Raw genomic sequence first — 72089 nt, 5'->3', positions numbered from 1 at the left:
AAAGTAATAACTAGTCAGGACATTGATGAAAAGCATCAATTTGAAAGATATGTACTTGAATTTAATCTTCTCAATCGCATTGGATTAGTGTTCTTTTATAAGTTTTAAATATCAAAAAATGCATATTATTTCTTTTGCCTCTATAATTATTTTCCAGCCTCAAATTATGCTAAAGATAATTGAAAGCCATTGTAATCTAAAAGAAACAATGAGTCATATGTTCAACAGAGCAAGTTATCATAATTAAACAACTGTTTTTTTTTCCTGTTAGGCTAAACTGCTGATTCTGCTAAATAACTACTTAGAATTAAAATCGGATGCTGAATTGCGTTAGCAATGTAATTTTCATTTAGTGCATCCATTTTCTCAAGTTATTTTCAATGTATTATTATTATATGTCTTAGAGAAGACTAAAACCAGACATATTGTCAATCAAAATCAGGTGTATTTGTACTTTGTTTTTGAACATGTTTTCTTCCTTATTTATCCAAAGGTACATTTTACAAAGCTCAGAACTAAGTCATATAAAGCTTAATTGTGGTCTGCTTAAAAGTATTTCATTAATAAATCCTCTGACACGTTACTTTTACAGCACAACATGGTGGACCCTGATAACATTGGTTACTATTCTTGGTGATTTTTAATGAGGTCAGAGCAGCAGAAGGGCTATGTACAGATTAAGTAAGTATATCAAAGGATATCTGGAGGTTAGCTACATTTCTATGTCTTTTTAAATTAATAGGACACTTCATAACAGTAGACAATTTCATGACAAGTCCCCCAACTTTGCTATGAAGTACTTGGGATTTGCTTAATAAAAAAGGAAGGAATATCCTATTTCCATGATTCTCTCAGAGCATTTCAACATGTCAGAAAAACTGGGGTGACCAAAGTATTGTCAATATAGCTACTAGGCAAGCCAGAAGCTACAATTAACTGGCTAGAGGTTTCTGTAGATATATCTCCTATGCCTGATTCAACTCTTGGTGTACTGGCATTTTATTGTATTTTCTGGGTTTAACAGATATCTAGTATGTGTTTATTTTCATTCTCACTAGAAAAAGAAGGAACATTCTGGTTAATGAAAGTAACAAATAGGCAGTAAACCATAGCTCCCAAATAGGTAATCATCCTGCCTTATGTTTTGGAGGGAGGTCATTGGAAATTGGGTTACACATTGCCATTTCAGGTCAAAGAAGATAACTTAAAGCACAGTAGTCTGTACTAAAAATTAATAAATAAATAAAAATTAATAAACCCACTCCATTATTTTTCCAGCAGTAGTTTTTAATTTCAACCAGTGTTTTGGTACCAAAAAAAACCCTTTTTTAAGGGTAATTTTGTTATACAGGTAGAAGCCAATTAGCTCTATATATAAAGGCTTCTATTTTTAAAACTAATTATAAATGAGAATTTATCAGTCTGTCTTAAGGGTTAGGATCTGGGTTTGATGTTTTAAAATCCTAGATTCAAAATCCTATAGAATAATTGATCAGTTATTAAATTAAACACTGTTTTCCTACTAAGTATAAGATACTCTGATGGGTGGGGTCTAAGAATGAAAAGACAAATTATAAAAGATAGATATTTGCATGTATCTCCCAGTACTTAGAGGGATGGGGTGAGGAAAATAACAACAGTAATATATGTGCCTAGGAGATATGATAGGTCCTATAAAACAGATCATTATTAATGTAGGGAAAAAAAGATTCTGTTTCTGAGCCAAATTAAAGCTAGAAAATTGAGATACAAATAACACTGGAAGAAAAATAGGGATCATGGTAATCTATAACAGAAAGAGAGCTTAGTGAATAGCGAGTCTAAACATCTTATTTTTCAGAACAGAAAAAGACTATGGCTTTGCAAGTTTAAGTGAACTGTACAAATTCACACTAGCTTCAATATTTAATAAACTGAAATTATTTATAAAATTTCACTTTTATCAAAATAAGCTATACATTTTAGATATCATCTTTAACCTCATATTTTCTAGAAACAATATCAGATTTCATTGCAAAAGCAGTATTTTCAATAACATTATTTTTATCTGGTAAATTTGAGAGGATTCCTTTGTGAACTCAATTACACATTTCCATAAAACATCAGGGCGCTAGAACTACAACTGCATGGAACTAATATGGGAAGCCCAGGCCATGGTTTACAATCTTAGAACAAAGCAGCTCTGGTTTTTGTATCTGCTGAAATGTCCCTGCTCCAGGACTGGAGTGTTTTAACTGAGAACATTACAGTGATTCTGTTTATGTGATGTGTCCTTGTTCTTTTTTCCACTCATTTTCCTCAGTGTTTCCTTCTACTTTTTCTTTTTTCTTTCAGTTTATTGACTGTATTTGGTCTTTGACTCTTCCATTGGAACTTTATATTAGCTTGTTAAGATTCTCAGGAAACCAATCCTGCTATCATTTGTATTAGAATTTTATTAACTTTAGCAAGTGGTATGTGGAAAATTGGAATTACAAAGTCTCATTCTGTTTTGTTGACTGAGATATCCCAGTTCTTCAGAAGAGTACTTGACACGTAATTGGCATTTGATAAATAGCTCTTCGTTCAATGGATGCATCTTCATGATATTAATTTTTCCTAACCATGAACATGGTAAATCTCTTCATTTATTTAGGGAAATTTGATGTTTTTAATTATATTAAAAAAAACATGGGATCGTGTTCCCAGATTGCTAACTTTTCTCTTTTTCACCTTTGTATTTTACCTGTCTTGGTCTACTCTCTGTAGGATATTGCCATATATGTATCCTCTGGCAACTGTCAGTATTTGTTACTCTGAGATATAGTTCTTTTTTTTCCATTATGAGACCCAGCCTTTCTCCAGAGGGACTATCTTTTCACATAGTTAGTTATTAGTTTGGTAACCAAGAGGGAGATGGGGGGTATCTTAATCAGGGGAATGTGTGCTGTCTTGCAAGGCAAAGGCCTCTGCATCATATTCAGGTAAAAGGTGGCTTTCATAGGGAAGGATGGGATAACTCTGAATGTCTAGAAGTTTTAGGTGAATCTGGGGATTCAAGATTTTCGAATATATAATTCAAATGTTTCTATCCCAAATTTCACAAAGTTACTTCTTTCCAATGAGGGTGCCAACGTTGGCACATGACTGATGAGATCTAGAGTTCACCCTTTTCTGGAATTCAGTCCGTGGCTGGTTATCATATTTGCCTGCCAGATTCAGGTGATCCAAGTCTATCTGTATGATTTCAAAGAGACTCTCTAGCTTTCACACTTAATTTTTTATTAGTGATTAATCTGCCTCAGCATTTTTGCCATTTGCCAAATCATCAATTGCTCTAAAACAACCATTACACTTCATAGTCCTTATAATTATTTTGCCCCATATTTTATAAATTTCCGTGACTCACAAGTCCACCCATCTGTGTGCCAACCCAGTCCATCATGGCTGAAAATTTTCACAGTTGCAATACTAGTATATCTCAAAGCTATCCCTCTCCACCTACTACCCATCACCTGTTACATGGTACTCCGAGCCAGCAGATCAACAACTGTTCCAGTTCCAAAATCCTACTTTATGGTCTACTGTCTCAAACCACTTCTAGTGCAAAATATTGCAAGTCAAATTCTCCAAAAGCAGAAATTTAGCTAGGTATTTGCGTTCATGGAAGATATTGAATAGAGTTTGGGGGACCAACATCTGTGGGAGATTGGAGGAAAAGGACTGTAGAAAAAATGTCATTTGACCTGTAAATCAGTGGCAACAGATATTTCAACGGTTCCTATGGCAGCTCCGGACCTGGGAAGGTGGTATGGGTGGAACTGTGTCCCTCCCCAAATTCATATTGCAGTCCTAAGGTACAGTACCTCAGAACATGACCCTATTTGGAAATAGGGTTGTTTCAGATGTAATTAGTTAAGATGAGGCCAGAGCGGGATAGGGTGAGCCCCTAATCCAGTATGACTCATGTCCTTATAAAAAGTGGAAATTTGGACACAGACACACGCAGGGAGAAGATAGAATGCAGTGGGAAGATGAAGGCAGAGAACAGCATAATGCACAAAAGCTAAGGAGAAAAGACTTCCAGTCAACCACCAGGAGGTAGGAGAGAGGCCTGGAGCAAAGTTTTCCTTCACGTCCCTCAGAAATAACCCCCCCTTTCCTGCTGACATCTTGATCTCAGACTTTTAGCCTTCAGAACTCCGAGACAATGAACTTCTACTGTTTAAGCACCCAATTTGTGGTACTTTGTTACAGCAGCTTTGGAAAATGAATACAGATCTTTCTTTTAAAGGATTGTCCCAAATTGAGATACTGTGGCTAGCAATTTGTATCTTTGCATCAACTAGTCTCTTGATATGAGATGCTCTAATTAAGGGAGGGGGAATGTGAGACCTTGAGTAAAGTGGCTTTATTTATCCAAAACAAATCCCAGACATGGATTCATCTGAGAGCTCTTGAGTGACAATACTGCCGGCATTTAGAAAAACGAGTGCTTTAGTCTTGGGGTTTGGAACAGGGAGATCTGTGTCACACATCTGTTACATCTGACGAAGGAATTAATTCCATTGTCTGAAGGGAAAGTATTCATTAATACTAATAAGCAGTATACAGTTTATGTTCTGAACCAGCGACTAGAGTTTGTTTATTCGTTTTAAACTCTCCTAAACTATTGGAATTATGCCATCAATGATACTGAGTCCATTAGACTCAGTAACATATACAGTATTCCAACATTCAGGCCTTTGTTGACGGATTGTAAGGAGCTACATCTGTATCTAAGCAACAAGGTTAAACATAATCCACAGTCCTCAGGCAGCAATTAGATACAGTGATTGGTAGAGATCTGGAGATGTCTACTTTGCAGAGAGTTGAGCATCATTGATTTTGAATGTGGGGTTAGGGTAGTAAAGTATTGTTTGAATGTTGTTCATTCATTTTTTCAACAAACATTAAATTCAAAATTACAAGTGTAAAGAGTATTGTGAATGAGATGTACATGAATCTTTGAGAGGGTGTACTAGGAAGATTTCACCCAATTTAGAAAGTCAGAGAACTACATACCTCTGAAGTGACAACTGAGTTGAAATCCGTAGCACCTGTGGTTACTTGGTGAGAATGGCAAGAAAAACCGTTCCCTTCAAAATGAAAGGTGTGGAGTATGTGCAAAGGTCCTGTGGTATGAAGGAAGAGTACATGCTAAAAACTGAAAGAGCTCTTGAATGGAAAGACAGTGACAGGAAGTGGCACAAAATTAAATCAGAGAAGTAGATAGGAGCAGACAGTGTTGAATGTTTCAGGCAGTGTGTTAGATTTTGGTTGCTGAGTACTATTATTTGAATTTCAGGAAATTTCTCTGGCTGTACTGGGAAAGAAGAGATTGGAAGACAGAGGAGAAGATGGTAGGGAACCTACTGGCAAATGTGGAGTTCCAGGGGTGAGGTGACAGTAGAGTTGGCTTTTATAGTGATAATTAAGATGCAATGAACCACTTAAGGGGTTAAGTTTACAGAAGGTAGAAATACACCTAATATGAGTGGTAAAGGAGAGGAGAGAGCAGGCATGGGTGGCGGTAGACGTCACAAACTGAGACAGTGCCACTAGAAGACTGTATCAGTGCATGTGTGGAAGCTTGATGGAGGAAGAAGGGGAAAAATAACATGTTTTTAACTAGGGGGTGTTTAATTAAAGGTGCTCCTAAGAACCCCAAAAGAAATAAAAATATTAACACAGCAGTTTGGTATAGGATCTGTAACTCAGAGGGAATTCCTCGGTTGAGCAGAGTTTTAATCATCTCTGTATACCTATATTTTAAGACATAACCATGGAGGAGATTACTTATGGAGGGAATATAAAGTGAGGAAAGAGAAGAGGGCCAAGCACCAAAATTCATGGTGATCCTGTATTTAATATCTGGAATAAGGAAGGTGAGCCTGCAAGAAGCACTGCAAAGGAATTAGTCAGGGATGCTAGGAAAATCAAGGTAGTATGGAGTCACTTTTTGCAAGGGAAGAACCTTCTTCAAAAAGTCAAATTCTGCTAGGATGTCAAGTTAGGTGAAAACAGAAAAACAGTTTCTTTGATTTAGCAACAAGAAAGTTAGGTGTAGCCTTAACAAGAACAGTTTCAGTAGAATGATCTGAGCTAGGGAAGTCGTGAAAGCAAAAGAAGTAGAGGCAGCAATTTTAGGAGACTTTCTTCAGAAATCTGCATGTGAAGGAGGGAAGAGAAAAAGCAGTGGCTGCAGAGCTAGAGGATGATATTCAGTCAAGATGGGAGTGTGTGTGTGTGTGTGTGTGTGTGAATTGGAGAACTGTGAACATGTTTAGAGTCTAAGGGAGGGCATATGCATTCTAGAAATGGCCTTTGTGTGTGCGTGTGTGTCTGTGAGTCTGTGTGATAGGCTAGATTTGGGAGGCCGGGCACATGGACTGTCTTGGTTTACTCAGCAGCCCTTCTTTCCGTTCTGTGATAAGAACACCCTGGGCTTCTGGCAGAATGTCCACCCTCTTTGTCTTGTGTTCCCAATGGTGCCTGACTAATCAAGGCATCCTAATTCATGCCCACATAGATTCAGGCAATTAGTCTTTTTAAAAATTTTATATGTGTGTGTAATGAGAGGGAGCTTTCCATTTCTTCAGGTTGTTTGGTGGGATAATGTAAGCCTGCCCCCAGGGACTCCTGCTAACTGCACTTAGGCACAAACCAATGGGTGATTGGAAGATCAAATTCAGCCTGAATGCCTCTGGCCAAGCCATGTGCCCTGACACAGGGCTGCTTTCCCCAGAGAAAGAGGCAGGCTTTTCTATGACCTGTCATTATCGAGCTCATACGGCTGAGCTTATTTTGAAGAAGTATGTTTTGCTAATTTATTTACCTACACAGATACATTTTCAATTTCACACAGAAGTTCCATATAGGCCAGTCAGTGGTGGCCTCAGCTCCAGCTCTCTCTGGCCATTTCCTGGGGACTTAGTTCATAGAAAAGCCTACATAAAGTTTTGTATCAGGTTTACATAGAGGGAAAAGGAAATATGAGTGGGAACACAGCACAAGAAAAGATTAGAGAGAGATCTGAACTTATATGGTACGTCCCTCTCAGCTATAAAACCCACACCACACCTGGATTTCCCAGATACAACAACTAGTTTCCTTTAAAATGTTTCTCATATTAGAGACACCAGCTAGGTTGAGTTAGGATTTTGCCATTTTCAACTAAAGCATTCTGATTAATATACTGCTTATTTTGTAATTTTTTAAAAGTATTGCCATCTTCTCCTTGATCTTTCTATTAAAATCATTTCCTAAATAAATAGTTTGTGATAAAACCACATAGAATCAAAGTCAAAATCACCTATGTCTTTATCTTACACCTAGAGATAGGATTCCTCAATTCCCTGGTATCCTAGGTTTTCTTTTATGCCGTAGAGAGTATAGGTTTCCTCTTTTGCTCTTCTGTTAGAAGGAAAACTTGCTGTTAGTTATCTGGTTGCCATAGTGCCTTCTTATCCATGGCCACAGTCTACTGGTGTTCACGACCAAAATTCCTTCTATTCACAGCTGGGGTCACTTCAAGCTCCCTGTAAATCAATTCTTCCTCAGTCTCCAGGTTCCATCCTGTCCCTCACTACTGATGGTGAACTTTTGCTCAGTAGCTACATTACTCAGCCTCGAGAATGGATTCTCTCTGACCTCCAATTCTATTGGCTCTTTTCCTTCTTTATTTCTCGACCAGAGACTTGATATCTATCACAGCACCAATAAGTATGTGTGCTGAGTTGTGGGAGGGATGTTTTTTCCCAGGCTGTCTCTTCGGGTTTCCATGATGTGCGATTTTTCTGAACACTCCTAGTCTCTAGCTCCATTGCCGTGTGCTCTACTTCACGAGGGAAGTTGGAGTAACTTTTGAGATGGTGAGATGGGAAGCCCAAAGCCGAGTGAAAGCACCTTTTCTGCTGTACCCTACCATGCTATAAGTCGTATATCGTTTGGTTTCCCCTATGCAGAAAGCCCATGATTACTCCTGTGATTGAATGGATAAGACTCTAATTCTGGGTTTCACAAGTAAGAGGCTTACTGAAGGCCTAACAGCCAATCTAAGTTCTATCAGTAATAGCCTTCTTGACTCTTTTCTGTCTATTGTCTCACTTTATACTGAATAGAAACAGAGAAAAGGGTGCTATATTGTGACCTCTCAAATTCTAAACAGGTTCTCATCATATTCTCTAGGTCACATCCCTTGACTCTGAAGCCTATGTTCCCGCATCAAGTTGTTTAGCACCATATTCCTACATCTTTCCTGAGTCTTGATGTCATATCCAGAGACTCTTTGATGCTTTCACAGAGCCTAGCTCCTTGTACTTCTGCCTATATCCTCTGATACCATCTGCTATCCAGTTGTAAGGGTATTTGTCAGTTAACTGTTAACTTTTTCTTGGGCTATTGCTGCTTCTCTGCACTCTCTTCTCTTGAGACATGTGACTCAACATTTCCTGACTTTCTAGCACCTCTCGCTCTGTCCCCTTGTCTAGGTCCTCTTCTTCCATCAACCTCTAAATAGTAGAGTTCCTTAATTCTCTGTTCTGAGATTTCTTCCCTTCTCTCTGCATTCTCTTTTTTAATTATTTAAATGAAGTGTTTATAATAGTGAACTAAATGTGTGTTCCAGTCGACCAGCTGACCCGTTCTTTGAGTTCCATACGCACTTGTTCACCTTTCCCATATAGACTATCTTTCAAGAGTATTAAGCTTACATCCCAAACTGAACTCTTGATTTCCTTTCCATTCAAATTAATTTATTTCTCTGTTTTTCTCATCTACTCCAATCTTATCAGTATTCACCTTAAGAGGAAGTTTGGGAGTCATTCTTAACCCTGCCTTTTTCTATCTTAATTACATCCATCTTCAAATTCCATAATTGTCTCACCTATTTTCTCATATTTATTCACTTATTTTCAGTGTCACCACCACTACGTTAGAGATGAAGATATCTTTCTCTCACCAGAACATTAAGATAGCTGGTCTGCATTCCTACCATGTTTGTGAAACTGTTTCAATAGCTTCTCATTGCACTTATATTAATATATAAAATTTTAAACATGGTTTAGAAGGTACTATATAATCTATCATATCCTCATATCCATCCCATTTCATTTGGAAACACTATACAATACACTCTAAACACATCAATCATTCTTCTTCTTCTTTTTTTTTGCATGCTGGGGGCCAGGACCTTACTCTGTATGTCCCAAATCCTATAATTTGAATGGCCATATTCTTGCAAAGCTCACCGTTCTTCTTTTACTTCCCAAAATAAGTAAGCTCTTTCCTGAGTCAGGTCTTTAATACACATAGTTTACTCTCCCTGAAGATATTTCCCTCAGATATTTGCATTTCTGCCTTCTTCTTATCCTCAGAACTCATCTAAATGCCAGCTCCTCAGAGAGGCATTCCCATGGTAGCCATCTAAAAAAGACACTCCATAGTATTCTGCAAGAGAGCCTTTTGTTTCATTGTTATTACCACAGTATCTAATAATATTTATCTTGTATTAGTTTACTTCTTCACCTGTTAGCTTATAAACTCTAAAAACTTGGGATTGAGTCTGCCCTGCTGATTACTATATACCCTGGTACAGCACAGTGTTTGGCATAGACTCTCAAAAAATATTTGTTAAATGAATTAAAAAATGTATTCAGTAATGAAGCCTAATTAACTTTCATGAAAATATTTAAAGTGTTTATGTGTGTACATGAGTGTGAAAAAGAATTATTCTGACAGCTCTTCAAATGATTATGCCTAGTAGTCAAACGGCTTGGCAATTTAAGTTCCTTGACTAGTTAGATGACTTTTAGTACCTACACACCTCTTACTTGTCACTAGTTGGATATTTCATAACGCATAGTACAAGCATACCTCATTTTTTTGCACTTTATTGTGCTTTGCAGACATTGCATTTTTTACAAAATGAATGTTTGTAGCAACCCTGGGTCAAGCAAGTCTATCAGAGCCATTTTTCCAATAGCATTTTCTCACTGCATGTCTCTGTCACATTTTGGTAATTCTTGCAAAATTTCAAACATTTTTATTATTATTCTATGTGTTGTGGTGATCTGTGATCAGTGATCTTCCATGTCACTGTTGAAACTGTTTGGGGCTATATAAGAATTTGTTCTGACTGCCCCACCCACTGGCCATTCCCCTATCTCTCTCAGTCTCTTTGGGCCTCCCTATTCCCTAAGAAGCAACAATATTGAAATTAATCCAATTAACAGCTTGGTTTTCCCTAGGATGCAAGAGAAGGGAGGCAGAGAGATGGGAGAGAAGGTGAAAATAGCAGCATCAAATGAGGAGGAGAAACACAGATGAACTTTGACTTCCCAGGCTGCTCTCTCCCTTTTCTTTCTAGTCACAGTGGCCCCTGTGTTTCCTTCCCTATGATTACTCCAATACTTGTCCCTCCAAAACATAACCCTTGTAAGAGAAATTAAATTGATTACATGAACGATATTTATTATGATTCCATTCTTAAAATAGTTTCCTTCACTTATGAAAATTTGATTCCAAAAAGTATTTGTAAATCTGTCTTTATTTCTAATAATAGAATCAAAGAAAGTTTCTTGACAATATTAATTTAACTGTTTTTCAAATTTTCTGTTAACTTAATGAGAAAAACCCTTGGGATTTTAACAGTAAAATCCCACATGATTTTTTTTAATAAGGCCATTTGATTCAATAGGACTTCAAAGATGAGTGGGCAAAGATGCAAATTAATTTAATGGATAAGCCACTAAAGGGCTGACTAGGAGCTAGTTATTGACACTTCTTTAGTTGATTGCAAGATAGATTCAATAACTAGCAGTGAAAAGGAAACATAGAGACAACTCTTTATTTTTCTTTGCAAGACTCTTGAAAATAAAAAGGGAGTGTAAATGGTCACATTTATCTTAACATAGTCATTTTGAATAGTGTGTTAATAAGTGAACCTTTGTGTCCTAAAAATACAGGCATAACACCAATGCTAAGGCACTGTTAATCAGGATGCCTCCCAGAAACTGGCAGCAATTCTTTTGATGATCTGTTGCTAGTGCTTCTGCAAGGCAAAAGTCACCTTCTTGGTATTGTTGAATTCAATTGCCTTTTACAAAAGGTTTTTTTTCCCTGTCATTTTGCATGAAATTAGGATTTAATTTCATAATTTAAATTCTTATAAAACTGTGTATTATATCTGTATAAAAATAAATACATGTAAAATGTATGAATATATTCATGACATATCTAAAATATATAACAGAGATCTCTGTTAGTAATTGCAATAAAGTTTTAGAGTCTAAGGTATTTAATCTCAAATACCTACCATCCAAATTGATGAATTACCTATTTGACTAATACTTGAAAATTTAACAACGGTGCATTTTTGAAGTATTATGAATTATGATGAGCATCAGGTTGGCACATTACCATCAGTTAAAGTGATTCTTTCTTTTCGCTATGAGGCAACTTAAAATAAAAATGTCTTTTGAAAGCCCATCTCTTAAATCGTTCTTTCAATTGTTCCAAAGTAGTATTAAATTACTACTTAGCTTTGGGTAATATATCATGAGTAGACTGAAAGAGATTTGTGAACTTGTAGATTTAATTTTTCATAATGTTCCATAAGCCCGATTATCTTTCTATTTCCTTCACAGACCCGGCCAATCAGTTTTTCTTTTGTTTCCATGTTGATATCACTTAATTACACTGGTACTAATCTTTTTAATGATTATGCTTGTCATGAGGACAATAATTACCCCAGTTTGCGTTGTTGGGCGTAGAAACAAGAATGGGCAGGGAAATTTTGAGATTGACACAATTTGGCCCCATTTTTGGCTTTTTCCTCCATTCTGTCCTCCCCTGTTCACAATCCCCATCACTCTCTCCTCTGGGGGAAAACAAAATTAACCACCTCTCTCACTATGTACTTCCTTGATTTTCCTGTTCTCAAAGCTAAATGGATTAAAACTTACTTTTTATAATATACAGATATGTGCCATAAAATATATCTGTACTATAATCACTACATATAAAAATCTATTCATACAACTTAGAGAAACAGATAAAATAACAATAATAATAAATAAAATCTTGTATACTAATCAACTCTCCCACCCCCCAAAAAACAAAACACTACAAAAGCCTACTATCATAGAATCCCCTGTGCTTTCTTCCCTTGTCTCATTCTGTCTCTCCCCCACCTTGAGTTAAAAGCTGTCATAAACTTGGTGAACAATTCCTTGGTATTCTTTTCAAATAGTTCTAATCATGTATGTGTGTTTCCTTAGAGTATACATTGTTTAATTTTCCATGCTTTTAATCTTATTTAAAAGTAAACTTATGGTGCAAATTTTTCTGTGATTCACTTCTTTTACTTACCACTAAAATGTTGTAATGCAACTGTGTCAATGTATGTAGCCCTGGTAGATGTCTTTTCATTGATGTTTTGTTTAATGATTGGCCCCAATTCTTTACCCCTTCCCGCATCCACACCCTAGCTAAGGCCTCATCATGAGCAAGTAAACTTCCCTGTATGTTGAATGTGGGCTTGACCATGAAATGTTGACATGTTTTGGCCTTGAACTGAACAAAATCTTAAAATATGTGGCATTGGACTTGCAGAACGAGTCAAGGCCAAAATCATCACAACTTTTTGTAAAGACCTTTAAAAGAATTATGGTGACAACTTATCATTTCAACTGAAAATAGACTCCAAGAAAGATTGGGAGAATAGACTTACAGAAGCCTGATGTGTTCCAAGTATTTCTACGACTCTAGGGAGAGAAGCACACTTGAACGAGAATTCTGTGGGTGACTTTAGGCACACTAAATTGATTAGAACCAAATATCCAAAAACGTTTTTTTTAGAGAAAGCCATATTGGCAAAAAGCATTGAACTAAAAGAGAATGAGACACTAAGTGATATAAGAAGACATTTTAGCCCCCGACTTTCTACAGGCAGGGAGCAGGGTATGCAAAAAGCATATATTGCAAAGTCCTCTTTAGAAATGGCAAAGGAGGATAATAGGGAAAAAAGGAAGAAAATTCCAAAGAGTAGAGTCAGGAGCATGGGAGAAAAATGGTTGAAGAAGACACTCCCAGGTTGTATAACGGAAGACTGAACAAGGTACTTTTCCTACTCTAAGTAAGGGTATTTAGCAGCCTTTTCCCAGTAGAAATGCAGAAGTTCTGTGGACTAAAGACTGTCACATGCTTCCCATTCTATCTTTTTTTACTTGAAGTGTTTATTGTGGTTTTCCTGACAAAGGATCATCACTGTTGATTGAAGGTTGCTTTTGTGCAGAGTGGATACAACTTTTTAGTTCACAGGTCTTTGGATCAAGAGCAACTTCACTCAGACCTGAGGGCCTAATGTATTTGATGAGACCTTGGTCAGGATTAGGTGAGGTCTACGAGGTCCTGAAATGAAGGTGATTGCATTTTGCAGGTGGGACGGTTATGAGTAATTGTGCCCAAGAGGGAAGACTATGTGAGACACAAACGCTTTTTCTTGTGTTTTGTAGAAAGTGGTTTTGTACAACAGTTAACTGATTCAGAAGTATAGTATATTACTTATTAACACACCATAATTGCATATCCTTAATGCAAGGGTGGACCTTTAGGTTCTTTCCAGTTTTAGCCGGTATTAGCTTGTTGATCTTCAACTCCAAACTTGTAACTCTACACCCACTCTGTGATTCAGGGGCTGGAACTTCTGAAAGTCACTTTTCCGTATTACCAGCTGACTCTGGTTAGGTTCCATTAATGTGGGGTGTTCTGGGGAGACTACCAAGCTAGAGGACAAAGCATGGTCTTACATTTTCCTATTTGCTTCCTGTTGCTTTGCTCTGCTTCCTTGAGAATCATCCTAGCAAAAGATCTCAGCTATAGCTATAGCTATAGTTCCTTCCTACAGCAATAGCTAGATCCACTTTGCAGTTTTACCAAAACTCACAAAACTGCCTTGTCTTCCCTCAGAGAGACATGAGCACCAGGTAACAGGTGCCTCTTACGCAGAGGTCTAGAGCTAAGCCCACCACTCTTTCCTCCCTCAGAGACCTCAGCTATCTTTCAGCTCTGTAGGGTTTTCTCCCTAAGCTTTTGAGGGTTTTTTTTTCTCTTTTTTTTGGCGGTACGCGGGCCTCTCACTGTTGTGGCCTCTCCCGTTGCGGAGCACAAGCTCCGGACGCGCAGGCTCAGCGGCCATGGCTCACGGGCCCAGCCGCTCGGCGGCATGTGGGATCTTCCCGGGCCAGGGCACGAACCCGTGATCCCTGCATTGGCAGGCGGACTATCAACTCCTGCGCCACCAGGGAAGCCCAAGTTTTTGAGTTTTAATACTTCCAATTTTTTTACTTGTTCACCTTAACCCTAGGCTTGTTAGCTGCTCCATGCAGTTTGACGTTTGTGAAAGATTTCTGTTTTCTTTCTGCCTTTTCTGATACCTACTTTAAAAATTATATGTACTTAACATTTTGGGGCTTCCCTGGTGGCGCAGTGGTTGAGAATATTCCTGCCAATGCAGGGGACACGGGTTCGAGCCCTGGTCCGGGGGGATCCCACATGCCGCAGAGCGGCTCGGCCCGTGAGCCACAACTACTGAGCCTGTGCGTCTGGAGCCTGTGCTCCACAACGAGAGGCCGCGATAGTGAGAGGCCCGCGTACCGCGATAAAGAGTGTCCCCCGCTTGCCGCAACTAGAGAAAGCCCTCGCACAGAAACGAAGACCCAACACAGCCAAAAATAAATAAATAAATTAATTAATTAAAAAAATTATATGTAGTTAACATTTTTTATATTTAATTCTCTCTGTTAAGACAACTGGATTCCTCACGATGTTTTTTAAAGATTGTTATGAACATTTTTATGGATTACTGTGAATGCACATATTTAAGTTTCTCTAGCATTTATGCTTAACATAGGCTATTCACATGTTGAACCACAAGGCAACTCCCACTCTCTCTGCAGCATGGTTGTGTTCATTTACACTTCCTACGGTAGTAAATGCGAGTTCCCAGAACTCCCCATTGCCATCAATACTGTTAGTCTGACATGTTTTTCCTTCCAATAGTGGTAAAATTAGATCTCATTGTCACTTTAATATGCATTCTTGAGATTACGAATGAGTTTGCACATCTTTATATATGTATAAAGGCATTTTATGTATTCATGATAGGACTCAAAATTAAGTAATGGTACATTCAGGGGAATCACATCTTTGCTCAAATCACCCCACCCCCAAGTTCAGCACTCCAGTAGAAGCATCGTAAAGGGTGAGTGATCTTCCTAGACTTTCATACAATGCAGCAAATGTAGCTTCAAGGCTACTGTAAAAAGAGATGGTAGGATAAAAGTAAAGCAGTTGTAGAAAAGAAGACTCTAACATGAATCGAGTAAGAATGAAAGAAAGCAACTCCACCCATTTTCCTCAAATGTAAAAGTTAAAGGGACCTTTGGAAGGCAGGGAATAAGCTACCTAATAAGAGTTTTAAAGCACTACCCATTTTAAATTCATAGGAAGTATCTCCGGAGCCAGGATCTCAGTGAAAATTGAGGCAATTGTCTTCTTCTTGGCTTCTTTAGCTAAACATATGCCCCTCTATCCAATATTTTTATAGAAAACATGTATGCTTTAGTGTGCATATGACCACTCTTTAAAAATTCAGAAATGGGTTAGCAGTGAAACTGTTTCTTAAATACAGAGATAATATAGCCAAAACTGTGATATTACTATCTCTCCATCTAATTTACTCTACGTAATTAGATTTTGCCCTAATCTTACAAAGGTAAAACACTTTATGTCTATTCAGATCAGTGAAGAATAGATGTTAATTACATAAAGTCATCCTCAGTACTGGAGAGATATAGACACCAGCACAAATACAATCTCGAAATGTGCTCTCTATCCATACAATACTCTTTTAAGTCAAAGTACGAAGCATGAAAATATGATTTACATGTGCCCGAGACAAGGGTTTTGCTGTGCAGAAAAAATAGTTATTACTTCTAACATAATTTTTTAAAGTTTACTGGAAACAAAATGTACAGAGCCTTTGGAGATTTATCACATGCTCAGACTCCAACATTTTGGTCAACTAGTCACCAATCTTTGAGATGAAAATCATGTTTTAGGAACTAAGAAACATTTATTTTGAAGCAGGTGATTAAGTTACCTAGGAGAAATTTTTAACTTTGTTCATAGTGACAAGACATGCTATAATGAGAAGGAAAATATTGCTAGCTCTGGAACGTGAATACCGAAAAAAGTAAAATAGAATCAAATCAGACATGTTACTTTGATAAGGAGTTTTTAATTGTGACATGACTTCTCAGTGTCCAAGGTTTACATTCTGTCAATGATGCTAACAGTGAGGGTGGAAGTACAGATTTCAAGAGTGAATTGATCTCAGAAACACTTTGATATCATTTCGTTTATTGGTCTGATGTTTTGTTGGCCGAGGATTCTCTATGCAGTGAGCTCTCTTGTGGCTGCATTTTCCTTCTAACTCACACCTTTGGGAAGCTCAGCTGTTTTATATTTATCCTAGGGTTTATCATGATTATATTTCTTCTTTACCTGACAAACAGATGTGACAATACTCCTTTATTCTTTTTGGGAAATCTGTGACAGAGTGTGCAATTGGGTAGAAACGGTCAGAACAGCTTACATCAAGCCTGGCAATTCTTTATTTAACACAAATGACATCCAATTAACTTTCCACTTCTAGCGTGAGTGCTGGGTGTTCTCAGGATTTTCCAGTGCTTTCTCCTGACAGAGCTAAGAACCCCTCTCAAAGAGCAGCTTTGGAATTTTGTCCTAATTAGAAAACCAACAAACAAAATTCAGAGTACTTTCAACCAATTATGCTTCATGGATTTTAAGCCAATCTAATGTTAAACTTGAGCTAAAAAGTATGTTTGTGTTTTTCTCCTGGTCAGTTTAACAGACCACGTTCACTTTTGACATCCTTTTTGCAGACTATAATGTACCAAAAGCAGTTCCCTGTCTTTCCTTTATGTTTCTGTTGGATCAAAGTTGATATGCGAGCATCAGAACTATGGTTGGGAAAAAATAAAAAACTGACATAGACTATGATTGAAATAGCTGATTATTAAGGTGCTGTGTCTAATTAATTTACATGTGTACATGTAAGTTTAATACAAATTTAATATAAATATGATACAGTTTAATATAAGTTTAATATAAATATGATATAGTTTTATTTAATACAAATATTTATTTAATATTTATTTAATATATCATATTTATTTAATATAAATATGATATAGTTTTGTCACATAGACATAGTTTTGTCACATAGCCACAGGTACTCTATGTGCAAAACAGAGGCTTATGTCTCTATACCTCTAATATTTGTGTAACGTCTGTGAATATACACACACATGATCCTGCATACATATACTCTCTTTAGGTGTGTATTTAGTCACTGTTTCTCTCTTATAAACCACGTATATTTTATAAAGTACCTCTATACATTTAGTATCTTATCCTTTGAATAATCTTTGAAGTAGGTATGCCATATCCTAATACTCACGTGCTACATGAGCAATCATAGCTATAACTAATTTAAGTAACTTTCAAGAAGTGTCCTAACCCTAAGCCCATTCTTCTTCTGGTACACCTCTTTAAAATATCATGATCTTTCTTAAAGACATTATTTATCTCCCAACAATTTCTTCCATAGCCTCAGAAGGATAATGTGCAAAACTTAACACACTGTAGGCTATTTTTAATTCTCTAGGCAAGTTAAGAGTTAAAACAATTATTTATATAATAGTGAAAGAGAGCTTGTTGAACAAAAGATACCTGCTCTAATTAGATGCTGAAATTATTTTAATAGAAGAGAATGCATTCTGAAGTAATTTCCCAACTAATTTAGAACTATTTTAAGAGAAGGAGTGTGATGTTGCATATTTTAGTACATTTGTCAGTTCATTAATTAGAGTTCAAATAAATATAGCTTTTTAGGTGATTAGCCATCTTTAAGAATGTTTTTATTAGATATCCTTCATAATATAATTAACTGTACTTGCTTATTTTTTTTGAATTTAATTTTATTTACTTTTTTATATAGCAGGTTCTTATTAGTCATCACTTTTATACCCATCAGTGTACAAATGTCAGTCCCAATTCATCACACCACAATCCCCACCCCCCTGCGGCTTTCTCCCCCCTTGGTGTCCACATGTTTGTTCTCTACATCTGTGTCTCAACTTCTGCCCTGCAAACTGGTTCATCTGTACCATTTTTCTAGGTTCCACATACGTGCGTTAATATACGATATTTATTTTTCTCTTTCTGACTGACTTCACTCTGTATGACAGTCTCTAGATCCATCCATGTCTCAACAATGACTCAATTTCATTCCTTTTTATGGCTGAGTAATATTCCATTGTATATATGTACCACATCTTGTTTATCCATTCATCTGTCGATGGGCATTTAGGTTGCTTCCATGACCTGGCTATTGTAAATAGTGCTGCAATGAACATTGGGGTGCATGTGTCTTTTTGAATTATGGTTTTCTCTGGGTATATGCCCAGTAGTGGGATTGCTAGATCATACAGTAATTCTATTTTTAGTTATTTAAGGAACCTCCATACTGTTCTCCATAGTGGCTGTATCAATTTACATTCCCACCAACAGTGCAAGAGGGTTACCTTTTCTCCACACCTTCTCAAGCATTTGTTGTTTGTAGATTTTCTGATGATGACCATTCTAACTGGTGTGAGGTGATACCTCATCGTAGTTTTGATTTGCATTTCACTAATGATTTTGATTTGCATTTCGCTAGTGATGTTGAGCAGCTTTTCATGTGCTTCTTGGCCATCTGTATGTCCTCTTTGGAGAAAAGTCTATTTGGGTCTTCTGCCCATTTTTGGATTGTGTTGTTTGTTTCTTTAATTTTGAGCTGCATGAGCTGTTTATATAATTTAGAGATTAATCCTTTGTCAGTTGATTCATTTGCAAATATTTTGTCCCATTCTGAGGGTTGTCTTTTCGTCTTGTTTATGGTTTCCCTTGTTGTGCAAAAGCTTTGAAGTTTCATTAGGTCCCATTTGTTTATTTTTGTTTTTATTTCCATTACTCTAGGAGGTGGATCAAAAAAGATCTTGCTGTGATTTATGTCAAAGAGTGTTCTTCCTATGTTTTCCTTTAAGAGTTTTGTAGTGTCCGGTCTTACATTTAGGTCTCAAATCCATTTTGAGTTTATTTTTGTGTATGGTGTTAGGGACTGTTCTAATTTCATTCTTTTACATGTAGCTGTCCAGTTTTCCCAGCACCACTTATTAAAGAGGCTGTCTTTTCTCCATTGTATATCCTTGCCCCCTTTGTCATAGATTAGTTGACCATAGATGTGTGGGTTTATCTCTGGGCTTTCTATCTTGTTCCATTGACCTATGTTTCTGTTTTTGTGCCAGTACCATATTGTCTTGATTACTGTAGCTTTGTAGTATAGTCTGAAGTCAGGGAGTCTGATTCCTCCAGCTCCGTTTTTTTCCCTCAAGGCTGCTTTGACTATTCGGGGTCTTTTGTGTCTCCATACAAATTTTAAGGTTTTATGTTCTAGTTCTGTAAAAAAATGCCTTTGGTAATTTGATAGGGATTGCATTGAATCTGTAGATTGCTTTGGGTAGTATAGTCATTTTCACAATGTTGATTCTTCCAATCCAAGAACATGGTATCTCTCTCCATCTGTTGGTATCATCTTTAATTTCTTTAATCAGTGTCTTATAGTTTTCTGCATACCGGTCTTTTGTCTCCCTAGGCAGGTTTATTCCTAGGTATTTTATTCTTTTTGTTGCAGTGGTAAATGGGAGTGTTTCCTTAATTTCTCTTTCAGATTTTTCATCATTAGTGTATAGGAATGCAAGAGATTTCTGTGCATTAATTTTGTATCCTGCAACTTTATCAAATTCATTGATTAGCTCTAGTAGTTTTCTGGTAGCAACTTTAGGATTCTCTATATATAGTATCATGTCATCTGCAGTGACAGTTTTACTTCTTCTTTTCCAATTTGTATTCGTTTTATTTCTTTTTCTTCTCTGATGGCCGTGGCTAGGACCTCCAAAACTATGTTGAATAATAGTGGTGAGAGTGGACATCCTTGTCTTGTTCCAGATCTTAGAGGGAATGCTTTCAGTTTTTCACAATTGAGAATGATGTTTGCTGTGGGTTTGTCATATACGGCCTTTATTATATTGAGGTAGATCCCTTCTATGCCACTTTCTGGAGAGTTTTTATCATAAATGGATGTTGATTTTGTCAAAAGCTTTTTCTGCATCGATTGAAATGATCATATGGGTTTTATTCTTCAATTTGTTAATATGGTGTATCACATTGATTGATTTGTGTATATTGAAGAATCCTTGCATTCCTGGAATAAAGCCAACTTGATCATGCTGTATGACCCTTTTAATGTGCTGTTGGATTCTGTTTGCTAGTATTTTGTTGAGGATTTTTGCATCTATATTCTTCAGTGATATTCATCTGTAATTTTCTTTTTTTGTAGTATCTTTGTCTGGTTTTGATATCACGATGATGGTGGCCTCATAGAATGAGTTTGGGAGTGTTCCTTCCTCCACAATTTTTTGGAAGAGTTTGAGAAGGATGGGTGTTAGCTCTTCTCTAAATGTTCACCTCTGAAGGTGGTGAATTCACCTCTGAAGCCATCTGGTCCTGGACTTTTGTTTGTTGGAATATTTTTAATCACAGTTTCAATTTCATTACTTGTGATTGGTCTGTTCATATTTTCTATTTCTTCCTGGTTTAGCCATGGAAGGTTATACCTTTCTAAGAATTTGTCCATTTCTTCCAGTTTGTCCATTTTTATTGGCGTAGAGTTGCTTGTAGTAGTCTCTTAGGATGTTTTGTATTTCTGCCGTGTCTGTTGTAACTTCTACTTTTTCATTTCTAATTTTATTGATTTGATTCCTCTCCCTCTTTTCCTTGATGAGTCTAGCTAATGGCTTATCAATTTTGTTTATCTTCTCAAGGAACCAGCTTTTAGTTTTGTTGATCTTTGCTATTGTTTTCTTTGTTTCTATTTCATTTATTTCTGCTCTGATCTTTATGATATCTTTTCTTCTGCTAACTTTGGTTTTTGTTTGTTCTTCTTTCTCTAGTTCCTTTAGGTGTAATGTTAGATTGTTTATTTGAGATTTTTCTTGTTTCTTGAGGTAGGCTTGTATAGCTATAAACTTCCCTCTTAGAACTGCTTTTGCTGCATCACATAGATTTTTGGATCATCATGTTTTCATCGTCATTTTTCTCTAGGTATTTTTTAATTTTCTCTTTGATTTCTTCAGTGATCTCTTGTTTATTTAGTAATATATTGTCTAGCCTCTCCATGTGTTCGTGATTTTTATGTTTTTTTCCCTGTAATTCATTTCTAATCTCACAGCATTGTGGTCAGAAAAGATGCTTGATATGATTTCAATTTTCTTAAATTTACTGAGGCTTGATTTGTGACCCAAGATGTGATCTATCCTGGAGAATGTTCCATGTGCTCTTGAGAAGAAAGTGTAATCTGCAGTTTTTGGATGGAATGTCCTATAAATATCAATTAAATCTATCTTGTCTATTGTGTCATTTAAAGCTTCTGTTTCCTTATTTATTTTCATTTTGGCTGATCTGTCCATTGGTGTAAGTGAGGTGTTAAAGTCCCCCACTATTATTTTGTTACTGTCAATTTCCTCTTTTATAGCTGTTAACAATTACCTTTATATTGAGGTGCATCTATGTTGTGTGCATATATATTTATAATTGTTACATCTTCTTGGATTTATCCCTTGATCATTATGTAGTGTCCTTCCTTGTCTCTGGTAACATTCTTTATTTTAAAGTCTATTTTATCTGATATGAGTATTGCTACTCCAGCTTTCTTTTGGTTTCCATTTGCATGGAATATCTTTTTCAATCCCCTCACTTTCAGCTGTATGTGTCCCTAGGTCTGAAGTGGGTCTCTTGTAGACAGCATATATATGGGTCTTGTGTTGGTATTCATTCAGCAAGCTTGTGTCTTTTGGTTGGAGCATTTAATCCATTCATGTTTAAGGTAATTATCGATATGTATGTTCCTATGACCATTTTCTTAATTGTTTTGGGTTTGTTTTTGTAGGTCCTTTTCTTCTCCTGTGTTTCCCACTTATAGAAGTTTCTTTAGCATTTGTTGTAGAGCTGGTTTGGTGGTGCTGAATTCTCTTAGCTTTTGCTTGTCTGTAAAGCTTTTGATTTCTCCATCAAATCTGAATGAGATCCTTGCCTGGTAGAGTAATCTTGGTTGTAGGTTCTTCCCTTTCATCACGTTAAGTATATCATGCCACTCCTTTCTGGCTTGTAGAGTTTCTGTTGAGAAATCAGCTGTTAACCTTATGGAAGTTCCCTTGTATGTTATTTGTCATTTTTCCCTTTCTGCTTTCAATAATTTGTCTTTGTCTTTAATTTTTGCCAGTTTGATTACTATGTGTCTTGGCATGTTTCTCCTTGGATTTATCCTGTATGGGACTCTCCGTGCTTCCTGGACTTGGGTGGCTATTTCCTTTCCCATGTTAGGGAAGTTTTTGACTATAATCTCTTCAAATATTTTCTCTGGTCCCCTCTTTCTCTCTTCTCCTTCTGGGACCCCTATAATGCGAATGTTCTTGTGTTCAATGTTGTCCCAGAGGTCTCTTAGGTTGTCTTCATTTCTTTTCATTCTTTTTTCTTTATTCTGTTCTGCAGTAGTGAATTCCACCATTCTGTCTTCCAGGTCACTTATCCGTTCTTCTGCCTCCGTTATTCTGCTATTGATTCCTTCTAGTGTCGTTTTCATTTCAGTTATTGTATTGTTCATCCCTGTTTGTTTGTTCTTTAATTATTCTAGGTCTTTGTTAAACATTTCTTGCATCTTCTGTACCTTTGCCTCCATTCTTTTTCCGAGGTCCTGGATCATCTTCACTATCATTATTCTGAATTCTTTTTCTGTAAGGTTGCCTATCTTCACTTCATTTAGTTGTTTTTCTGGGGTTTTATCTTGTTCCTTCATCTGGTACATAGCCCTCTGCCTTTTCATCTCATCTATCTTTCTGTGAATGTGGGTTTTGTTCCACAGGCTGCAGGATTGTAGTTCTTGCTTCTGTTGTTTGCCCTCTGGTGGATGAGGCTATTATGCACTTGCTTATTGATACCTGAGTTTACCATCCTTGAGATTAAACATGTGAAATATGGGATCTTGTTAATGTTCCCTTTAAATTGAGGCTATTTCATTTTAACAACATATAGCAACAACAACAAATAATTCAATTGTAACTAATCAATTGTTTTATTAAAAAACATTGCTATCTAAATGGTCAATGAACTTTTAGGAGAATACACAATTACTATAAAACTAGTTCAATATTTATATGCACAGTACCTTTCCCGTCAAGAAAACAATATTCTTTGCCCATTCATCTTGTAGTTTTTATGATGTGAACATACAGGTAGCATTGAAACAGTATCATATAAAAATGTATTACATAAAGAGTCAATTTTCTAAAAAAAATTCTCTATTATTCTATTTTTTATGTTAAAATCCTGAATTGAAAATTCATTTAAATTTACAAAATAATTTAAATTCTTTATTTTCAAATAAAGCATGGAAAAGTGGCCATTCTGGTGCACAATATGACTAAAAAACAAAGAACACAAATTCACAAATTCTTAATTTGTCTGCTCCTCAGATATTTTAGTTTGATGACCTATTTACATCAGGAGAAATGGGAATTAAAAAGAATAATTGTTGAGCTGTAGATGGTAGTTGACTTTTAAATTTTTGTTAGAGTTCATTGAGATAATGGATAATAGAAAATTTTATATTCTGCATATTTGAATCCATACTTGAGACTCAATTCTATCCTAATATATAATACCAAAGATGTGGCCTACTTGTGAATAGCTCATTTAGTTTCTACGTTTTTTTTTTTAAACATCTTTATTGGAGTATAATTGCTTTACAATGGTGTGTTAGTTTCTTCTTTATAACAAAGTGAATCAGCTATACATATACATATATCCCCATATCTCTTCCCTCTTGTGTCTCCCTCCCTCCCACCCTCCCTATCCCACCCCTGTAGGTGGTCACAAAGCGCTGAGCTGATCTCCCTGTGTTATGCGGCTGCTTCCCACTAGCTATCGGTTTTACATTTGGTAGTGTATATATGTCCATGTCACTCTCATTTTGTCACAGCTTACCCTTCCCCCTCCCCATGTCCTCAAGTCCATTCTCTAGTAGGTCTGTGTCTTTATTCCCATCCTGCCCCTAGGTTCTTCATGACCATTTTTTATGAAAGTAATTGATTATGTACAAAATATATTGAAGCATCTTCAAATCCATTCTTCAAATAGTTCAACATCAGATGGGAAATTACTTCCAAAATGCATTCTCCTTTATTAAAATATCAAAGTGGTACTTGAGATTCCACACGTCTTTTATTCTTACTTTCATAGATATTTTTTACATGAAAATGGCACAGATAAACCTGGACTATAGACATGGTGTGTTGTCCGTGATCACATCAACATCAGGAAAAGTCATACAATTGCAAAGGCGGAAATGTCACAATTTTCAAAGAAAGACCCTGGTGGAACCAAGATTGGGGATGTTGATACAATTACTATCAAAACCAATTCAATTATTTTATCATTAGAGGGAAAAAAAGAGAAATGGGAGAAAACACAGGAATTGAATAGCATAGGTTTATGTCGTTTTCCTTATTTTAATTTTCTTTCTAGAAAAATAATGACTTTTTCAATTGAGAAATTAACTAAAATCTTTATCTTAGCAAAGTTTGACATAAGGAATGTGGTATAGAACCTTGATGTAATGTTTCCACATCTACTGTCTTACTCACAGTTGGATAAACTAACAGGAGTATAGGGAGCTGTGATATGTAGGGAGCAAGTTCTCTCTCTGACTGGCCTCAGTTCTCTAATTCCTATTGCTCTATATTCTGCCTTCTTTACTTTTACAATGACTTTATTGATTATAAAAATAATATCAAAAATTGGCTTATTTTGTTAATGCCAGAGAAAAATAACAAAAAAAGTAAAATTGCTCCTAATATCACTAAAGTAAGTCACTATTTGCTAAATTATAATATATTTAAATATATTTCTAGCAACTTACAATTTTACTTAAGTTTCTGCAGATATCACTTGGGTTTTTATTTGTTTGTTTTATTGTTTTTTGGTAGTAAATAACAGTAACCTAATCTGATTAAGAATGAAAGAAAATGCAGCACTTTTTAAAGATACCTGGAAGGTTACAGAATCAGTTGTTGTAATTAGAGATAGAAAAAGAAAAGCAGATAAAACAGGAACAAAATAATCAATTATTAAGGTACCAGTGTTAGTATATAAAAATTTGAATGTTTCATTCTACTCTGCTTCATTGTGTTCAGAATTCAAAATCTTTGTAAAGAGAGTTTACTTGCCTAAATCTAGTCCACATGATTCTTCTGGTGATTCTTCTGGTGAGCCAGACCTTCAAGAACCCCAAACATGTCCAAAGGCTGGGTTGGATACCTTTATGCTATTTCACAAGACTAGCTATTTAGCTGTATATGATTTTCAAATTTTATCTGTGTTCATTGTAACTATGGGTGATATAAACTAGATATTCTGTATATATTCAGCTATATTTAAAATTCAACATTTCCTAATATATGATTACAAATATATGATATTGACCATGTGAAAGTAAGACACAGAAAATTGTGAATAAAAAAATCAGGGCATTTGTAAGAAAGCGGGACATGCAGTAACATATTTAGCTTTTCAATTGGTTTTGTTTCATAAGCTTATTCAGCATTAAAATTTTAGCTTTGCAATGTATTATTAAATATTCTTTGGAATCATAGTTTTAATGATGATATACTTGTACCTCAAAAGTGTACCTGATTCTCTACATTGCTGCTTTTTTGTTTGCTTGCTGATTATAAAAGTACCCTACGTTGAGTGTCAGAAATTGAAAACTTGACAAAGCAAATCATATATTTCTTTTCCTTTATCCTAAGTAAGACAATCCCCGCCCATTATAGTTTTACTGGAATTGTGGTGTAGCATTTACTTCATATATACCTCACCTCCATTTAGTTTTAGCTACAATTACCTTACAATCAATGACATATTAAAATTGATAAGATGTAGTCTAGAACCATTGGACTTTAAGTATTTAGGTGATCCCTGAACTGCAAATGAACAGCTGGAGGGGCTAACTGAACACAAAGTAAGTTAATAATGTGAAATTAAAAAATCAGATCCATTCAAAAAATAAAATAAACAGATATCTACTTCATCTATCCCCATGTGCAGTTGAGTGACATCCTATGCCCTCTGCTAGAGCAGTGTCAGATCTGTCCTGGTTGAGTTAATAAGGATTTACACCATAGCCCAGGGGTTAAGAGATGACCAAACTCCTCCCCTGTAGTATCACTAGAGGCCACATGGGGAGCAATAGGAGGTATTCCTGTCCTTTCCTGTCAAAGAAGTACATTGAAGTTCTCCTTGGGAGCCAGAATAGCCACTCCCACCCAGCAATAATGAAGATTCCCCATCACTGGGGGTCAAGGAGGCAAAGTGAGGAATTTGGACTTCTAGTGCAAGAATAATTCGGAAGATACCAGCTAAAACAGAAGGATTAAATAATATCCAGATTCTCATAACACAATATCCTTAATATCCAAATTTCAATAAAAAATCACTTAGCATCAGAGAATAGATTGGTTGTTACCAGAGGTGGTTGGGCAGAATGGGTGAAGGGGGTGAAAAGGTACAACTTCCAGTTATGAAATAAATAAGTCCTGAGGATCTAATGTACAGCATGGTGACTATAGTTAATAGTACTGTATTCCATATTTGAAAGTTGCTAAGAAAGTAGATCTTAAAAATTCTCATGAGAAGAAAAAAAATTCTGTAACTGTATGGTGACTGATATTAATTAGCATATGGTGGTGAACATTTTGCAATATGTACATACAAGTCATAATATAATACACCTGAAACTAATATAATATTATATGTCAATTATATCTCAATAAAAAAATCACTAATCATACAAGAAACAGGGTAATCTGAAACTGAATGAAAAAAGCCCATCAATAGATGTAAACATTAAGAGGATAGGCATCACAGAATTATCTTACAAAGATTTTGAAGTAGCTATTATAAGAATGCTACAATGAACAATTACAAATACGTTTGTAACAAATGAAAAATAGAAAGTCACAGTGAAGAAAAAGAAAGTTTCAGCAATGAAATAAAAGAACCAAATATAAATTTTAGAACTGGAAAATACAATAAGAAAAAAACCCAAACAAACAAACAAAAAACCCAAATCTCAATCCACACGCTCAGCAGCAGAATGGGGAAGATAGGGGGAAAAAATCAAGGAACCGGTAGATAGAATAATAGAAATTACCCAATGTGAACAATAAAGAGGAAATAGACTAAAAAAACAAAAAGAAAGAACATGGCCTCAGAGACTCTGTAGGACTATAACAAAAGACCTAACATTTGTGTCATCATGGTCCCAGAAGGACAAGAGGAAAAGGGTGAGACTGAAAAGAGCTCAAAGAAATAATGACTGAAAAGTTGGCAAAAGACCCAAACCTAAAGATTAAAGAAACTGAGTGAAGTTCAAACAGGATAAACCCGAAGAAATCCCCTTCAAGACACATCATAATGACACTTCTGACAACTAAAGGCAAAGGGAAATCTTGAAAGCAGCAAGAGAAAAATGACCATAGCTTTAGGGGAAAACAATTGGATTGACAGTAGATTTCTCATCAGAAACCCTAGAGACCAAAATAAAGTGGCACAACATTTTAAAGAAAAGAACTGTAGATCCAGAATCCAAACCCAGTGGAAATAACCTTCAGGAATACAAGACAAAGAGAAATCAAGACATTCTATGACGAAGGAAAATTAAAGAATTTATCATTAGAGACCTAACCTAAAAGAATGGCTAAGGGGAGTTTTCCTAAACAAAAAAAGAAATGAGAAAAGAATGAACCTTGGAACAGGAGGCAAGAAGAACATGATAAGCAAAAAATATGGGGACTGCAGTCTTCCTCTTTTTGAGTGTTCTAAGTTATGTTTGTTTGTGGAAGCAAGATTTTAACACTGATGTGCTTCTAAATGTACATAGAGGAAATATCTAACTGACAATATGTAAACAGCTCATACAACTCAATATCAAAACAAACAAACAACCCAATCAAAGGAGTGACAGGTCTATGTAGACATTTCTCTAAAGAGGACACACAAATGGCCGACAGGCACGTGAAAAGATACTCAACATTACTCATTATTACAGAAATGCAAATCAAAACCACAATGAGGTTTCACCTCAAACCGGTCAGAATGGCTATTATCAAAAAGTCTACAAACAATAAATGCTGGAGAGGGCGTGGAGAAAAGGGAACCCTCCTGCACTGTTGATGGGGATGTAAATTGGTGCAATCACTATGGAAAACAGCATGGAGATTCCTTTCACTCATTCTTGCTGCTTGAAGTATAAAATGATACAGACCCTTTGCAACACAAGTTGTTATTTCCTTAAAAAACTTATCATACAACTACCATATAAGCCAGGAAATTCACTCATGGGCATTTACACACACAAAAATGGAAATGTATGTTCACTCAAATGACCTGTACACAGATGTTTATAGCAGCTTTATCGTAAATAGCCAAAACCTGGAAAGATGTCCCTTAAGGGGATGAATAGTTGATAAAAAAGAAAAACAGGTATATTCCCATCATTGGTTGCTTTCAGCAATACGAAGGAATAAACTACTGGTATACACACAGTGTGGCTCAGTTTCCAGTAAATTGTGCTGAGAGAAAAATTAACATACTGCTTGGTTCTATTTATATACCATTCTTGAAGTGACAGAATTATTGAAATAGGGAACAGATTAGTGATTGCCAGGGACTAAGGAGGTAGTAGGGAAAGGAAAGGAAGTGTCTGTGTCTATAAAAGGACACCATGAAGGATTCTTGTGGTGATGAAATTGTTCTTCACCTTGACTGTATTGATATCATTATCTTGGTTGTGATATTGTATCACCACTATAGTTTTCCAAGATGTTACAATTGAAGAAAACCAAGTTAAGGGTACACAGGACTTCTCTGTGTAACTTCTTACAGTTGTATGTCAATCTACAACTATCTCAAAATAATAACTCAATTAAAAAGGAAAATATGGTAAGGATATATTTTTTTAAATTACTGAAAGAAAGAACCAGGCTTAACCACTACCAAAGAATAGTCTTCAGAAAAAATAAGCACCTCTGAGGAGGCAATATGCATAGTCCTACCTGAGGTGCTGAGAAAAATTTTGTCACATAAAGTGTGTAACCTTTCTAGAGACTCAAGGAGATAATTTGGGCAGCTACATGTTGAAGAACCATAAAAGAAGTTATACAAGATTAGGACACCTTTAGAACATGAAATGGTACCAGAATTATATCACATCTTTCCCTGAATAGAAATTTTATCTTATTTGTTTCTATTATCAACTTTTTGTTGTGTTTCTTTTTTTTTTTTTTAACACTGAAACCAGATAGGGTTAAAAGGTTATAGTATTAGGGACTTGCTGTTTCATAAACTGACTAGGCGAGCAACACTTGATTAAGTGTTGATTGAAATAAAGACTAGAATTCCATTTTTTTTTCTTTAACTCCCCCTGCCTCAGGTGTTGTCTCTTTATTTCCTATAAAATTCTTTTATTTTCCCTGAAAACCTATTAATGTTAATGCATTAGATTAGGGGAAGAAAGGCATAGTTGTACTCTGAAGAGTGTTTAAGGTTTGGATTGGCATCACACTGTGTCAACACTGGGAAGAGTCAGCAATATGAGTTATGTGCAGAAGAGGAGAAGCGTATGGAGAGTGTAGTCTGAGTTGACCATATAGTCAGTCATTTCAAAGGGATATTTCTGTACACCTGTAGAAAGCATTCTGGCATAAAAGACTGTCAACAAGTTTCTTTTTCTCTTTCTCAATCTCTCCCTCTTTTTATTTACTATCTCTATTTCATTCCTTCCTTCTCTGCCTCAGTATTTTTTAAGCTTCTATCTTGGTGGTTTTTTTTTTTTTTTTTTTTGGAATGAGGTCATTGCACCTGAATCAAATTCTCTAGATAATTCTTAAGTTTGGTTCTATGTTTCAGGAAAACAAATAATATTAACTTTTAGGTTCACATTTCTAGTGGTCACGCATAATACAAACATTGTGCCATTATTTATCACATTCATCTCCCTGAATGAATGTGATAAATCAATCATCTCCCTGAATGAATGTGATAAATCAATCACTTTTAATAGTTTCTTTTTTTAGATGTTGGGGGTAGGAGTTTATTAATTAATTTATTTATTTTTGCTGTGTTGGATCTTCGTTTCTGTGCGAGGGCTTTCTCTAGTTGTGGCAAACAGGGGCCACTCTTCATCGCGGTGCGCGGGCCTCTCACTATCGCGGCCTCTCTTGTTGTGGAGCACAGGCTCCAGACGCGCAGGCTCATAGTTGTGGCTCACGGGATTAGTTGCTCCGCAGCATATGGGATCCTCCCAGACCAGGGCTCGAACCCGTGTCCCCTGCATTAGCAGGCAGACTCCCAACCACTGTGCCACCAAGGAAGCCCTCAATCACTTTTAAAATAATATCAGAAGCAAGAACTTATATAAGTTCTAAATCCTAAATCTTTAATGCTCCTCCTACCCTACCTGCTCTGTTATACCGAGTCAGGCCTGGTGAACTAGATCAAAGACTGCTCCAAACCATTGTCACTTCAATTTTTCTCCCCATTTGTCCACCAATCCACTGAGCTTTTCTTTTTTTCCCCAGGTGATTCTCTATTGAGTTTATATAACAAAATTCATTATTTCAGTAAATCTCTAGTCAATGCACTCAAGCATTTCTTCTCTTCTTCCATATTAATATAATATATGCATATAAAATATTCAATTAAATATAAAATAAAAAATTATGAAAGAGAGAAGAAAAGTAAAATCTTTCTATTTTTGATGATTTCCTACTCTCCAAGTGGGCAAGTCAAAATATACACTTAGGGTCTAGTCCAGCAATAAAGATCACAGGGGTGTATTTATATTTAAAATAATCTTGATAATTCACTTTTTGGCTGACATCATGTCAGAGATGATTAGATTAGACAATTATTTTTTCCAACCATTATTATATTGTACTTTGATCTTATGTTATTAGTAGTATATTCAATATTTTTGGAAAAAAGATTTTAGACCATTTATTCATTAATGAGTCTTAACTTAGCTAACCCTAGATAATGTAATATAAATGTATTTTACTGGGTGCATGTGAATTTCTAAATGATGCTATTCACCATGAGAAATAAAAAGAGCAAACATGACACTTTTCCCCGCTGTATTCTACAGAACTTCTTTTTTCTCAAGATATTTTACTTCATATATACTCTTCTTGATCTCCATAGATTAGAGGAACCAGTAATATATAAGAATTTCCCTTTCCTCATATCCCTAACAATAGTTAGCATTCTCAGACATTTTGAATTATATCAATATGGTGGATATAGGCTGGTGTCTCAATAAAGTGTTACTTTATACTTACCTGATTATTAAATCAAGTTACTTTTCATGTTTATTCACAAGCTCTTCAGCTTAATCTACGTCTTCACTGAGTAGAAGATCAAGGTCACATATCTTATAAACATGAGTGTGTTAAAACCCCATTGTCCATTCATAAGTCCTGTCTCTTGAGCTGTCATGTTGTCAGCTCAGAATTGCTATTCTGACTTGTGTTTTTGAATCCCCTCTTAGTTTCTGGTCGCTCCATAAAGAAGCCTTTCCTCATTACTCCTTCTGATTAGGCTAGCATGCTGTTTTTTCTTCATTTATTTCTGAAAAACATTCTGAATACATATCACGTGCCAGGCACTACATCTTTTCTACTTTCTCAGAGCACACTGAGAAAAACAGCTTTAAAATGTGATTATATAGCAATACTTATCATCTTGTTAAATTTCTTGTTTATGTCCTTGTGTCTTCATTGGACCCTATGCTACTTCAAGTTATAGTCATCGTCCTTTAGGTGTTTATCATTGTAGTGACCTAGTGAAAATCCAGTATTAAAAGAATTAGCTATAAAAAGAGATTCAATATATATGCATGTCATTTGGTGTAGTTAATAGTGCTTCTGTTTCTGACATGCAAATACTTTTTCATATGATACTCAATAAAGCATCAAATTGTTTTAATTACCTTCCTTTCATCCCATTGTTAAGGGAGGGGTTTCTACCCTAGGGTTATGAGGATGGCCAGACCTGACACACTGCATGGGACAGATGAGACTGACAGCAGGTGATTAGTCACATATACTCACGGGTCAGAGGAAGAGGACACCATGTACTAGGCAGGGCCATATGGGGTTGTACTTGAGAACAGGGTAAACCAGGGGCTATGGGAGGTTGCTGGCTTTGTAGTGTCAAGGGGGTGGGGTGCCCCTGTTTCCTATGGAAGGATGTGATTAGCTTGTCTGAATAATTCCAGAGACTGGCAGAGAACTGAAACTCACTACTCATGTATAAGCAGGAATTGTGTCTCACCCCTTAAATAAGGAGGGTTGTTTTTCTGGGGAACCTTATCTGTGGGAACAGAGTGGGGAGGCCTACTTGAAGTTAAGCCATTTGAGGCCATCCCAATTTTACTAACTGTCAAGGCAGCACATAATATTGACCTTAGTTTTAGGCCTTAAACATCACACAAATCCAGATATATAAACTGAGTTTATTCTAATTAATGTTATTTTCATGCAGAGATTAGCAGGTTTTTGGTTTCTAGCATTGGTTAGAATTTTCAGTGACCACAAACTAGAAACATTATATGGAATTTTATTTAAATTTTGTTCCTATAGAAGGAGTGTATTTCCACAAATTAAAATCATTCATAAATAAAGTTTTCTTCTTCTTAGTTGGTCTTTACAAATCCACATGATTGTAGAGAAAGCTGCTCTCTGACAGTTATTGAAAGCTGCCTCTCAAGGTGAAGAATATACACAAGCTAAAAAAATAATACCAGATACACATTAGTTATCAGAACGAATGCTGTACAAGCACTGAAGGAGGAGAAGTTCCCAATATCCACAACTGTTCCCTGAACACCATTCAATGAATAAAAGTACCTGTGAAATTGCTGAGTCTCTAGAATAACTGAATATAAATAAAAGAGTTATGCCATTTTCAGGGCACTACAGAAACATAGTAGAAAGAAAAGTTTGCACAATTCAAATTTGGATGATACAATGAATAGTCAGGGGAGCATAGTAAGAAGGCTACGTACTTGTAAATTGATAAAACAATGTCATAACAATAAATGGGTATTGGAAATACATGAGTAAAATCCAATGGAAATAGCAATGAAACATTTAGTTCATTTTTATTTTTGCCAGACTCAGAAGGCAAGTTCTGTTCAGTCTAAATTGATTGCTATTTTGATGGATTACATCTTACAAAGTTAACCAATGTGCAAAATATAAAACAAAAATATAGTATATTCAATGGGGAAATTAATTTGTGGGTATAAGGTACTATAACAAAACTCAAATTCTGAGAGGAACACAAAACGTGTGGAATTAAAATAACTGTGTTGAAGGGATAGAGGACATGACAATTTACACAAGATCATACACTAAATCAGATATTGAATAATTACTTTCCATAGAAATTCTAGATATATAATTAGCTTTAAGTAATATTTCTTGATTTTTTAAATTTGCTCAGTCATTTCTTCTACCACTAATTCATGAAGGATTTACTATGCATAGACTTTCTGATTAAAAAAACTGCAAACAAAGTAGAGATGGTTTCTATTGTCATGAAATGTACAGTATAATATGAAATTTATGACTGTAGTTTAGGAATCAGATAGCTGTGGTTAAAGTTTCAGGTTACTTACTATTTCTATCTCATTAAATAGCCAAATAGAATCTTTGTGATGATGGAATGTTCTAAACCTGTTTTGTCCACTAATACTGAGCACTTGAAATGTCACTAGTCAGACTGAAACTTTAATTTTGTTTAATTTTAGTTAAATTTAAGTGTAAATAGCCACATGTGGTTACTGACTACCACACTGGACTGAGCTGTAGAACTACTGTAAATATCAAATATGCATATAGCAGTTAATACAGTGCTTAGTACATAGTAAGTGCTTATTATCAAGTAACTATTAACATCCATGATGATAATGATAATGTAATTTGGGGAAAGAGTTTAAACAGTTTCAAAATGAGAAAACTTCTCACAAAACCAGCTAGATATTAAAGTTCAGTAATAGGCATTGATTTCTGAGGAATCATAAGCTAAATATTTATCACTGATGCTTATAGTCACAGTACTGAAATTTAATATGCATACAATGAGTATATTAAAAAAAACACAATAAAACATAATCCTTGAGTGGCCAAAAATGATGTCAGATGCCAATAGCATTCAAGCATTGGGGCAGATACTGATATCCACAGATGGGAGTCCTGAAAATTCTTTTCCCATTCAAAAAAAGGGATATCTATAGAAACACCTCTCCAAAAGAGCAATAGAATTATTCATCTTCTTCAAGTCTCAGCACTGCAATTTACATTGGTGTAGTGATGCAATGCCTCAAATTCTCCTACCACGTAATGAAAATGTTCAATAATTATTAGAAATAGGTCACACTGTGTGTGTGCTAGCTTTGTAATGTTTGGAAATTGTTCATCTCTTCAATGATACTGTTTCTTAGAGTATAAATATTCTATAAGGTAAGCAGATTTTCAAAACAGCATGATATCTAAACTGGCTCAAACTTGAACTAGAGAACATTCTTCACAAAATGGTACACACCGAAAAGGACTGTCACTTTCTTCATCCATACACTTTTCCAACTTTAGAAATGTATAAAGGACTTCAATCTTTCTCTTGGAAACCTTCTGCAATCTGCTCCAACTCCACCATCCATACATCACCATCATGGTCTGTGTCCCAGAAAACAGTTCTGTTCTGACTAAACTCCCTAATCCTTTGGTTTACGTTTGGGATTTGGAAAATAAGAAACTCCAGAAAGAGATCAGGGGGTGGGAAGAACAAATCCTTACCCTATATTTTCAGGGCTAAGGAAGGTAAAATTTCCCTTATTTCATAGCCTTAGGATATCGTATTGGTAGTCTTAAACCTTGTTCATAATTTTTAAAACTTTTGCTTATTAAATTTGTCTCAATTACTTTACAAGTGTGAATTGTTTGCTGCTAAGCCCCTGACTGATACAAGAACCAGTCTTGGTATAAAATTGTGATTTTTAACTCATGGAGAACCAGGATAAAATATTGGACACATGTCTGCATGAACAGACCTTTAAGAATTTCTTCCAAATCTGTGCTTTTGAGATTATAAATCTTAACTGGATAAAGAGCACATTTTTATATAAGACAGTTTGCCAAACAGCTAGATCATAAGACAGAGAACCAAAATACGGACAAAGAAAAAGAAGAAAGAGACTGAATAAGATCAAGTGGAGATGAACATTACGGCAGGGCCATCATCACGATAGGTCTAGAGCAGAAAAGTTATCGGGATATTGAGAATGAGACAGCAGGTGATTACGTGTAAAGGAAGACAAGGTAATTGTATCATTAAAATTTGTAACTACAGGCATAAATAAAATACAAGAAGACATAGAAGAAGAATAAAAATAAAACTTAGGCCTAGATAATTATTATTTTTATATATTCTTGTTTGTTCATATACCCAGAACTTCCATGTACAGTAGAACAAGTTGTGTGGTATTTCAGGTTAAGTGAAAAGTCAAAGTAACAATGAAAAATATTAATTTGCATATTGACCTATTTTGTGAACCACTAGAGTATATGAAAATTAATTTTAATTCCAGATATAGAATAAATAGAAAGTATGTGATGGTATATGTATATTTACTTTATCCTATGAATTAAAATAACTTTATGTCATAATTCTAATCATGACAACTCTTCCCATTCAAACCACTCCATCTTAAGACCCAGGACAACTGAAAAAAGAAATTTTTGGTCAATGTTGCAAGTTCCTCCACAAATTATATTTCCACAGGTTTTTCTCTCTTATACTGAACAACACAAAATGTAAGGCATTCTAGCAATACTATAGTACACTGCTAGATATAGACTCTGAAGCCAGATGTCTTGGTTTACTTTCCAGTCCATAGTTGCTATGTTTCATTGGTAAAGTTACCTAAGCTCTCCATTTCCTTATTTAGAAACCAGAGATTATAGTAGTCCTAAACTCTAGTGTTGTTATGATTATTAAAGTTACTTCATATAAAACCACTATAAATATTAGTTATTGTTTTAATTTTGGCACCATTACAAAGGACTGAATTTCCAGAGTCACGATACACAAGCCTTATTCAACTCTGAGCTTTACTCATAATTAGCAAACTATGCTATTAATAGGGAACCACAACAAAGCTGCATCACTAATCACAGGGCTCTGAATTTGTCAAATGCAGCGTCCTAAAAGCACTTTTCTCCTCAGGATGTGTTTTGGGTTCACAGAGATGAGCACCAATCATGCATGGTACAGTCAGTGCTGGAATTTCTACTTTTTCATGTATTGCTAGTCGTAGCTAGAGATATGATAGTTTCTTTCAGTAGTATGCTGTGCAGCATGGAAAATGAATAAACTATAGCAATATATGTCTTCAATGCATGAATCTAATAAATGTATAAGTTAAAGAATAAAGAGGCAAAAGCATACTTAATGTATATTTTCATTTATAAAAGGTTTGGAAGTAGACAAAATAAAGCTCTAATGTAATGCATATTCAGATATAATCTTGGAAAGAAAGAAGTGATTACTTTAAGCCTAGATAGTGATTTCCTTTAGGGAGAGTGATGGATTTATGTTTGGTGGGAGAAAGTGGATTGCTTCTGGGGTTCTATTTCTTATCTTAGGTGATAATGATATGGGAGGGGTTCTTCTTTTTGGAGAAGGGGTATGATTTTAAGTAATCCATATTATACTGGACTTTTACATTTTCCAATTTTCTCTACATAGATCTTACTTCTCAATAAAAGAGCCAAAAATAATAGACTAAATTTATAAAAAGGAACAGGGAGGGTATTTTTTTCATAAAAATAGATGTATATTGAATATAATTCAATATACAACTGAATATAATTTTTAGTCACATCTCTGGTTGGTCTGGAAATCCACTTTTGAAATGTTTTTTTGACTTGATAGGGTAAAGGTTTGCATTGGAGTAAATACGCAGATTAGTTATCTGCATTTGTGTGGTTTGTTTTGTTGCAATGGCCATTTATTGCTTTTGCAGTTTGAAAATAATCGACAATAAAATATTTAGAGAGAGGTTCTGATTGACAACTATCTCAGACTTTTACAGTGACTTATCTTTAAATACTGTGTCTCTATACCGTAGAAAGACAGTGGATACTGTTGTCTGCTTCACTCATCTGCTACTACATCATTGTTTTGCAGCCTTGTAGTATGAGTGAGTTTGATTCCATCTCCCAGCTCCAAGAAGGACCATGATGGCACATCTTTTCACAACGTTTTTACTTCAGAATCTGATCCTAAATTATTCTAAATGGAATCAAGCCCAGAACATTGGTTAATGGTTGGAAAAAATGAAGTTTTCTCTTCTGGACAGTGTGTAAAAGGAATGTGAGATCTTAAGTTGCAGCATCAATTTTACTACTAGCATATAAACCAGCCTGTGGATGAAGGTAGCACCTAGAAGAGTTCAGAGATGAGATAATTTCAGTGATATTGAGTGGTCACTTGTTCTAAAATAATCTGGGTCTTTAGTGATTTGTGAGTTGGAAAAGATCATTTCTGTGGACCCTGTTCTTTGTGAGAATATGAGGCACGTACCTAAATATCCTTTGTCATTTGTCAGTGTGAGTTGGATTTTCTGTTGTTTGCAATTGATCATATTTTACCTGATGTAATGAAGACTGGGTAGTGAACAGAACATTGTCTATTATGCTTTCATATATTTTAGATTTTAGATTTGTGGATCTTTAAATTGTTTGAGAGAGACTTAGATTTTCAGTAAACAAACATTATTTTTTATTCACATCTGAATAAAATCACAATGGTATAGGATGCATAATAAGTAAACAAATGCTAATCTAAAAACTCTCTGCTATAGGTGATTCAACTCCATAATCTTCAGATTTTGACCTATTTTGTCTTTAAGCTATGTTTCATGTTTGAAAAAAAGAAAATATCTCTGAATGGTAAATATAAAATCCTTGATAAGTCCAAATGAATATAAAAGACTTTCTATGAAACTAAATGATTTTTGGCATGTGTGCAGTTGTTCATCACAATTTTATAAAATAATATTTGTATTATTGGAAGCATAGATGCAGTTATTTATTCCTGCCAGCCCTGACATCTCAGACATTAAAAAATGTAACCATATGTTCCTGCCCCAAATCCCTTTCATACATGTCTTCATAGCTCTAGCCCCACTCCTATGACCTAAAAGAAGACTATCTCATTTGAATTCACAATGGTATTTGTACAAAAATCTAACTTTTCAGGAAATATTAGAGATTGCCTCAAGAGACAGAGCTTAACAAGAATGTTTTGCAATTGTAGTAAAGTCCTGGTTCTTAAAATTGGCCACTGAGTGAAGCCAGAGTGGGCAACAAAGTGAGTAACTATAGGCATAACCTTGTTCCAAAATGTAGGTAAATAATGGAAACTGAACTATTAAAAAAGACTAGTACATTTCAGTAGAAATACATGCGTCAGTCTGAATTGAAAAATTAATTCTAGGATTTGTTAGATATGTTAATTGGTTCAAAACGCAATTAACATATGAAAAGGAAAGGAAAAGACACTGAAAATAGACTGAATTAAAGCAGCAAAAGAAGTAATAGAAATAAACCTTACATGTGACAGCTTGTCACCTCCATAAAATAGGGCTGTGTGGCAATATGGCAGCCATTGCAAAGCACTGTGACACTGATATTCAAGAACCACACCAATGTAGGTCACATAGACATTTTCTTTGCAAATATTCATGTCATTAATCTTCTTTCAAAAATCGCTGAGGTATAAACATGAGCCAGACTTGCATTTGTGCACAAAGAATGCGCACAAAAATGAGTGTGTTACACTCACTTTTACTGTTTCTGTTTTACATACATTATAGCAAGTATATGCAATATGAGATGAGGCCAGATGTTCTGAATAATTGGTTTACCTGCCATATACATAGAGCTCACAATGTATATTAAGAAATTCAGAAACTCATGATTTGGTATGCACTATGTCTTTTGTTTGTTTTACAAAGTCTTTCCTAGAATGGGATCTAAATGAGATTTGCATTATAGTAATCCCATTTATTTCTATATTGTGGTATAATAAACTATTCATTACTTATGTAAACATATACCCACAGCTATAGATGGAGGTAGGGAGAGAGAGAAAAATTATTCAAATAAAATTTAAAAACACAGCACACAATAGAAAACACAATACATATTCATTAATGTATACAGTTAGCAAATATCTACGTATATGCTCAAAGCACTGTGTAAGAAGCTAAAGAAGAAAGATGAATTCCTGCAGAGACTCATCATCTCGGATTCCAAACAAAACGAAGAAATCAAATGGAATCCTGTTGGTGCTCTTTTTGAGGTAGAGAGGAGAAAATCTGTTTTAAGAAATGGCAAAAGGCTTTGTAGAAATTTCCATGAAAGAAAAGCATGTGCAATTCAGGTAGAGACACAGTATATGGGGTAGATAGTCTTATGTCCAGGCTATTACGAGTAGCTTATTCTGGCTCTGATATAGTTTGCAAGATGATTCTGGACAGCTTTGCTGGACCCAATCACAAAGAGTTTTTATATCTCCTGGGGAGTCTGAAAGATCACAGTAGGTTGAAACAAGGGCAAATGCACACACTAAACTCATTTTAACTGCAATGCTAAAGACTAAATGCGGCGGTACAGGAAGGTGGCAGAGAACCTATTAAGACATTAGTGTTATTGTAAGTGAAACTTGACAGGGGCTCTGAGTAGGACAGGGGCAGTGGGGATGAAATAAATAGAAATGTTTGAAGAAGGTATTTAGAATTGAGCACCCACGGGATTTAAAGTTACGTTTAGGAGTCAAGGGAAAGAAAGGCACTCATGACCATCCAGGTTCTAACTAAAGTGACTATAGGGTGATGATAAGAAACACTAGACATGAAATATTTTTTAAGGAAAACTAAAATGAGTTTAGACTTCGGACGTACATATTGAGATTCTTATGGGACATATGTGGTTGTGATTGGTTTTCAGTTAGTAATAATTTCTGAAATTTGAGGCACAGTTTAGCTCTCATATAGAGGCATTAAAGTTATTACTAAATTATATATATAATATATATTGTTATATATTTTACTATATTACTATATAAAAATAAAATATCTTGTCAATCGAAACCAAGGATTCAGAGCTATAACTGATGAAAAGTTATAATGATTAGAAAGCTAAATTTAGAAACTATGCAAAGATAGTCTGATCTTTACTATTCAACTCGCTAGCTGACCGCTGTTATGTTGACCTTGTGTGCAGAGAAAGGACACTCAACCAAGGAGGGGGAAGAATGATATAAGTCATGAGTTAAGTGATTACTATAGTATTTTAGATTTTTCCCACCATCAGATAAAATTTATTTCACATAATAGGTAAGTTTACTGAATGTCTTGTTTCAGTTTTTAGGAATACCAACATCTTTTGCTAAAATAGTAATATACAAATCTGTTGTTTTTAATTTTAATAAGAACTTTCCATGCTAACAGACTCACAAAATCATTTGTCAACACTGAGAAGGATTGTAAGATTAAGGCCCTAGAAAACATGAATAGGTGTTCTTAATGGAACACTCACCCCAAAACTTTTAAAAGGATTTGAATGTAAGCACCTTAAGCCAAAACACGTACTTACTCCTTTTATGATTTTGTTGTTGTTGTTATCCCAAATTCTGTACCTGGGACATAGCATGCACTCAATAAATGTTTACTGAACTGAGCTCTGCAAAGTACCAATATTACATTAATTTTACTTTGTACAGTTTATTATTATAGACACAGAAATTATATATGTTGTACCATATTATTGTTAGATAAATTCATTGAAATAAAGCAAACATGTTGTTATTTCTAATTTACTAAGTCAAGCCATGTAGAGTTAAAGAATTTGGGCATGGTTACATGGAAACAACAGTGCAGTCAAAACTAGAACCAGGGAAGTAGACGAATCTCAAGGAAGCCAGTTTTGGCCCTGCGGCTGCTGCCATCATCACCATGGAGAAATTGTTGGAGCTGGCAGCCTAGGAATGAATCTCCTCTCAGCCTCTAAGTTCACCTGGTCAGAATCCTTGGATGAACCTGTGGGACCCTTCCTTCTAGCCCTGTGGTTTGGAGCAAGTGGCTTTGGGACTGTAAGAGGATCTACAAAGATTCTCAGGGACTGCTAGGTTCACCCCTGATGGCATCAGGCACTGCCAGCCGCTCAGAGGATGAGGATGGCACTGGCAGAAGCGGGCCTCCTCACAGGCTTTGGCACCATCCCTAAACGGAGAAGCACCTCCAGGTTCACCAAGAGAAAGAAGTTTGATGATGAGCTGGTGGAGAGCAGCCTGGCTAAGTCCTCTACCCGGGAGAAGGGGGCTAGTGGGGTGGAACCAGGGCACTGTTCGGGGAGTGAACCCTCCCTCCTCCAATGAGAAGAAGAAGGTGTCCAAGGTCCCCATCGTCCCTGTGCCACCCAGCCCAGCCCCAGCCCCTGGACTCACCAAGCGGGTGAAGAAGAGCAAACAGCCACTCCAGGTGATCAAGGATCTGGGCTGCTGGAAGCCTGCGGACTACCTCCTGCTCATCGATGCCGTGTTGCAGACCAATGACCTGACATCTGTCCACCTGGGCGTGAAGTTCAGCCGCCGCTTCACCCAGCAGCACCGGTACGCCCTGCTCTACGATCCTGTCAACTCCAAGCTGGCCTGCCAGGCCATGAGACCCACTGCTGCACTCAGAGGCCGTTGCCGCCATCCAGAGCAAGGCCCTGTTTAGCAAGGCTGAAGAGCAGCTGCTGAGCAAAGCGAGATCGGCCAGCCAGCCCACCTTGGAGACTTCCAGGACCTGCTGCACAGACGCCCTGATGCCTTCTACCTGGCCCCTACTGCCAAGACTCTACAGGCCCACTGGCAGCTCATGAAGCAGTATTACCTGTTGGAGGACCAGACAGTGCAGCCGCTGCCCAAGGGGGACCAAGTGCTGAACTTCTTGGATGCAGAGGACTTGATTGACGACAGTAAAGCTCAAGGACATGTGAGATGAAGTCCTAGACCATGAGCAGACGGTGGCTGACTGGCTCCAGAAACGAGAGATTCAGCAGCTGGAACAGGAACCGCATAAGTGGCAGGTGCTAGTAGATAGCATCACAGGCATGAGCTCTCCAGACTTCGACAGCCAGACCCTGGCAGTGCTGCGGGGCCGCATGGTGCGGTGCCTGAGGCGCTTGAGAAAGATCACCCTAGGCAGAGCAACCGAGGGTAACCAGATTGACGTGGACCTGTCTCTGGAGGGTCCGGCCTGGAAGATCTCCCGGAAGCAAGGTGTCATCGAGCCGGAAAAAAGATGGTGACTTCATTGCCAATGAGGGCCGGCGGCCCATCTACATCGATGGACGACCTGTGCTGTGTGGCTCCAAATGGCGCCTTAGCAACAACTCCGTGGTGGAGATTGCCAGCCTGCGATTCGTCTTCCTCATCAACCGGGACCTCATTGCCCTTATTCCGGCCGAGGCTGCCAAGATCATGCCACAGTGAGAAGTGGTGGCAGGACCCATGGGCTCTCTCTGGCCTCAGTTTCCCCTGCCATCCCAGACCCCTGGAGCTGGGAACTCAGGCTCCTGGAAAAACCAGAGGGGGCTGTGGTTGACTCAGCTCCTGGCCCCTCGATCTGAGCCTCTGCGGGGGCAGGGGCCGGGGCTGGCCCTGGGGAAGCCCCTAGAGGCTGGGACCCTCAGGCTTCCTTGGTGTCGGAGCCCCTCCCCTTCTCTCCCTGCAGAGGATGCTACCCTTTTCCCCAGATTCCCACCTTTGCCCCGTGTCTCCGGCTGATTAGTTTCAGACTTTTCCTTTATTATTTTTCTTTTGTAAATACAAAGCACTGAGTTCCAATAAAAAAAAAAACTAGAACCGGATATGTTTACCTCTAAGGTTAAATTCCATTCAACTATAGTTACCACATTTGTGACACTGCAAATGCATAAGTAGCCTTATTTATACCCTTCAATGAAGAACCTATATAATAGAAAACATATACAAAAATTCAGAAAGGGATATAATAATTTACTTCATTTTAAACTATTATTATGAATGATACACTTTTTTTTTTTTTTTTTTTTTTTTGCGTTATGTGGGCCTCTCACTGTCGTGGCCTCTCTCGTTGCAGAGCACAGGCTCCGGACATACTGGCTCAGCGGCCATGGCTTATGGGCCTAGCCGCTCTGCGGCATGTGGGATCCCCCCGGACCAGGGCACGAACCCGTGTCCCCTGCATCAGCAGGCGGACTCTCAACCACTGCGCCACCAGGGAAGCCCTGAATGATACACTTTTAAACCCTCATGTAAACTAAAATATTACTCTTCCACTTTTAAGAACACATTATTGAAGATATATTAAACAAATAGTAACATACAGATGATAATTTAATGAATATAGTAATTTGGTTAAATTGTTTAAATTTATAAAGAAATAAGACATTTTACATATGGTTGGAAATTCTTTTGCAAACTTCCCTAGCATCATTCTCCTCTCACCCAAAGGTAACATTAAAATATTCTAAAATTAGTATTTAAGATCCTGAACATATTACTTAATATGATGGCAGCCACAGATGGTAGAGTGCATTGTTATTTTTCCTTTACAGTAGCAAATACTTATTAGAATACATAATAGAAACAAAGACACTGCATACAATTATCAAAAATGATAAAGTGTCAAACTACTAATAGAGCATATATAAAAGTTATGGGAAAAATTTAAAAGTTTTATTAAAATATATGAAAATGACCATGTATAAATGGATGGGATATCATATTTATGAAAAGGATACATCTATATCATGATTATTAACACTTTATAATTTGTTCCACTTAAAGGGATTCTAATAAAAATTTTAATAAGTGTTTGTGTCTGTAGTTGTGGGTGTGTAAAATTCAAAAATTTTTATAAATCTTTGACGTAAGTTCTTAAATTAACAACAATTAAAAGAAGAATTATACTGAGAAAATTGCTTTACAAAATATGTAAAAAGATATGTGGTATAATATTAGCACAGGGATAAAGAAAACAAAGGAACATATTAGAAAACTGAAGGAATTGTTCCACATATATATGGAAATACGTAGGCCAAGAACAGCAGCATTAAACTGAGAAAATTCATCCCTTAGAAGGAAAATAAAAGACAGATATCTTCTCACACCACAGCTAGATGTACATTCTGTGTGGATTATAGATATAAATGTGAAAGCTAAAACTCTAAAACGTGACAAAGACAACTTCTGCTCTTCAATCTGTTCTCACTTTTCATAGTAAACAGCTTAACAACAACAATAAAACAATAAAAGACAAAAATATGGCTCACATGTGGGCACATAATAAAGAAACATATTCAAAACTAAATTGTGTTTAGTTTTGAAGTTAGAAATTAGGTGTGACCATGTAAATACATTTTCTACAGTAGAAAGCAAACAAAGGTTATGGGATAAGACACTTAAGACATCCTGTGTGCATGTCTCTTCTCGCCTTTCATTGGTTGGACAGAGATGATAGATGCTCTGCAGGGGACGATCCCAGGATGATTGCTGTACAGCACACTGGCTGGATCTGAGCAGGCTCAAACATTATGACCAGCAGTAGTGAGTAGTGTAGAACTCATTACTCCAGAAAAATGGTACAGATGAACATATTTGCAGGGCAGGAATAGAGACGCAGACGTAGGGAACATGTGGACACACTGGGCAGGGGGAAGGGGTGTGGGATGAATTGGGAGATTGGAATTGACGTATGTGCACTGCCATGTGTAAATCAGATAGCTAGTGGGAACCTGCTGTGTAGCGCAGGGGGCTCAGCTCCGTGCTTTGTGATGACGTAGATGGATGGGATGGGGGGTCGGGGGGAGGTCCAAGAGGCAGGGGATATATGTATACATATAGCTGATTCACTTCGTTGTACAACAGAAACTAACACAACATTGTAAAGCAACTATACCCCAATTTTTTAAAAAAGTATATCACTTTGTTAAGCTCCACATATATCATGGTGTTTGCCTGAGGCTGAACGTTGAGATAATAAAGGAATATATTCCTAATATAAATGGTTATGCAGGAATCTGGTGCCTCTTTTTAAAATAGCACCTAGGAAAGAGCTTTCTCATTCCAGTTCCTGCAACACGAAAGAAGTACAAATACGTCCAAATAAGAGGAATTAATCTATATACCCAAACTTTTATGTGTATGTAGCTGACAAGTATGGCTGCCACAGGAGAAATTACTGTGTGAATGAGTAAGTGATGTGAGCTAAATCTACTTTTCCCCATTTACCTTCTGTACTTCCTAAATTTTGAATATGTGCATATAAACCTTTCAAATATATACATTTCAATATTTGCGTGCATTACATAAACACACACATTAAGCAAACAAAACAAAAGTTTGAATTCACACTTTGGCAAGGGAAGGTAATGAGGAATTAGTAAACTCAAGCATTGATCCTTTGATATATATTTGTAAATTGATACAACTTTTATAGGGAGCTATTTAAATATTAATCTCTTTTCATTATAAATACACTTACCCTTTGACCCAGAAATATATTTCTAAACATATATTTTATGGATAATCTTGCACATATATAAAATGATTTTTTCTGTTTAAGATGATTCTTTTCAGGATTATTTGAAAGTTCAAAAAATGAGAATTAATCTAATCCATCTATAAAGACATTGTTAAAAAATTATGATAAAATCCAACAATGATACACTATGTACCTGTATCAAAGAATAGGTTGTTTATGTTCTAAAGTAGAAATTTCTTCAAGATAAATTACATAGTAAAAAAAAAAATAGTGCAGTATGGAACAATGTGTTTAACGTGCTACTATTTGAGTAAAAATGTAAAGAATCTGTACTTGCTTGTGGATACAAACATCATTTTAAAAGGACTCAAAAGGAACTAATGGTATAATCTTCCTTATGGGGAAAAGAAATGTGAAACTGAAGGAAATAGCCACAATGCAGACTTTTAAATGTTGCCCTATATGAATATATTACCCAATAAAACAGTAAATTAAAAAAATGTATATATATTTATGGGATAGGGAAGAGATGGGATGCAATGAAGCAAGTCTTCAAAAAGAAAATGGAAAGAGTGTACTCTATGACCCAACAATCCCTTTCAAGGTATATACCTTTGAGAAAACTAGTCACAGGTCTCTAAGGGGATATGGAGCAAGATGAGTTATGAAGAATTCATACTGTAGGATGCTTTTCTGCATTTAGAGAAAAATAATACTAATTATAAGCAAAATTGGTAGGTCTTAAAAACATGTTGTGGAAAAAGGAAACAGAATGGCATCTGTAGCACAACGGCATTTTTATAAATTAAAAATACATGCACAAGAAGCAAAATTATATATCTCTCAAGGATATATACTCACAAAAAATCAATGTCAAACATATTAGCATGGGTGACTAAGGCGAAAAGGAAAGTATTAGTGATATATTGCTTCTTAACAAATAACTCCAAAGCTTAGAGACTTAAAGCAATAATGATTTTTACTTCACAGTTTCTGAGGGTCAGGAATCCAGGAATGGCTTAGTAGGGTGATTCTGGTTCAGGATTTCTCTTGTTGCAGTCAAAAGATGGGTCAGCCCTATAGGCATCTAAAGGCTTAACTGGAATTAGAGGACCAACTTCCAGAATGGCTTGCATAGCACATGGCTGTTGGCTGGTGACCTCAATTTCTTACCATATGTGTATCCTCACGGGGCTTGCTTGAATGTCCTCAAGACATGGCATCTGGCTGTCCCCAGTGCAAGTGAATTCAGAAAGAAAGGGAGCAAGATGTAAACCCCAAGGTCTTCTAAGACAACATCAGAAGTTAACATAACATTACTTCTGCAATATTCTCTAGGTCACACAGCCCTACCCTGGTAGATGTGGCAGGGGACTACACAACAGTTGGTAGGAATCATTAGGGGCCATTTTGAGTCACAAATAATAAATAATAAAAAGAAATATCAGAAAAAAGGCAAAAATTAATATACAATCAAATAAAACAAAATTAATCATATACTTCCTGATGATCATAGTGCCATGAAATGATGTGGTTAGTTTAACTTTATATACGTAGGTACAAAGGAAAACACACATACCAATGTGTTATTCATACATACGCATGTAGGTATTTATATGTTCTCTTGCTGATAAACATATTTCCAATATGTTTTTTTATTACAAATAATGATACAGTAAAAATTTCTGTACACGTCTTCTTGTGTACATGTGCAAGAGTTTTAGTGAAAGATATATAGTTTTAAGTGGAAATATCAACTTTTGTATGGACATCTCCAACTATACTAGTTGGTGCTAAATTTCTTCCCAAAGTGGACATAATGATGTGCAGTCCCAACAGCAGTAAATGAGAGTTCCCATATTTATTATCCTTCTTAAATTATGGTACATACCAACTTGAATCTGATGGATATGAAATGGAATAATAGTATTGTTTCAACTTTGTTTTTCTTCCTGATTAATACTGAGTTTGACACCTTTTCACCTTTATTTCATATTCATATTTCCACTTCTGTGAATGGTCTTTTCAAGCTTTTTTTTTATTGGAGTTATTTGTTCTTCTATTATTTGAGAATTATTTTTATAGTCTGATTACAGATCTTTGAGTCTGCAATCTTTCTATAATTATCTCTAAGTCTGTGGGTTGTATTTTTTATTTAGTTTAGAGTTTCTTTTGACAGAAATAATCATTGCATGGTAGTCAAATTTATACAGTTTCCATTTATGGTTAGTACTTTTGTATTTTGCTTAAGGAATCCTTACCTAAGAGTATAAAGATTCTTCTCTACATTTCTAATGTAAATTTAAACAATTTATATTCAGTTTAAATTTTTAATATGACCGAAACAAATTTATGTATGTTGTTGTAATAGCATAGAATTATATTTTACTTTCTAGGGTGACAGCCAATTGCCCTACAATAATTTTTGTAAGTTCTGACTTTTTAATGTATGGTAAATACATCAGCCTAGACGTATAATAGTAAAAACAACAATGACAAATGTACCTACTCACCAGTCAGACTCATTAACTTTGGACTTTGAGGTCATTGGCTGAGTCACTAGAACTTGAGCTCTTGTGGATTCCTTTTTTGGTCTCTCACTTCAAACCATTTATTGTCCTGCTGAAAGAAGAAATGTAAGAAATAGGGCTTAAAATTTCTTGAAGTAAATGGTTCATTCTGTCCAGGACTGGCCCGGTATAATGTTTAATTGTATATGTCAACTTGGCTGGGGCAAGGTGCCCAGACATGCGGTCAGATGTTACTCTGGATGTTTCTATAAGGGTGTTTTGGATGAGATTAACATTTACATCACTGGACTTTGAATAAGGCAGAATGCCCTCCATAATGTGGATGGGCCTCATTCAATCAGTTGAAGGCCTGAATAGAACACAAGACTGATCTTCCCAGAGCAAGAAGGAGTTCTACCAGCAGACAGTTTTCAGAACTGAACTGCAACACTGACTCTTCCTAGGTTTCTAGCCAGCACACCCTGTAGGTTTTGGACTTGCCAGCCTCCAGAGTCACATGAGCCAATTCCTTAAAATAAATTTCTCCGTATATGTATACATACATGTCTTAGGTTCTGTTTCTCTGGAGAACTCTGGCTAATACACCCCGTGTGCTTTGGTCTTTGCTAATTGACCATTTCACTGGTGCTACTGGCAACTATCCTATATGTTCTAGTCTCACTGTTTAACTGGTTTCACAGTTAAACCCTCCCGCCCCCATGTCCTGCAAGAAGAGAAATAATGTGATGGAATTAATTTCCATCATTTGCCTCTTTGTTAATTTTATTTTATGCCTTAGAAGATCAACAACACCTTACCTTTCTCAAATGCATTTGGAGACCCTCAGCTGGGAGGTCCTCAGCTACCCAGTTCTAGCACATGCCTCTTCTGAATACCTTCTCATGCATATGTATATAACAGGAAGTACCTTTCTTTATACTGTCCATATAGTGTCACATTGGGGCAATTCTTGACGTCCATACTCCACTAAACAAACATGATAATGTCCAGTCCCCAGGACTACTTTTGGGACAACTCTTTATTTTTTTCCTGTATTATTGAATTATAATAATATTATCCTTAAATTATAGGATTTATATCCAAGCAAGGTCTGCTACTAGAGGAAACTTTTATTAAGTATGATCTTATTGATACTATGTCAAATATTACTCTAGCAAAATTAAATTTGCATGGGGATATTTGTTAAGTTTTACTTGTGAAATTTGTTAAATTATAGATTTATATTTAAGAGTATTACTTCATGTTTCTCCCTAATAAAAGCCTGAAACTGATAAACTATTTTGATCTTTTTAGTTATATGGCATGGTATGACTTAATGATATAACTGTTTCCACATTTAACTCTGACTACTTTTTTGGAATACATAATTCTTATGTTTATTAATCCTACCCTTGTCAAATAATGTGTTTTGTAAAATGTCAGTTCACTAAAAAACACAATTACCTGAAGTTTATATTTTACCTTTTTTCCCTGTCTAGTTAATGACTGACACATTGCTTTCTTCCAAAATGGATAGAAAAGAGCTTGAAAATGCATAAAATACAACAGTCAGCACTATTAGTCAAGATAAAGAAAATGAAGTGATAAAATAAGAGGAAACAAACCTGAATTTGATAATTCAGCCTAAGAACTTGTTTACATTGTGGAGTTTGACCACACATCTGTGCCTCAGTTTATTAACAGAGCAAAAAACAAACTTTTTCACTTTAGAAAAAAATTCAGTTGCTAAGAAGAAAACACTCAATTCTCACACACTGAAATTGAGGCATTATGAAAATATACACCCAATTATGAATACTGGCTTCTTTTGTGATTTAATTTAAGAAATGTGAAATAAAGTTCCAAAAGTCATGTAATGCTGTTGATTTTTTCTATTAGCACCTCTGTCACTTTTTATATTAATATGGTACTGAGTTCCATAAGTTTGTAAGTTCCATAAACTTAACTTTTGTTTTGGACATTGATGTTATCATCTGCTAATCTGAAGATGCGTGTCTCTGTGTGTGTGTGTGTGTGTGTGTATGTATGTGTTTTGAATATACTTATGAATTATTCAAATATTTCTCAGATTCATTAGAATTCATGAGCTGACTTCCTAGTATTACTCGACAAAGTTTTGTAATGTTTTAACATTTATGAAAAATTTAATCTCTAATAATGAATAACTCGAGACAGATATTTCCTATTTAATAATTACAATTAGTTATTTCAAGCAAGTATTATAAAAAGAGAAACTCCTCTTAAGGGGAAAATACAAGGACACTCAAAATGCCATTTTCTGTTGAAGGCATATCAGTATAGTTAAATTTGATTCTATTCAATAAGCACATATTGAGGAACTAAATCAGGAGCTTTAAAAGCTATAAATTTGTTTTTCATCTTCAAAGAGCTTACTATTAAGAACCAGTAGGTCGTGAAAAATGGCCTGGGACACAAAACTTGAAGAATGAATGAAAATTTAACAAATTGAATGAAAATTTAACAGACAAAATGGAAAATGTAAGCTCCTTGCAGGCAGTAGTTATCTGTTTTATTTACTCTTGTATGTAGTGCCTGGAACAGTGCAGAAAAAAACAGTTGATTCTCCATTAATGTCCATTAATATCTTCACTGAATTTAAAAAATTTCAAGAAAATGCCTTTGTTAGCATAGGAAACAGCACAAATGGTTTGTGTATGATTTTTACATTTTAATTTAAAAAAAGATCCAATTCTTCCACATAATAATTTCCTGGAAAAATACCACCATATTAAAGATATCAAGTAACTTCTCTTTTATTCAGTAATGTTTTTATGTCTTTAACATGATAATTGACTTGAAGGGTGCATTAGAAATAGGTTATAAATGATATAAATGATTCACAGGTTAAAGAAAGAGAAAGTAATGGAGATCACAATGGGAATTTAGCAGATACATGTCCTATTTATTTAGCTTTCATTCTTCAGCTTCTTCTATGTGGTCAAAGGATAGCATATCTGTTTTGCTGTGGAACAAATGACTTCTTATACAGAATTCACATATATATTGGAAACTCAAACACCTCGACTTTCATTTCCAGTTTAAAATGTCATCTGACTAGTAGGCCTGAAGCAGCCTCCTCTACATTTTCACTAAAGTAGTTAGGAAGAGACTTAAGATGAAATTGCACACCACTGTGAACTGGGACTCACTGTCAACTTATTGTTAGAATATGAGAGGAATTTCCATTAACTACAAAGCTAAGGGGAGTGGATTAAATACATGATATAGTACGATGCTGCTAGTGTGCCTGCCTGCCAGAAAGTAGATAGAAAGACCTTTATTCCTTCCCTCTTTCTCTAATTCCTGGATCAGAAACAAAATCTCAACAAAGCAGAAAACTGAATAGCCATCCTTCTACTGACTGCATGCTAAATTTTAGGCAGTGTTTCAGTTTCCCATGCCCCCTGTCCTGACCCCTAATACTATGTCTCATTCTTTATCTCTTCAGATATTATAATTTCAAAAAAGTGGAACAAGGGAGGGAAAAGAATTATTGAAAATGACTTGAAAGCTGAGACTGATTCTTGTGACTAGAGTACTAATTGAGGAGGGGAAAGGAAAGCATGGTAAACCCTAATAGGACTCTTTTCTGTATTTGCTCCCCATCTGTTAAGGCTGTTAGACACATTTAATGTAAATGGGAGAAGACCCACATCAACAGATGAAAACACTCATAAAATAAATGGCAGATATATGTTGGAAATTGGGCTGGGAATTATGTATACTACAGTCTGTAACTTTATGCAATTATTTGCCTAAGTTGACAGGATTTGGACATCCACCTCCCTTTTTAATGATAGGAAAACATGAATAACGATATTAATAATAACAACATCTATCTGAGATGCCCCTCCCCTACACACACGCACACACACTGAGTCACTCAATTTCCTATTATCCTGCAGTATTTTTCCTTATAGTACCTATGACCTCTGAACTATGACTTATTTATTTATTTCTCTGTTAATAGTGATTTTGCTGACTAGATTATATGCTCAATGAGTGCAGAATCCTTTTCTGTTTTGTTCACTGTTCTCTTCTCTGCACTTATAAGAGTGTCTGACACCTAATAGGTGCTTGACAAATATTTATTAAATGAAATAGTGAAAGAGAATGAATGAATTCCAAGAATTCAGAGGAGAGAGCCTCACTGAAGTGATCTACTCTAAAAATATAGTATTTTAGACAGTTTAGCATCCTTGATAGGAAATGAAAAGTAATGTCATATATTAAATGGGTACAGGAAGCACAGAACACCTGATTAAAAAGCCAAAAGCAAAGCTAAAATGGAGATTGAGGGGAAAAGGTTGCAGATAGCAAAAATGCATAGATAGGTAATTATCTCCTGCTAAACCTTAGATCATGAAGTAAACTTATACCTATCAACATTTACTGGAATTTCTAATGTCTTTCCTAGCTGTACTCAACTGATTTAGTTAGGTAGTAATACCATAGACTTTAAAATAGAAGGCTATTCCTAAAGACTATGAAAATATTAAAAAATGATACAAGAAACTTCTTCCTCAAACCTTGACCCTAATTATAAGCTACTCCGTGCAGACATATTTCTGAAGGTATATGATTAAATCCCATTTCTCTGAGGCAGAAATGGTGATTATGATGCTTCTGATGAATATTAGAATGAATATAGGTCAGGGCCTCTTGTTGGACCCTGATTTTTTTTTTCTTTTTTTGTCCAGAGAGTCAGATCTTCAGGATCATCATAGAACTCCTAGCAAAATTATTTAGTGCATTTATCTTGGCACTAAAACCAATATTCTGGATTTTTTCTCTTTATTATGTTTGTCATAAATGAGACATACTATAGCATTTGTATGCCATATTTACACATAATATTATATGCTTTCAGCTAAAATCTTATTATATGAATTAATATAAATATTTAGTAGAAGCTAGAACTTATATCTGTCATAAGGTATATCAACAAATATAAAGATTTTAAATTATATCCTATTTTGATTATCATAATAAAATTCATATTGGATATATTTAAAATAAGATATTATGATGTGGAAAAACATATCAATGATGTTGACAACAAACTTAGCGTTTTTTTCCAGAATGAAGAGAAAAGATATGAGAGGGTGAAAAAATTGGAAAGAGCAGTTATAATTGAGGACAGAGAATCGATATCGAATATAAGAATATAAAGGTGTTTTTGACAGAGAAGCCTGACAAATTTTTGGAATATTATCATATAAAACATAGCTGTGGGGAGTTCACTGGTGGTTAAGACTCCATGCTTTCAATGCAGGCGGCGCAGGTTCAATCCCTGGTCAGGGAACTAAGATCCCGCTAAATCCTGTATGCTGCATGGCACAGCCAAAAAAAAAGCCGTGAATTTACTGGTTTAAAAATAATATATAAGCATTTAAGTTGAAAGTCACACTGCATTCAACAGCAAAATTAATGAGAGAGTCTAAATGATAACACACTTCCTGGTCACATTTTTGTTGTCTTCATCAACTGGGGACAATAAAAATGCTAGAAAGAAAGTAATCAATGCTTACAAAATTTTAAGGGAAGACAATCATGTTTCCCAAATTTTATATCCTGGGAGCTTTCTTTCCATGTATGTTATCAGTCCCAAACATACAACTCAGAAACTATTCTACTCAACTTCTCTTATTCTTAAAAGCAAGCATATATACAAACAAAACCACCTAGGGTTCTTAGAAAAAAAGTAAAATCCACAAATCAAATCTGGATAGTTTAATCAGTAAATTGATTTATTAAATGATAGTAAGGAATTTTCAGAACTGCTTGGAAGTTTGGAGGAATCAATTCTTTACTGCACCTGCTATTGCTGCTAGCATTGATATGGTCCCTTTGCTGGAACCAGGTTTGCTAACACTGAGAATTTGTGGTCACTACAGATAACTCTGCTACCACTGAGTGTTGATATTCTGCCCCTCACTTTGCCAGCAAAAGTGAATGTCCTATAAAAGCCTACTTCGTCACATTGGTCACTTCTGAATTAAATTCTTATGCAGGTGTTCTGATTGGGAAATGGAGTCACATAAGCATGATTTTACTGTGAAGGAGAACGGATACTTAGCTCTGACTTTTCTATGTGAGGAGCATGTCAGATTGAATTCTTAGGAATTTCTCCAAATATTGAAAAGATTATTCAAAAGATGAGAGACAGTCATGAATATGGAAAATACCCATGACAACACCACCACAAACAGCAAAATAACACAGGAAATCTAACTCATCAACCCATCAACCAAAAACTAAATGTTAATAAACAAGATTTATTCCTGTTGGTGAAGGCATGAAACATTAACATCTCAAGAATGGGCATGTCATGATGCAAAATAACTCCACCTTTTGGGCTGAACTATAAACTTAGGAACCTTGAAGCATCCTGTGTTCTCAATACATGTTGTGCAACCAGGAAATGAATGCTAGACCTACTTCCCAGAGCCATTCCTTTTCTGCTGTTTCTTTGGAATTAGGTGATACATGCCTTGCTTCACATCTTTCAATCAATAATTTAGAATACATTTTATTCCCAGGATTAGTAACATCTGAAAATGAATCTTCCAGGACTTGTTAAAAAGTGATTAAACCATTGACTTGTTTGGGAAAATGGTGCTAGGAGAATTACTGAACAAAAGATTCAGGTGCTAGAAGAATTAATGAACAGAAGTTTGTTTCATCTTCAGAAATGCAGCAGTGCATAAAGCAATTGCCCTCTGCGTTTCCAAGAAACTTGAAAATTATTTCCTCACACTTAAAACTCTTATTAAGTATGCAGTTATTGGATAAAAAATATGTGAAATTGTAACTACACAACACAGGCATACAATTGGAAGGGAACCCCCAGCTTCTAGGAATAATATACAGCATCAGTTTAAATCACGTGTGTGAATTAGTTTATGATATGGAGGGATATGGGGCAAAAGCACCCAGATTTTTAGTAAATATAGTATAAGATTGGAATGGTGATGCTGAATAGCTTATAGTTTTTCTGTAACCCCCAAACCATTATTTTCTCTTACTGAGGGAAAATAGAAAATAACAATAGTATGACAAAAGAAAAACTAAACATGCTGGTTAGCTAGTATCTGTCAAATTAATTAACAGATATTGATGACAGTGGACATATGGATACTAGTTTTGGATAGGACATTAAACATTAAACCACTTTAACTCTCAATTTCCCCATCTGTAAAAACGTAATAATGGTACTTAACTCAGAAGATTTTTGTTAGAATTAATTGACATCCTTTACAAATAGCAAACACTAAGTAAATAGTATATCATCATTATTATTATCTTTATCGTTGCTAATAACCCACCTTACCACCTGTATTAAAATAATGATGAATACTCTATGGAGAAGAACCAAGTGAGTCATATCTCAGTATTCAATAAGTGATAATTGAATAAATCAAATAGAATTTCCCTGACCCCTTGACATGGGCATGTAAAATGAATAACTTCATTGACACATTTCTTGTTTAAAATTAGAAATCTGGAATTAGAACATTTTGATGTGCCAGACTACTGTAAGATAAAATAGACTCGAGTGTGTGTGTGTGTGTGTGTGTGTGTGTGTGTGTGCATGCATGTGTTATTATTCCTCCTAGTTAATTATTTATGAAGTATTGTGGTCAGGAAAGAGTGGTTCCCATTGATTCACTAGAACTTGATATATCTAGACTTTATAGCTAAAAAAGTGTGATCCTTGCTTGTATCATGTACATAAAGAAAGCTTCAGCCCTAAATAGGGACAAAACTTCTTGAAATGAAAAGTATAACAATGCAAGGAAGTTTTAGAGTAAAATAAAATATGAATTCTCATGCTAAAATTCTAAGGTTTGCAGCTCCAAGAGTTGTATTTTAGAAAATATGTCCATATAGTTGCAATAAACAAATTATTTCAACATTAATCTGCAACTTTCAATTTTAACAAAACAGCAACTGTGTTTACCAATAGGTTAGTAACCAGGCATTCCCTACACTTCAATCCTCATTATGAGGCTATGAGGAGTTATCAGCCCCCTCATTATATTAATGAGGAAACTGATGCTCGCAGGAGCTGACTTAACCAATAGAACACAGAGAGTAAGTAGAGAGGCAAAAAACACCTTAAAATCTGGCTGCAGGCAGTGCCTTGGCTTTGATGCCATTCTGTATGCATTCAACAGTGTCACCAACCTTCTCATCAGTCATTTTGAAATGTCAATTTATCAACTAAAGTACCATGCCTTAATTGATGAATCAACATAGAACTGAAAAGTTAAGTATCTAAGCTCCAAAATATTTCAAGTTGCCAGGCTATGAATCCTGGCTCTGCCCCTCATATCTCTGTAAATTTGGCCAAGTTTATCTTTGTGTCTCCATTGATTGATTAATTGATTGATTTATACAAGTCAAAGTGTTGATTTTAGTTTTTATTTTTTAAATGAAGTATGGTTGATTCACACTATTATATTAGTTTCAGGTGTACAACATAGTGATTTAATATTTTTATAGATTATATTCCATTTAAAGTCATTACAAAATAGTGGCTATATTTCCTGTGTTGTACAATATAACCTTGTTGCTTGTCTATTTTACACATAGTAGTTTGTATCTCTTAATCCCATACCCCTATCTTGCCCCTCCCCCCATCCCTCTTCCACTGGTAACCACTAGTTTGTTCTCTGTATCTGAGTCTGTTTCTGTTTTCTTATATACATTCATTTGTTTTATTTTCTAGATTCCACATATAAGTGATAATATAGAGTATTTGTCTTCCTCTTTCTGATATATTTCACTAAGCATAATACTCTCTAGGTCCATCCTTGTTGCAAACAGCAGAATTTCAGTCTTTTTTAAGGCTGAGTAATATTTCATTTTATATATATATATATATATATATATCACATCTTTATCTATTCATTGTTGATGGACACTTGGCTTGCTTCCATATCTTGGCTATTGTAAATTATGCTGCTATGAACATGAGGGTGCATGTGTCTTTTCAAATTAGTGTTTTTCTTTTTTTGTTGTTGTTTTTGGATACATATCCAGCAGTGGTATTGGTGGATCATATAGTAAGTCAATTTTTAGTTTTTTGAGGAACCTACATACTGTTTTCCACAGTTGACTGCACCAATTTACCATTACACCAATAGTATACAAGTGTTCCCTTTTTCTACATCCTCACCAATATCTATTATTTTTAGACTTTCTGATGATAGCCATTCTGACAGATGTGAGGTGATACCTCATTGTGGTTTTGATTTGCATTTCTTTGATGATTAGCAATGTTGAGCATTTTTTCTTGTACCTGTTGGCCATCTGTATATCTTCTTTGAAAAAATGTCTGTTCCGGTCTTCTGCCCGGTTTGCAGTTGGGTTGTTTGCTGTTTTGATATTGAGTTGTATGTGCTGTTTACATATTTCCTGTGTACAAAACTTTTAAGTTTAATTAGGTCCCATTTGTTTACTTTTGCTTTTATTTCTTTTGCCTTAGGAGGCAGATCCATAAAAGTATTGTTGCGTTTTATCTCAGAGAGTGTCTGCCTATGTTCTATTCAAGGAGTTATATGGTTTCAGGTCTTACATTTAGGTCTTTAATCCATTTTGAGTTTATTTTTGTTTGTGGTGTGAGGAAATCTCAGACTTTTACATGTAGCCGCCCAGTGTTCTCAGCATCACTTATAGAAGAGACTATCTTTTCTTCATTGCATACTCTTACCTGTTTTGTCATAGATTAATGTCCAAGACTGTGTGGGTTTATTTCTGGGCTCTCTGTCCTGTTCCACTGACCTATGTGTCTGTTTTTGTACTGGTACCATGCTATTTCAATTACTGTAGTTTGTAGTATGGTATGAAGTCTGGGAGCATGACACCTCCAGCTTTGTTCTTTTTCTCAAGATTGCTTTGGCAATTCAGGGTCTCTTGCGGTCATTTATTCTTATTTAAAATAGAAAATAATAATCACTCGGTGCATACATTTTGGAGGTAGTTCAATAATTTAATACATATAAAGAACTGACAATGCTCTTATTTGTAAGAAGTGCTGAACACAAGTTTATTATTAAAATAATTATTTATTTTTTAATATTACTTTTTGCCATATTTATGTTTTTTTTTGTACAGTCATTAAATTATATACAATCAATTAGTAATATAGAACATCCATTCCATACCAGGAACCATAATCTGTTATACAACTTTTAATAGAAAATTTTTACATTAGTGCAAACTCTCTGCTTGTTAATAGTATCCATACTTATTAATATAAAACATTTCTAGGGCTTCCGTGGTGGCGCAGTGGTTGAGAGTCCGCCTGCCAATGCAGGGGACACGGGTTCGCGCCCCGGTCCGGGAAGATCCCACGTGCCGCGGAGCAGCTGGGCCCGTGAGCCATGGCCGCTGAGCCTGCGCGTCCGGAGCCTGTGCCCCGCAACGGGAGAGGCCACAACAGTGAGAGGCCCGCGTACAGCAAAAAAAAAAAAAAAAAAAAAATTTCTAAATTTCTATTGCCATGTTTTTATAAATAAATCAAGTAATATGCTTATATTCACAGTATCTGTAAAGCTAAGGAAATCTAGGTATGTAAATAATTTTACAATTATTACAGTGCAGACTTTTCCTTCCCCAAAGTAAATGACACTGTGCCAACCACCCTGTAGATAATTAATATATGTTTCTTAAATTACAATGAGATATTAAAGTGTTTTCTGTCACTGTCTAAACCTAAGTGGCAACAGATTGTTAAAATGTACATCCTGTACTTCCAGAATACATTACCCAGTTGCTTTGTGTACTTGGAATCTACACAGTGAAGATGCATTTGGATCTACTACTACTCTTGAAGGGCTTTGCCAGTTTGGGATCAGAGATTATTATTATTAATCTGTGTCCCTGCTAGAAATGAACCTCTTCTTGGAAAGTTTTCCTTTATATTCTTCAATTGTGATTGTGCCAAAGGAATATAAAGTAAATAATGAGATCACTGGAGCTCCCCAGATGCTTGTCCTGTTACGTGGTTTTCATGGCCACGATTCAGACCCTATGAATAAACAATAGTTCTGACAATTTTCCCTGTGGGAGTGCCAATAATTGTGCATCGGGGGAACTAAAGCAAATAGAAAAGCTTATATAATCAGAAAGTTTACTTTCTCCAAGATATTCTTTAAAACATCTCTAAGATAGTCTTTCAAATAAATAAATAAACCTTGAGCCAAACTAATTTTTCTATATTTCAGTAAATCATAAAATATATGCATTGTAAGAATGGAGAAATGAAGGAACTGGTAAATTAAAAGTGAAAAGCAAAGGGCAATGCAAATGAGGGAGGAAATTGTAGCCATAAAAATAAATTCTTAAAGTTTATCTTGAAGAATAATTTTAGAAATAGATAATTTTGTTGATAGAAATATATTGCTACACTAAGAAGACAAGTTTTGATTTAAAAGAAAATAAATAAATCATTTTCTAAGTCTCCAAACAGTTTAACTATGAATACTTCAACAACAGTTTAGCACTGAATTTGAAAACTATATTTTGTTGTTCTTGAGAGAAGAAATATTTAATAAATAATTAAAATAAACAGTCAAAAAATGGAGGGCCTATTAACCTCTAGCATATATAATAAAAAATAAACTTCCTACTATATACAGTCAACAGTTATCAAAATACAGAGATTTACTAAGTTCATTTACATTATACTACCAGTTTTTATAAAATTTGATAAACTTCTTTAGGAATTAGGGAGTAGTTTTTAACACATTTTAAAAACTACAGCTGTTTTGGTATTTATTCAGAAATAATCTGGAAAATGCATATGTTTTAAACTACACCAGGACAAAGTACTACTTATTTCTTTTTTTTCCTTTTCTTTATCTTTTATTTTATTTATTTTTTTGATAAATGACTCAGAGAAGGCCTCAGCAAAAAGATAACAAATCTTAAAATTTATTATTGTCAATAGTCTGCATGACCTTTACTTTAACTGCATTGTTGCTGTCAGTAATAATCCAAGGCTGCGCTTCCAATGATAAAATGAAAGACTTTGCATACTGAATCTCTGGGTCTCCTTGAAAGTGTTCAGATATCACAGTCATTTATTCCCATTGTCAGAGCAAGGTCCATTATGAAAGGCCATCCGTCTTTACTTGAAGATGAAGAGTGGAGAAACTCCACTTCTGCCTTGAATCAAGTACTAACTACTTCAGGGCCCTCAGATGTATCAACATACTGACCCACTGTAGGTGTGAGATCTTTCTCTCTCTCTTTCTCTCTCTGTGTATGTGTGTGTGCCTTCCTTTTTTGGCTCTGAGCACAGGTCTTTAAGAGTTTGCTTTTCCTTTATAATACACAATTTCAGTGGCACATAAAATAATGCTTTATCACATCCCTGAGAGATACTTTTGAACAGGGCTTTTCTTTTGTCTAGTTTGTTTGTTCTTTTGTTTTTCCCAACTTAAACTGGCAGCTAGATTACTAGCAGAATTTTGAAAAAAAGCTTGCTTTGCCATCTTTAGTAATAATACCAACAGGAATCATAATAATACCTTTTATAAATATGCAATTTCAAAATTTTACTTTGAAATAGGAACACATTTTATGTATTTATGATTAAATATTCTTATTTAATAATTGGCCAGAAGATATAACAATATCTAAATACTGCACGGAAATAATCATCCCAACTTATAAGAAAATGTAGGAAATATATACAGAATAAAGCTAGTAAATACCATGATACACATACTATTAGATGATGCATTTGCCCCAAACTCTAAGTCAGATAAATATCACAACTAAGTCTGTCATAGGGAAGCCCTATTTTCCTAAAATTGTCATGTCTGAATAACTTCAGACCAAGATCTTAATTTTGGCTACTTCACTCCCTATTCCAACAGAAAAACTTGTGTCTCGGATTTTAGTCTCAGACTTCTTCAAGGTAGGGAAAATAAAGAAAAGATTGAAAGGATTTTAATTTGTCAACATACCTGAACCTTACCTAGCTGGACACTTGACACTCAGAAGAATGTAAAAGAGAAGGAAAATGTCCAGGCCTTTGCAGAAGAAAACAGCCAGGGGATGAGACTTGAGTTTTCCAGGGCTGTTGTATCAAATGACTAAAACCAGGGTGGCTTAAAACAAATGAATTTATTCTCTCGTAGTTTAGAGGCCAGGATTCCAAACCAAAATGTCAAAGGCCATGCTATCTCTGCAGGCTCTGGGAGAGAACCCAGTCCTTGTCCCTTCTAAACTCTGGTGGCTGCTGGCATCCTTTGGCTTTTGGCGTCATCACCCCAATCAGTACCTCTGTCTCCACATCACCTTCTGCTTTGCGTTTGTGTCTAATCTCCTTCTGGTTCTCTCTTATAAGGACACTTGTGGTGGCATTTGGGGACCATTCTGATAAGCTGGAGTGTTCTCCTCATCTCTAGACCCTTAACTTAATCATAGTGGCAAAGACCTTTTCTCCAAATAAGGCCACATTTACAAGTTCCAGGGATTAGGACATAGACTTATCTTTGGGGTATGGGTGGCATTTTTCAATTTACCCCAGGCTATTTACCACTATTGGCATGGAAGCAAAAGGAAAATGCCACCTCTAAACGGTGATCTTTTTACACAGCTTCAAATATGGTGAAATACATATCCTCACATACGACCAATTCTTCAGAGGGTAAAAAGAGGTTTTGGAGAGCACTGACAACTCTTTTATGCTATAGCAAAATTAATATTGACCATTTCCAAAGTACTAAATAGTTTAGAATAATATGGAGGTTTTTGGACAACTTCCAAAAACTCCCTTTAGAGTATGAACATATTTACTTGGTTCTGATTGATACAAAATAAGAACTGAGAAAACCACTATTTTTACCTACTTAATATTTTATATAGAAATATTGCAAAATAAATAAAAGTGAGATTGCATAGATAAACATCTAATACAATTGAATGGCTAGTATATGTCAATGGCAGGAGTAGATAAGAGGTGGATTTTTTAGTGACTTTAATGATGTTTGAATTGATTCCTGGGGAAAAAAAGGACTTACGTTCATTTTCTGTATGTAATGATAACTCTTTAAAAATGTGAATTAATTTAATTAGCCGGCGGTCCTTGATTGTACCTTAAAAAAAAAAGCACTTTCTTTAATGCTTTTGTATTTCTTTAAAGAGCTGAACTAACTTACTTTGATGCAGAAGTCGGCAATGAGAACTCATCTGCTAAAATGCAAACTAGGGATGCTTTTCTATAGCTATTCTTGGGTGCTCTCAAATCAAGCTTCTTGAATCCTAGATCAGCTGCCTCAAACACCCCCTTATTTACATAAACTCTGGGGCTTTTGCAGTCATCTCCATTGTGCAGTGGAGTTTTTCTGCATGCATTCTGATTAGACTTGTGTAAAAATGCATAAATTTCTCATCCAATCAAAGGCTGACCTGGTGGAAACTGGCAGGGAGTGGGCAGAGTGGCAGATGACTAAATTGGCAATACCTTTTTAACTCTAGTTCATTTGGATGAAATGAACCAGATCGTACAGAGGGCAGCGGTATTGGTCTAAATAGGATAAAATGCCTTTGAATCCTGGAAAGGTACTGCTGCAAGAAACATACAAAGAACCATCAGGAATAGAAGATCAAAGATCAAAATGGGTATTTTTCTAGAATATAAAACAAGTAAGATAGCCCAATGAATATGTGAATTCTTCATATTCTATAATAACATATTTGTTATAAAGTAACTTACCAAGACAATAGATTCATTATAATTTATCACTTCTTCTTTTAATTTCTATCAAATTACATTGGAGAAGGAAAGGTTTAACAGTAAGGTTAAGTATTGTAGATTATTTACAGTTTTTGTTATCATGTCAGATGTTTGGATAGCACTTGATAATAAAGCACACTCAAGAAGAAGGTAAAAATCCCCATGCATTTCTCTGTATTCTATTTCAAACAAATATGAATGTATTATAGGGCATCTTGAACTGTGGAATGTAAAGAATGATGAAAATATATAAGATATATTAAGAAGAATAACACCCCTATAATTATCATGACTACTTAAGTATTCTAAAATGACTCTATATTACTTCATTTATCGAGAGGAAATACACATATTATAAAAGTTTTCTCTTAATCTGATAAGAAAGGGTGTTCCTTAATGACTATGATTTTTATGAAATACCAGCAAGAATTTTTTTTATTTTCAAATCTTACCAAAGCTAGAAATATCTAAGGTCAAGTCAATCATATAACATTATCAGTTAAAGGGATATGGGTCGTTGCAAACAAAAAGAGCAAGGTGAGGGATATATATTTTGGAAGCAAATTTATAATATGCCTGAATAAAAAGTTATTGAATAGTACAATGATTATTAAGTGAAAGTTGGAAAATGTTAAATTATATTTTAAATTATTTTATTGGTAATACAAAGGCATATACAAAGGCATATGTAAACATTTATGTGGTATGTTCATGAGCCTTACTTTAGATTATGGTACAACTGAAAGAGAGGTTAAAGAAAGTCAGAGCTGGACAAGGGTTAAAGAGGTAAAACGAGATTTTATTCAGAAACTATTGCAATAGGGGAAAAGAGACCTCAGTATAGAACTAGGCTCAATTCTGAGTATGACAAAGGGCAGTGGGGATTTATAGCCAAGGTACAGGGTTGGGTGGCGGTCAGAGGACGGAAAATTACTAAAAGGAGACATCAGAGGTAGAGGGGATTCTTCTAGACCTACCCAACAGGATTCTTGCTGAAGCCAGGCCAGAGGGATCAGATATCACCTGGGTGGATGGTCGAGGATGAGGAACTTGATGAAATATGGCGAGTGATCAGATAGCAAGGGTGGGAGATTCACTCTAACCTGACTTAGGAGGATTCTGGCTAAAACTGGGCTGTCTCAGACCTGTACAGCCTGGCAAGCATGAGGCCTAGTGGAGCAGAGCATCAGAAGAGCCTGACTAAAGTTTAGTCCAGGAGAGGGTCTTTGTCAGGGGTCATCTACATTTATACTGACCTTTTTTGAGCTATCCTGTGTGTATGAGGAGAGGGAAGGAGAGAGAGAACCCTATATGTACATATACATATATATATATATATATGATTCAGATGTTAAAAGGTCCTTAATTTTCAAGTGGAGTCAGTCAAAGTACAAAGCAAGTTTTCTAAATAGGAAGGCTGCATTCAAATTGGAAATGCTACAGAGGAAACAATAGAACAATAAAACTAGCTTCCCTGGAGTAATTGGGCAATTAGATGCTCATATATAACCTGAGGCCCTAATTACCTCTGCTTTATATAGAAATTTCTGCCTGAGAAGGCATCAGTGGATTCCTGATCTAAAGGTATTGTTACAAAATATTTAGCTTGTATGAAGAAAAGTACTTGTCTTTTCCAGAAAGAAAAGTAGATAGCCGTGCAGAATATATTATGCCTTCTGTCTGTGCTCTTCTGCAGTGATTTATTTTTTAAATTTTCATCTTCTTTTGTTTTTTACATTTCCATTATATTATTCCCTTCCTTCCTTCCATTCTTTTTTGAAATATTTCAAGTTGAGGAGAAAAACCAAAAAAGGATGACATGACTTTCGGTAATTACAATCTCTCATCATAAAGTGTCAGTCTAGAGATCTTCCAAAATTTTCTCTCACCCATGCCTTCAAACCCCAAACCTACACCCCCCTCCCTATTAGCTTATCAGTACACTAATATTACCGCCAAATATTCACGGCAATAAGAGCGCAACAAAACCTTTTTCTTCCTATACACCATCCTTCTCTTATTTCTCTAACAGCAAAAATTTTCAATATATATATTTCATGATTACTACTTTCAAGTCGTCATTTTCCACTGCTTTTCAAATCCAGTAATTATTGGCTTCTATTTCAAGCTGTCACTGAATTAATAGTCATCAAAGACCTCCTACCATTAATTTCAGTTCCCAGCTGACACGTTACTCCACTGCAGTAGCTTTTAACATGGTTGTCTAATCTCTGCTCTGAAACCTGATTTTTTAATTTATGAACACTACTCATTCTCAGTTCCTCTGTTTTATGGGCCTTCACATCTTTCCCTATGTTCAAATATCACCAATCGTTAAAATTCTGCCATCTTTCCTCTTCCTAATCTAGATTTACTCCATGAGTGATTAAAGCTACTGCTACAGCTTTAGTGAACGCCCGTTACGTTGAAGAGTGAAAACCCTGAAGCTCTATTTGAGGCTCCAAAATCGTATATGCCACTATGTAGGCAGAATCTTCCACAGAGGTTTCTCACTCATTTACTCTCCATAGAGGACATGTGTCATTGTTTAATTATTTTATTTTTCAGCCAGCTAACATGAGAAAGCACTTTTTATTTGAGCAGAACACCCTAGATGTTTTCCTGGGTGGCAGAGCAGGATTTTGTCTTCTAGGCAAGTAGCCAGAAACCTCTCCCCAGTGCCAAACTATGACATGTTATGTAGGCTTGGCTGGTTACTTAGCTTTTATCTGAGACTTGAATCCATAGTGAAGGGCAGGGAAATTCAGTACAAAATTGTCCGTAGTTAATGGTGCAGGAGGCTGTGATGACACCAAGAGACCACCAACCGGCATGCCACAGCAATGCCTACTGAACACTGTTCCTGCATGGCACAGTGGTGTGTAAACTTTCACCGCCTCCCATTCAAAGATTTCTGCCAACTTTGTGAACCTGGTTCTGCAGACATCGTTGATTTTGTAACGCATTCAGTAAGATTCGAATAATTTCATTTTTCTGTTTAAAAATAACCGTTTCTCTTTGAAATGTTTGAAAAAAGAAGGTCTGATGGACACCATCCCCCAACTTCCCTCTCAGGCTAGCTACACACTGAACATTTCACATCTTCACTGTTTATTATTGTAGTGATTTGCACTTTCACCCAAAAGTCATCCACACCAGAAATATGAGTGCAATCTTTGTTTTTCTCTCTATATATCTAATTATTTGCTGAGTGTTATTAATTCTATAGATCTTACATATCTTTTATGCCCAATGCCTCCTTGCCAGACTAATTAATCCCTTCTTACTGAAGGCCCTAGTAATATTTCAACTAGAGTGTTGTGAAGCTTATAACTACATTCTTTGTTTTCCTTATCCAAAACATATATTACTGCTGGCAAAATATTAACATTAATGGCAGACAAATATTTCTAAAATACAAATCTAATTATTTTATTAGTCATCACCTTTCTATAGGTTGGTCAATGGCTACCCATTGCTTTTTTTTTAGTGTAATCTTTTTTTTTAATTTATTAATTTATTTTATTTATTTTTGGCTGCATTGGGACTTCGTTGCTGTGCAACTATCTCTAGTTGTGGCAAGCTGAGGCTACTCTTCATTGTGGTGTGTGGGCTTCTCATTGTGGTGGCTTCTCTTGTTGCAGAACATGGACTCTAGGTGCACGGGCTCCAGTAGTTGTGGTGCGTGGGCTCAGTAGTTGTGGCTCTCGGCTCTAGAGCACAGGCTCAGTAGTTGTGGCACACAGGCTTAGCTGCTCCGCGGCATGTGGGATCTTCCTGGACCAGGACTGAAACCCGTGTCCCCTGCATTGGCAGGCCGATTCTTAACCACTGCACCACCAAGGAAGTCTCTACCCATTGCTTATTGGATAAAACTCAAAACCAGAATAAGAACCAGTAACAACCGTAGCATTGTTTTGTTACATGTAATACGGTAAGTACATAGACATACACTTGTTCTCTCATTAACACACAATGTATGTGACTTACATCCTTATCATAATCATGATCTTGTGTTGGACAAAGTCTCCAAAGTCTTCAAGCAAGGCCTTCTATACTGAGCTCAGAAGATTTAGATTACCTATACCACCACTTTATTGGACTTGTACTGCTGCAGCCTCTGATTAAAGCATGGAGCTAGGAGGCCAGATGACCAAATGTTTTTTGAACACAGCTTACTGACTCAAGGGTGGGCATCTTACCCAACCTGAGCCAACTGATTTCTCTCAAATTTGAATTAAGAAGCACATGGTTAGGTCTATAGTGACAGCCACTGGATTTAAGAAGTTCATGTCGAGTCAAGGACAGAACTGGGCTAGTGATAACCAAAACCGCTTCGCCACTGTGAAAGAATAGACACAGCAGCCTTTAAAGAACAAAAGCTGACAGAGAGAGAGAGCGTGAGAGGGGAGAGCAGAGAAAGGAGAAGGGTTAGGGAGATTAAACAGAGAAAAGAGATACAGAGCATCACTTAGCCCTGCTCTGTTAAGATTTTCCTACAATTAGGTCCCATGGGGCGTTCTGATGCATTATCATATTTCCTCCTTTATGTAAACCCATTTCATGGGCTCTTGTCCTTTGCAACTTAGTTATCCCTAGATGAGATGCTATGCCAAATCAGTGTTTCCTAAATTTAAGGTATGTTCTTTATCTTCTCTTCATCTCAAAACATTTCAAATACTCTAACATTTTATTTTCCTTTTCTTCTGTGTTGGCAACTATTAGGGGATTATTTCAATATCAACTTTGACTTCAAATTTAAACCTGCGTTTTCTTGTGTGTGATGTTTATGTTACTTTAGCACATTATCCTGTGAGTATACTTGTGCTGATTATTTTAAATTAAAATAATTTTTCTAATATTCTCTCAGGGTGCAGCTTTAGTTAGTAAGACTTTTCTCCACTTGCTGCTCTCATAATATTTTTTTTTGCTTCTATCTTGACCCCTTTGAAATAACATAGTCATGTTTGCTGCTTTCAAATCCTCTAGAATCTCTCCCAAGTCTAGTGAACTTTAAAAAATGTCAGTTAAAGGTTCACTGGTTTTCTTGTTCACTTCCTTTAAAATTCATGGATAGCCGCCATCAAGATTGCTGCTCTGTCTACTTGAAGCATGGTGCCCTTAGCAGTTCTGCTTTTTATCTATACCTTTCTCGCTCTTTTTCTTACAATTTTATGAAATCTATTCTTGGTTGAAAATATCTTATTTCTTATTTTTTCTGAACACAGATTTAAATAAACATTTTCACTTCCTTGACTGAAATGATAATGATATAGTCCTGTTACTGGGGAAAATGATTTTTAATATCTTGAAATTAAAATAGCAGCAAATACAAGTAGTTTAAAACTAAGGGTTATTAATTATTTTCTAAATGTTTTAAATAATTTATTGAAAGTTATGCTTATGTGGAAAGTTTCTGGGGAATTAAAAACCTATTTTTTTATTCTTTAGAAATCACATGCAAAGCATTACTGCCTACTTTAAGATAAGCTTTTTTCTTGAGGTAAAGGAGTTCAGTGAAGCAATAGGTGTGTATATATATATATATATATATATATATATATATATATATATACATTCCCCTAAAAAGGAGACTCTACAAATCAGATTTCTATTATCCAAACACTATACATTTAGTCATGTTAGCTATGGCTAACCAAAAATTCCACAGGTGAATATAGAGAACTATGTTGATATTTTAATAAAGATATATGTGTATATATATATATATATATATATGTGTGTGTGTGTGTGTGTGTGTGTATATGTATATATATAGCCAAAATAAGAGAAGAGTAATTCTCTAAAGAAAGATTTAATACACACTGTCATGAATATAAGTTTATAGTTTCACTAAATAGTTTTAACTCTAGGTACATATTCAGAGACTTACTGTCTAGGTCTTAATCATTTACTTGGAACTTGAGAAATTTTATATTAGGCAGTCCAAACTAATATCTATCTCAAAAGATTATAAGAAATATTTAATATTTCATGTGATTTTATAGTAGTATATTCGTGCAATAATATAGTCAAGTCATATTATGAAATATCCCTAAACTTTTAAAACTCCTTAATCAGATAACATAGGCCACATAGACAGGCCTGAGGTTTATTGAAATGTTTGGTTTTCCATGACAGTTTAGATTAAAAACACCTGTTTATTTTTGTGGAAATTGTTCTACTCTCTGTGTGTTTGTAGGTTGTGTACAATTATACAAAGAAAGGGCTAGTTTTTGTATTATGGACTCACCTGCCTGGAAATAAGTTACCATCAGAAATGTCTATTGGATACTGACAGACTAGATCCTTGCATTTTATAAAACATAATGTGACTCATGTTGTCAAGAAAAAATGTTTTATTTAACATAATTGCTTCATACTATATATATTACAAGAAATTAATGTGAATGAAACATTGTTTATATGGCATGATAAAGAATTCAACTTTCTTAAATATGATACCTCACATTTTATGATTTTTTTAATATTAAAAGAACAACATTCCCATATTTTATTCTTCACCTTCTGGGGAGGTTTTCAAATTGAAACTTTCCTTGGTTTTGAGGAAAGTTCGACTAAAATTTGTCATGGCTAATGATTTAAGTTCAGAATTTAATAGACATTAAAGAGAAGGGGAAAAAGAAAAAAACACTGGCTTGGGATTGGTAAAGGAGTGGCAGAAAGGAAGAGTGTTTGGTGGGAACTAAGGGAGGAAAAGATGGTTTTCCCCAGCAATAAATTGGGTCAACAAGTTGAAGAAAAATGTTTCAAAAGGTTTTGAGCTATTGAAGGGCTAAACCTAGTGATTAGCCTGGAGGGGAAGCCCAACAAGGGGGAAGGGCTGGTGAGAAAGTGATTAAAGGCCCTGTTTGTGACAGTGGTAACTCACAGAAATGCACTTGAATCATTATCTACACTGCCCCATCCGCCTCAAGTGGGCAACACCAATGGCTGTGTCCTGGGCCTGGGAACAGTATCACCTATTCCGTTCCTCAATATCCGCTTGCTCAGCATTCTACAGCACCTCCAGAGGGATCCAAGCCTTCCATGATGCAAGAATTTTGCAAATCACATTCGGCTTGGAAACCCTGCTTACAATTACACTGGGACATCCATTCTTGCCATTGTTGGTTCACATCCTCCTTCAGAGATTCCTGGGTGAAATCTTAAAGGGGCCCTGTCCTCAGAGAGGGCAAGGAGAGGCCAAGGAAAGAGGCCAATCACTCCAGATTGGTAGGTGGCAGGCTTAATAAGCAAGAAAACTTACTCAGGAAGCTTGTCTTGGGCGACCTCAAGATAAGTAGATTTCCACACTTGCCTGCCAGAATCTTAAAAGTTTCTCTAGAAGCTTCAACGGTGTTCAGTCACATGTGCCTTACAGATAGTCGCAACACCTCACTCTCCCAAGGTTACGTCCTTGGAACAACTTACACTGTGGGAAGTGTAGAGAGAGCACACATTCCAAGAACAGGAGAGGGAGGGAGGAGCCTCCGATTGTCCAGGTCCATTTCTCAGGACAATTAGTGATCACACCCTCACAGTTACCTCCTCTAACACCCTTGATGCATTATTTTTTAATATACACTGATGGATTCAGTTTTCTAATACTTTTATTACAGATCTTGTATTCACATTGACAAGAGAGATTGGCCTACAATTTTTCTTCTTTCTTTATCCTTATGTTGCTTTGGAATTAGGGTTATAATAATGTATAGGTTTTAAGGAAAGTGTCACTTAAAAAAATTCTCTAGAGGGATTTTTTTGTGAAAATTATATAATGTTTTTCAGCAGTTATAAAAAAATTCTCAATCTTTTCTTATTAACCTTGGAAAAAATTAAACTACTGTTTAATGTTTTTAATGATTACAGAATAATACAAATTTTCTTTAAAGTTTTCTCTTTAGTAAATGTTCACAAGTTGCATATTGTAGAAATTTTCCTTCTCCCAACTGATTTTGTTTATTCGTGTCTTTTATTTCTTGATAAATTTTGCCAGATATTTATCAATGTTTACAGCCTATTTCAGAGAAAAACTTGTTGGCTTTGTTGCTCTCTTCATTATGTTTTTATTTTCAAATGGATTCATTTCTACTCTCAAGTCTTCATATTTGTAACTTCTTTTTTCTATTTTTTGTTCTTATTTTTTTTAATATCTTAAGTGGTGGGCTTAAGTAAATATTAGCTTCTCTTCTGATATAATCATTGAATGCTAAAAATTTCTAAGTACTATGTTAGTTTCATTCTTTCCAATTAAATATGTAATGATACATACTTGTTTAGCTCTAAAATTTTTTAAATTATTCTTATGATTTTTGATGCATGGTTAATTCAGAAATATTTAATATTTCCAAATAATCATAGTTTTTAAAGCTATGATTTTGTTGCGTTATATAAAAGCATTTCCAGGCTTTTCTTGTCATCTTTCTCTTCTTTGCCTTCATTTGGTTTATGTTTTTATATTTCTCAATTCATTTTTATTACCACTCATTTAGGAATTATTAACTCTATTACTGTCTTAAGTGGTTAAAACATAACTCTGATTACTCCCTTAGTGAATTACATGATGTTTTCTGATATTTAAACATTCTCTCTCTTTTTTTTTTTTTTGCGGTACACGGGCCTCTCACTGTTGTGGCCTCTCCCGTTGCGGAGCACAGGCTCCAGACGCCCAGGCTCAGCGGCCATGGCTCTCAGGCCCAGCCGCTCCGCGGCATGTGGGACCTTCCCAGACCAGGGCACGAACCCGTGTCCCCTGCATCGTCAGGCACACTCTCAACCACTGCGCCACCAGGGAAGCCCAAACATCCTCTCTTTTTAA

At 35.6% G+C, this 72089-nt stretch overlaps 1 pseudogene; it reads left to right on the top strand.

Annotated features, from left to right (window-relative positions):
• Positions 1-41552: 41552 nt before the first annotated feature.
• LOC132519517 (microspherule protein 1-like) lies at positions 41553-42934 on the top strand (annotated as a pseudogene).
• The last annotated feature ends 29155 nt before the right edge of the window (positions 42935-72089 follow it).

Source organism: Lagenorhynchus albirostris, chromosome 4 (genome assembly GCF_949774975.1).
Source record: "Lagenorhynchus albirostris chromosome 4, mLagAlb1.1, whole genome shotgun sequence".
NCBI lineage: Eukaryota > Metazoa > Chordata > Mammalia > Artiodactyla > Delphinidae > Lagenorhynchus > Lagenorhynchus albirostris.
The sequence above is the reverse complement of the archived record's forward strand: the minus strand, read 5'-3'. Positions and strand labels throughout refer to the sequence as shown.